The sequence below is a fragment of the Cupressus sempervirens genome, chromosome 2 (assembly GCF_028749045.1).
Source record: "Cupressus sempervirens isolate cs-2001-9-10 chromosome 2, ASM2874904v1, whole genome shotgun sequence".
NCBI lineage: Eukaryota > Viridiplantae > Streptophyta > Pinopsida > Cupressales > Cupressaceae > Cupressus > Cupressus sempervirens.
The window spans coordinates 451250506-451322594 of NC_143119.1; the positions used below are offsets into that span (position 1 = coordinate 451250506).

Here is a 72089-nt window from a genome sequence, read left to right on the forward strand (position 1 = left end):
GTGGACTACTCTTGAGAAACCACTTTCCCTATACATTTTAAACTCTATAAATACAAAGTTTTGTAGAAGGAGATTGAGTGAAGATAAAATTTGAAAATTCATTAGAAACTAACCAAACTAATTCTAGAATTTAAAAGAGCACAAATTGTGCATATTGTTTGGTTCGCCTCACAATATGTGTATCATAGTCATGCTCTAGGCCATTCTTAGGAATAATGTATTCAATCCAAGGACTATTTTTTCCACTATGAGGTGCATTTAATCTTGTCAAACCAAGGATATATACTTGAAATGGTCGGCACAATATGTGCATTAGGTCTCTTAATGAGTCACCATGCTTATGCTATAGGAAAGTAAAATGAAAGGAAAAGAACTTACACTATTGCTGTAGAAAAATAACACAATTAACTCTTTATGAATACTGGAAATACAATGAAAGAGTAATAGATATTCCAACTCAGTTCATCTACTATAACTATTCTCACAGATGCTAGAGGAACATTCATGAAGTATGATGCTATAGGAAGGAACTTACAACTTCTACTTGTAATACTAAAAATGCTTGAAAATAAATCTATACTATCCTAATCTAATCCACCTCCCAAGTGGGCCCCCTTGGTTGGATTCAACTAAAATACTAACACATGATAGAATCCCAAAACTATTTCATTATATTTCAAAAATTCATTACATGGGAACAATATGTAGAACTGTAAAAACAACTCACTGCAAAGATTAATAGTTGGTTTTCTTAAACTTTCTCCTCTAACTAAACTAACATACTTGGTTTGATCCCTATATATAGAAGATCAATGCTTATTCTAAAATAGAAGAGTAAACAACCTAGCTATAAATCTGTAGGAGAGAAAGAAATAAAATAACAGCTCAAGGCAAGAAGAAGAGATAACGGCTCAAGGCGAGAATAATAAAGTCTAAACAACCACTTGCCATAATAATAAATGTAGAGAATTCAGTAAGACTTCATAGCTCCTCCATACTCACAGCCATGTCCTTTGGTACCATTATGACTTTTCTCTATTGTGGCTACACCTCAACATTCTTTTCTCCTTGAATGCTATTGGTTGTCTTCAACATCCATCTTTGAATTCTTCCAATCATCTTCAGCTTCATTGCTTAACAGGTTAGTTATAATGTAGAGATAATTGCAAACAAGAATTTTCAAATTAAATTCAAATATAAGAACACATATTTTGATAATTATATGAAATATTGCATCATATATATGATATTGGAAAAAGATGACATACTATCTACCCATAGGTTAATCATTGGTTTAGGTAAACATAAGTTCACAAATGTCTTGATGAAAATGAAACAAAGTATTAACAAAGTGTTTAAAAACTATCATAAAATAGAGGCAATAATTAGCTTCATCATCTGCCCCCTTTTAAATTGATGCTTGTCCTCAAGCATGGCATTTCCTAGTCAATGACCTGAATTCTCCCACGTTTGCCCTTCCTTTCTTGTTGCTCTTGAAGGTATAATAGAATCCTTGTGTTCTTTCTCAAACCTCCCTTCTATTGTCTTTTTGTAGCTTGTCAAGTTTGTTAGCATTATTGTCATATAAAGGCCACATGAGCATTGGAGGTTGCATAGTGAGTGGGCACCATAATTTGAGTCTAGCCTATTTTCCTAACTCTAGATAATTTGGAGCTAGGTGAAAGGCAGCTTCTAGGTTGATGGGACTATGTGGCTTTGACCTTTTAAGTGACTCATGTAATCTAGGCCGTCTACTTCTAGCACTAGCCATAGCTCTTTGGAAAGAAAAGTAAGGCAAATAATCATAATCAGCAGAGGCCTTGGCCTTGGCGGTGAAGATTCTATCCCTTACTCCCTTGTTCTTATCCCCATAACTTAATCTAAACTAGTCCCTAAGGACTTCTTCTAGTTTATTGCTCTAGGCTCTTAATGGCAGGGGCTTTGTCCTTTTCTCGTCTCTATAATTATTCAGTTGTCTATCATAGTTTTCTTCATTAGACATCCAGTACATCAAAGATCTTAAATGTATATCCCCTATAGAGTAAAGGGTTCCATCGGGTTTCTAAAGGGATAACAAAATTATGCACATATAATTCACAGAGAAAATTTTGCTACGAGGATGGTAGAGTCTAATATAAACCATAAAATTCCTGAGTTGATTTAAATTCTACATTTATATTCTTAAGGGTTAGCATAAGTTAGAAGAAGAGAAATTTTTCTTTTAAACAAAGAGGATAAATTCATGGCAGCGGCCTATAGGTAAGTGCTTGATCAGCCAATTTGAGGGCATGATCCATCCTTTGTTTTTTATTCACCAATTGCTCTTTCAAATCTGTAATTTTTGCACTTAGAGACACTATGTCTTTCTTCATTCTTTTCCTCTCCTCTTCCCATAAGGCCTTAGCAAACATATTTTGTCCAAACAACTAGAAAATGAGTTTTTGCAGGGTAATGGAATCACTATCTTCTTCATGGTTTCTTTTCCTCTTCCTCTATTTCCTCCATAATTATTCTACAAAATCAATAAGCCATGTTGATTTATAGGGAACTAGGGCAATGTTTGGATAAACTTGCACATGAACTGTTTCATCTCTATAGCTTGAAGTACATGGTTGGTCTATTGGAGTATCATTTGGATTTTCATTGACTTCAACCCTACATTCCTCGTTAGGGTTTTCAGGAATATTTATAGTTTTAGGGTGAGAAGGAGAGTGATCAAGAGCAATTTGTATAGGGGATTCTTTAATAGATAGCTTGGATGAGGGGTATTCTTTAGAAATTTGTCCTCTCATTCTAGGACTTCTTCTTATAGGGGTTTCTTCTAATATCACAACCTTCTACCTATCTCTTCCTTTTGGTGTCTCTACTTGTAGGAGTAACTACTACAGGACCCTTCTTAGTTCTCTTTTGCCTCACGACTGTAGGGTTTGGCTCTTCTTTTACTGGAACAAAGATTTCTTCTTTCAATTTTTTCTTTCTCTTTGCTCAGCTAGAGGTAGGTCTCTGGGTTTCTTGAACAGGTAAAGGCGCGGTCTCTTGTACATTTTCTTTCACATTTTTGGCTTCAACCTCATGAGTGCTTTGCTCAGTAGGTTCATTAGTGGAAACTACATTCTCCTCACTAGGCTGTTCATGAAGGGTAGCCTGGGGTTGTAAGGTTTTAGCTTGGAAAAATTCCACCCATGACAAGGGAGAAACATCCATAAGTGACCTTTCTATGAGTAATTTAATTAGGGCATGATGGGTGACATAATTTTCTTTTCCTTTTTGATTTTCTTCTGCACTAATACACAACATATTATACAAGAAATTGGGAACATTAACTAGATGATTATGCCTTATACAACTGAGCAATTTAAAATGATCTGCATGTTAATATGAAAATCCTCCTTTGCATGTGAGGTACCTAATAATGTGCATGGCCAACTCATTGTATGGTGGTAGAAGAGACTTTCTTTTACAACCTTGCTTGGTAATATCGGTTGGTTGGTATGACAAACTGAGCCCTAGCTGATCTTGCATCATGAGTGTTGGGATAATGTTCTCCTATTGCTAGTAACCTAGTTACTTCTGCTATACGTTTTTCTATAGCAACCACCATTAAGCCCCATATAGAAGCTTTCCCTTCATCAAATGTCCTTGTGAATTCTGCATCTACTTCTTCATCAAATGTAGTCAAACTTAAAAAGCACCCTAACTAGCTACACACATTAAATCTCCTCACAACCTCTACATTTGAGAGAAAAAAAATATGCTCCATTGGTTCTCACCTCTGCAATTTTCCACCCATTCTTCTTTAACACTTTCACAATCTGCACTTCTTGCACTATTTCCCCCTTACAAATTCAGGCTTCTTTTGTTGTTTTACAAACTCATTTTCACATTTCATTTGACAAGTAATTAATGTCATAACGATTCATTATGAGCAATAATATGGCTTTAATGAGAGTAAATCATGGAAGTGTGTGAAAATGATCAAAAAATGGGATTCAAATCACTTAAAATTTAAACACAAGTCACATCACAGCCTAATAATAAAATCATTAAAAAATAAGAGGTACGAAACCTAGACACTTGTGTACTTAAGGAAATATGAAGATTTGGAAAAATCTTTATGAATAAATAGGAATGCCATTGAGTTTTAGTAACCTTCCCTACCCCCTACGAAATATTGACAAGTGTCCACACTTTTCAAACTTAGTACAGGGTATGGAACTAGCATAACACTGCCATAATATAAAGAATATAGTATTAAATATAACGAATGAAATCTATGGACTATAAATGAATTATAATTTGAAAATGTTATACCTATTAATTGATCATTGTACATACCAAAAGATGGTGGAAGTTACATCAGTAGTGACAACATCCATCAACAAACTTCATGGGGTTTATTGAAAGCATTAGAAAATGATGACGTGGGAAGTGGATGGGTGGAAGGTAAATAAATGAGATGAAATGAGAAAGTGAATGGAGAAATTTGGAACTTTATGTGGGAATAAAGTTTTTACTATGAGCATGCACAAAGAAATTAGTGTTAAAGAGTGGCAGGAGGAAGGTTAACACCTTCGACTGCAGGAAGAGTTACCTAGTTTGTATTTGAATTTGATTCCCTAGAACTACTGTAGGAAGTCCTCTTTTGTTTGGGGATGTTTATATAACTTGATTCTATGACCATTGACTAATAATTTAAAAGGCACTGGATCAATGGTAGTTAATTGAATAGCTCCATTATCAAAGACATGATTAATTTCATATGGACCCTGCCATCTTGTCTGCAGCTTGCCTGGCATATCTTTAAATCTAGAATCATATAGTAGTGCCTAGTCACCAACTTGAAATTGTTAAGATGTAGAAGACATTTTCTTTGTGCTACAGGAAGTTCAATATCTAACTCTAGTGCAATTCTTAAATTTTTATGTTCAAATTCAATGGGGAGCATTGTTGCTTTTCCATATAGGAGCTCAAATGGTGTGAATCCTGTAGTAGTCTTCCAAGTTGTTCTATAGGCCCAAACAACTTGTAATCTGTTGGTCCAATCCCTATGGTGTAGATGAACTATTTTTGTTAGGATTTTCTCCAGCTCTGGATTTGTGACCTCTGCTTGTCCATTAGCTTGAGGGTGATAAGGATTTGATTTCTGGTGCCTGATGTTATACAATTTCATTAGTTCTAAGATCAGATTAGAGGTAAATTATGAACCTTGGTCAGTGACTAGCTCTTTGGGTGCACCATAGTGAGTAAAAATTTCTTCATACAAAAATTCTACATCTTTTTCATCATGAGCATGCTTCATGGCTTTGACTTCAACCCATTTTGTCAGGTAATCAATGCAAACAAGGATATAGAATTTTCCATTGGATGGAGGATCAATTAGACAATGAAGTCCATGCCCCATTTGTCAAATGGTGTTAATGCCATCTATGGGTTAAGAGGCATTTCATATGTTCTTATTGCTTGGCCCATCCTTTGACACTTATCACATTTCTGTGTATAGTTAGCTACATCTTTGTGAAGTGTAGGTCAATAATAACCAGTTGTCAAGATTTTCAAGGCTATTCTTTTTGTTGCAAAGTGTCCTCCACATGGTTCATTATGGCATGCATGTAGAATGTCATATGTCTCATCCTCTCTCACACATCTTCTCATAACTTGATTAGGTCCAGTGTAAAACAAGAGATTATCTATCCAAGAGAAATAGAAACTTTTCACTACAAGCAGCTTCTTTTCCTTGTAAGAAAAATGTTTTGGTATTTTATTAGCTGTAATGTAATTAGCAATGTCTACACACCATGGAGTTTGAACAACAATATGAAATAAATGCTCATCTAGAAATGTATCATCTGCCAAAGTAGTGTTAGTATCATCATGATGGATTCTTGATAAATAATAAGCTAAAACATTGGCTCTTCTAGGCTTATCAACAATAGTTATATCAAATTCTTGCAACAATAGTAACCATCTTGATAACCTACCTATTATAGTAGGTTTGTTCATGAGATATTTAATTGCTACATGATCAGTACGAACAAATATGGGATAACCAGTTATGTAATGCTGAAAGTTTTTTAGAGCATAAACTACTGGTAGCAATTCTTTTTCAGTCACTATGTAGTTTAATTTTGGTCCATGAAGGCTCTTGCTAATATAATATATTGCATTTTCAAGATTTTGAGATTGCTATGCTAGTACTACACCTATGGCATAGTTAGAAGCATCTGTATATATATGAAAAGGAAAATTCCAATCAAGGCCTTGTAAAACTGGGACTGTAGTGAGAAGTTTCTTAAGCTACAAGAATGCTTCATCACATTTAGATGTCTAACTAGATTCAACTTCTTTTGTGAGTAATTTATACAAGGGACTAGCTATTTTGCTGAAATATCTTTAAAATGTCTATAATATCCAGCATGATCTAGAAAAGATCTTACATCTTTCAATTTTGTAGGTATGGGAAATGATTGAATTACCTCTATCTTAGCTAGATCCACTTGTATTCCTACAACTGATATGAAATGACCAAGTACCACACTTTCTTGCATGAGCATGAAACATTTTTCACTATTAAGTGCCAAATTATGTTCTTGACACCTTACCAAAACCTTTTCAAGATTCATCATTGCTTCCTCAAAAGTGACTCCAAATGTTGTAAAATCATCCATATATATTAACATACAATCATGTGATATATTAGCAAAGATGCTAATAACAACTCATTGGAATGTTACAGGAGCATTACATGGACCAAATGGAAAAATAGAGTATGCAAAAGTACCCCATGGGCATGTAAATGTGGTTTTTTCTTGATCTTTAGGAGCAATACTGATTTGATTGTAACCACTATACCCATCTAGAAAAGAGAAATACTTCTTTCCAACTAGAGTGTCTAGAACTTGGTCTATAAATGGTAAAGGAAAGTGATCCTTTTTGGTGGCCTTGTTCAATTCTTTGTAATCTACAAAAATTCTCCATTTTCCTCTCTTTTTGGACACTATGACCAGAGGTGACACCCATCTACTATTAGAGATAGGATAAATAAAACCAGCATCAAGCAATTTTTGCAATTTAGTTTTAACTATTTCTCTAAGGCTTGGGTTTTATCCTTCTTTGGGGTTGACAAAGTGGTAGACACCCTTTATTGATGTATATTTTATGGGTGCACAATGTAGGACTCAACCCTTTCATATCACCATAATCCCATGCAAAGGCCTTTTCATGCCTTTGAAGCAACTTTGTTAAGTATTCCATCTGTGTGGGTGTTAATTTGGGATTAACATGGAGATTATGACCTTTAGACAATTTAATAATAGTGTTAGACTCTATCATAGTAGCTTTAGAGATTGGACTTGCTTCTATTTCACACAGTAAGAGTGGATGAAGAATTTTAGGTACTTTGAGCAGAGTACAACTCTCATCACATTCCTCATATGTGATTAATTCCAACATCAAACTTTCAAATACATCTTTTTCTACAACACAACTATTAGTAAGGATACTTTGAAGTACTAAATCTTCTCCTATATATTTAGAAAGGATTGTCTATGTAACATCATAAGCTATACTATGGAATTTAACTCTTCTTCCTCATCCCCTAAATTTGGCAAAACAGATGTGCTCAAATCTGGTAATGGTTGTGATATAAATCAAATTTCTTTGTTGCCCTGCCATTGGATATGGTCATATTCCCTAATCTACAACTTATATATGCATTAGCTATGGCTAACCATGGTTGACCTAGGATAATAGGGTAACCAGATAGATTAACTTTGGGGGATAGAATTATGAAGTGTGTAGGATACTCTAGAGAATCTAAGGTTACAACTATGTTTTCTATCATCCCATCAGGGGTGATAGTAGAACTATCTGTAAGTTGCAAAATTGTTGGAGTAGCCTTTAATCCTTCTATTTTCAACTTCTTCATGTTATCCTTGATCATGAATTTTATAGCAATGCCAAGATCTATCAAAGTATTTTTAACAAATTGACCATTTATACTGATATTCACTATTGGACTACCTGGATCATAATATTTTGGTGTGATCAATTTTCCTAACATAATGACAGCCAATTGTCCCACAACATGAACTATGGTGGGGTCCTTTTTCTTCCTTCTAGGCTTCTTTAGGCAGGCATCTCTAATGGCTTTTCCATAGATTGGAAGATCTTTAATGGCTTGGAATAGGGGTATTTGGACACGTATGTTCTTCAACTAATCAACAATATCAAAAGTTTGTTCCTCTACTTGTATAGGTTTACTTTGTATAAACTTTTTTGGAAAAGGAGGTTCTACCACTAGTTAAGCTTGGGTTGACATGGTGACATTGATTGGGTCAACTATTTTAGTGACTGAGGGTTTTGATGCTACAGGAGGATTTGGTATTTCAGTTATAAGAAGTAGTTTAGGTGCTAGTAGAATTGTACAAGATCTCAAATGTATATTTGCAACACTTAGTGCATAAACAAGATATTGCTGAGCATTAGCACTATACATGGGTTGTTGTAGCTATTGGCTTTTTGGATTTGGCTGAGGTTGTGTAGGTAACTATGTTTGCTTCTGAGGTCTAGGATTTGTAGGTAGTGGCATTAGAGCAGGTTGTTGAACTAGAGGTGGCAATTTTGGAGTACTGGTATTTTGGTTAGGCCATTGTTGAGATCCCCTCCATTGGTTCGTAGATTGACAATTCCCTTGGGGTGGTTGCCAATAGTTTTTCTAGTTTTGCTAGTAGTTTTGTTGGTTAGGCCAGGGTGGTTGGGAATTCTGAGGCTATTAGGATTGTTGTGGATTGTTTTGCCCAACATTATTCCAATTAGGTTGATATTGTGGAGGACCTTGGGTGTTATGATTTTTCCATTGATTACCATATGAATTTTAATTTTGCAAAGGGTCCTAAGGCATACCTTGATGTTGGTCCCATGGCCAACATTAAGCAACAAAAAATAATTTCTCATCATCTCCATCTATCTTGAGGTACTTAGTTGGAAGATGCTAGTTCTCCATGCCTGCAACCAATTTACATTGGCAATCCTTCTTTTGCTTCTAGCAATGAGGGTAGTATTCAACTAGTTGTAACTTAGCTTCTCCATACTTCTTCTTTGCAATCATTGTGTCAAGATGTGTAGCAATATCATTGATGATGTCCTATTTGAAATTTGACAATAGATTAGATATCTTGAGCTTTGAAATACCTTGGCTAATTCCTTTAGTCTTGGCCTTTCTTCATGGTTGACCTTGAATAGTTCTAATAGATCTTCTTGAGATCATCTTAGGAAGCTTGATATACATCACCATCAGCCATTAGATCTAGTGCTTCTAGACAATTATTGTTCACACCTCTTAGAAAGACTAGCTTTTGTGAATCCTCAGACAACACATGCTGAGGGTTCTTTTGTAGTGTATATAAGAAACATGAAACATAGTCTTCCAATGTTTCTTCCTCCTTCTATGATATCCTAAAGACATCATCTCCTCTTGAACCGGATGATTTGCAATAATCTTTATATTTATCCATAAATAGAGTTTGCATTTCACCCCAAGTTCCTACTACATTGGCTTCGAAGCCCATGAACCATCGTAGAGCTGATTCTTTCAATGTTGCTGGAAATAATTTAAGCTAATGGATATCATTGTTGTAGTCAAAACTATGACAAAGTATGTCAAATTCAAACAAGAAAGTATTAGGGTCTTTGGTTGCTAGGCCATAGAACTTTGGAAGGGCAACTATAGGTATATTCTTGAGATTATCATTATTTATGAGGCTTGGGAGAGGAAATGGAAAAGTAGGTTGTGCCATTACTAGAGGTATTAGATTATGAGGTTGCTGTTGAAAAGGAACATTGGGTACTGGTGGATTTAAAGTAGTACTATCAAGGAAACTGGCCAAAACTTCAGTAAAAGGTTGAAGACCACTTGTATCTATTGGTTCTACTCTTGAAGATGATGTTTTAGGAAAAATAGGGCTTGTGTCTTCAAAAGGAAACTCAACTTCTTCTTCTTCAATTTCTTCATTCAAATTAACAGACTCCCATAGAAGAAATGTGCCATATTCATCTCATCATCTTCCTCTTTGATGCATGCAATTGAACTCTTCACACTAGTGGAGGAAGCTTTAAAACTAGAAATTTCTTTTTAAAAATTTTATCTAAGAACTATGACTCAAGAATGCTCCTAGCTTGACACCATCCCTGGCAACGGTGCCAAAAATGGTCTGCCTCACAATATGTGTGTCACAGTCATGCTCTAGGCCATGCTTAGGAATAATGTATTCAATCCAAGGACTATTTTTCCCACTATGAGGTGCATTTAATCTTTTCAACCCAGGGACGTATAGTTGAAATGGTCAGCATAGTGTGTGCACTAGGTCTCCTAATGAATCACCATGCTTATGTTGCAGAAAAGTAAAATGCAAGGAAAAGAATTTACACTATTGCTACAAAAAACTAACACACTTAACTCTTTATTAATACTGAAAATACAATGAAAGACTAATAGATATTCCAACTCAATTCATCTACTATAACTATTCTCACATATGTTGTAGGAACATTCATGAAGTATGATGCTACAGGAAGGAACTTACGACTTCTACTTGCAATACTAAAAATGCTTGAAAATAAATCTATACTATCCTAATCTAATCCACCTCCCAAGTGGGCCCCCTTGGTTAGCTTCAACTAAACTACTAACACAGGATAGAAGCCAAAAACTATTTCATTATATTTCAAAAATTCATTACATGGGAACAATACGTAGAACTGTAAAAACAACTCACTGCAAAAGTTAATAGTTGGTTTTCATAAACTTTCTCCTCTAACTAAACTAACATACTTGGTCTGATCCCTATATATAGAAGATCAATTCTTATTCCAAAATAGAAAAGTAAATGACCTAGCTATAAATTTGTAGGAGAGAAAGAAGGAAAATAACAACTCAAGTCAGGAAGAAGAGATAATAGCTCAAGGTAGGAATAATAAAGTCTAAACAACCACTTTCCATAATAATAAATGTAAAGAATGCAGTAATTCTTCATAGCTCCTCCATAGTCACAGCCATGTCCTTTGGTACCATTATGACTTTTCTCCACTGTGGCTACACCTCAACATTCTTTTCTCCTTGAATGCTATTGGTTGTCTTCAATGTTCATCTTTGAATTCTTCTAATCATCTTCAACTTCATTGCTTAACAGGTTAGTTATAATGTAGAGATAATTGCAAATAAGTATTTTCAAATTAAATTCAAATATAAGAACACACATTTTGATAATTATATGAAATACTACATCATATATATGATATTGGTAAAAGATGACATACTATCTACCCATAGGTTAATCATTGGTTTAGGTAAACACAAGTCCACAAATGTCTTGATGAAAATGAAACAGAGTATTAACAAAGTGTTTAAAAACTATCATAAAATAGAGGCAATAATTAGCCTCATCATTGTTTATAATGGTTATTTTTAATAATACAATAGATCTATTCTTTGTGTGGTAATTTTTTTTCCTCAAATGTTTTTCCCATGTAAATATAGTGTTGTGGATTTATTTGTTTAAAATATAAATTTATTCTCCATTCATTTATTTATTTATTTGTAACTTAGTTCTAAGGCTTGCAAAAATAATTTGAATTCACTCTCCCTAGAGATTTGTATTTGGAATTATTATTTTATACTTTAGCTTCTTTTCAATTGAGCTTGACTACCCATTTTTTTGATTAAGTAAAACAGGTTTTAAAGGGATGCTTGAAACCCACCAGTTAACAACAAAAGATGACAAAAATTTTAGAGCTAGCTACATAAAAAGAGAAAACAATAGGTCATATTAGGCCTCCAGAACCAAACAAAAGAAAAAACACCCACAAAGAGGAACAGGTAGGCTTAAACCACCAAAAGCTAGGGGCAAGACAAAAAACTAGGAACATCGATCAAGGCATTGTTTCTTTTATCAACTCCATAGCCTTAAGCTCTAGCTCTCCCATGGTCTTTGCTATGATAGTCATCAAATGAATGTCATCTAGAGAATCCACATTTTCCCTCTTCCTCTTGTCTGATCTCCTTCTGTTGCTTAGACTCTCAGCTAGAAGGTAGTCATCTTCTTTAGTAGCCCTAATTACCTCATTGTCCTTATCCTATTTCCCACTAGAGCTTTCCTCCATCATCGAGTGTAGTATTTTATATTATCATTTAATCCTTTGATAATATTGAGGCTCTAGTTAGCAGATCTATGGAGAGAGCTCTCCATCCTTTCCACTCTTTTTTCCATCTCAGTAACCCTCACATCCAACTTGCTAATTCTGACAGTCCTCTCCTCCCCTTCCTTCCATTCCTGCCCTTGCATGCCAATCTTAATCTTTTCTATTTCATGGAAAATCCACTTTATGGACTGAAAATTGTCCACCTTGCTGTTGTGGGCATTGTTTAGGAGGTTCAACCCCACCTCCCTAGCATTAAAGCTTAGAATCACCAAAGTTTAGTCAATGAGTTCCTCCAAATAAATTCTACCATAGCTTCCCTCCAAGACCTCTGGCTGGATATGCTCTCTCACTAGGCCCATTTTTGCAATACTAGTTTCAAAGTTCCTCCAAGCTATTTTCTGACCCTTAGCACCAAGTGTACAAGTGGGTTTTTTTGAACCATCATCCTCTTTACTCTCCTCTTGAGCTTCGAGATGGGTCTCCTTTTCCTTACCATGCACCTTCTCGGCTCCCTTATCTCCTCCCCTCCTCATTTTGGTCAGGTTGTCATCCTTCCTACTTACCTATACCTTACTAGTACCCACCTCTTTCACATCATCCTCCTCATCTGTTTTCATCCCCTCTTCCTCTTCATTGTAATCCTTTGTAGAATTAGCCTCAAGCTTAATATTCCTACCCTATGGGCATTTCCCAGGCTTTTTCTTCTTTTTCCTATCTAGGTCCTTCATAATCTTGTTCACCACCTCTTTGTCATCTGAATGTAGCCCAACACTATCCTCAATGTTAGATGGAAGGTAAGAGCTTTCCATTTCCTATGAGGAATTTCCTTTATGGGCTATATCTCTACCATAAATTTGAGCCTTAAAGTGCTCATAAATAGTAACAACAGACCCTCATGGACAATCAGGTTAGCATATGATTTGTTCTTAAAACCCATGATATTCTTATTTGTAGAGAAGAAAAGGTAGTATGGGATGGACACTTTTGTTCCATATCTGAAGTAGTTTAGGATGACAAAATGGTGGGTACAGATTCTATCATACCTCATGTCAAGTGTAATGTAAGAAATAATTGACTTTAGAACAAACCTCCACAATTTCTTTATTGATGCAAGTTCATAGTATGCACTAGTCTTCACTAATTCTTTCATCTCCTTGGCATCCTTAGCAAAATATTTAACAACATTGAGTGAAACTTTCTTATCCCTAAAGAATTTAATACCTTGATTAGGAGAATCAATGATCTTCGCAATAACACCTTTATTAACCTAGAATTCAATACTATCAATCTTCATCTTCCCATCTTTCCATAACTTAACCATAAGATCAATGATCTTAGGATTCTAGCCATGAAGTTTCTCTATAAAACTCGTGATGCCGCCTTCCCTCAGCTTCTCCCAGACCTTCGACCTCCTCTTCCACTTCTCTATTTCATCCTTTGGTTCTCTATGATGCCTTTCACCAACCATGTTGTTGTAGAGCTTTGAAAAATTTCTCTACGTTCTCCATGTGTGAAGAACCAAAATTCGGTAAAACAATTCTTTCGTTTTTGCTTGGGAAAGAAATTGTAAAAAAAATTACCAATTGTGCCCAGAAAATGTGCCAAAAAGCCTGCCAATTATGATAACTCTTTTTCAGCCTATGCCAAGCTTTTATTACTTTAAATGTAGGATTGACTACCTTTGTTATTGTTGTTTGGTTGACATGTTTTTAATGCATATATTTTTTAATGGGAATTTTTGTGAGAAAATGTCAATTAATCTCACTCACGATTTAAGATGATAAGTATGTAGACAACAAAATAGAGATGGGTAAATTTATCGGTAGAAATTTTATATTATAAAAACTCTAAATATAAAGGACACACTAGTAAATAGAGATATATGGGCTACATTTTCTTCAAAAAAACCTTAAATTACCTTGAAGGATGATTTAAATAAAATTGATCAGAAAGGCAAGGGTTCAATAAGAATCTATAATTGATTCAATGCTCCTAAATGTCCATAAGGAGACTAAATTTGTACTTTGGAAAATAAAATTGTGATATTTATCAAGGAAAATCCTTGGTAAATAAATTATTTCTGAGAAAGAAGTTGTATTCTTTTAAGATGGAAGTAGATTTTGTTGTATATCACATAATACATTTATTATGCCAATTGGGTAACTAAATTCTATTGGTGACAAGATTTATGATCAAGATAAATGTATGCTTATGTTATCTTAATTTCCTAACTTGTGGTATCACCTTGTGATGGCCACTAAAAGCAAAAAAACTACTTCCAATATTGAGGATGTGGTTGGCTCATTGTTAGTTGAAGAGATGAGAAGGAATTCTTTTGAATTTCCTAATGAGGCCTTGGTTTCTCATGGTAGAACAATGGAGAAAGAAAAGAAGAAGGATAAGAAGGGTAAATCTAAGTCTTTGGGGAGATCTAATTCTCCTAGCAAAATGTCCAAGCTTTGATGTTGGAAATTGTGACACACCTGATCATCTTTGAAAAGAGAGCAAAAGGAGAAGAAAAAGACAACTCTAATAAGTCCTTTCATCACAAGGAAAATGCTTTTTTCATATCCTTGGAAATACATACATCAAAATATGCGTGTTTGATAGATTCAAGTGCCTTTTTCTACATGATCTCACACATAAATTAGCTTTCAAGGTACCAATAGCTGAGCTTGCTAGAATTCGATTACATTAATAATGTTATTGTCAAAAGAAAAGTTGTGGGAAACATTATGGACTTGTTGCTGAGTTTAGAGAAATCTATAGAAGGCTCATTCCTATGCTCTGAATCATAATATCAATTTGAATCCTTGTCAATAAAAAAATATTTGGGTGAAGATAGGATATTTATACAATCCATGAAAGGTAGAGTACTATATTTGGGCTAAGATTGTGTATAAAGTTTTAGTGTAGTGCCTCTCGTGTTTGCAGTCTATACCTTGTTTATTTTGATGCAAGAGATACTTGATACTCTTATTGTTATTTTTATTTTGAGATGACCTAAGGGTTGGATGTTATACTTTGATTTAGTACCATATATGCTTTATTGCTATACTGTTCAGTTTATCATATTTGCATGTTGATGCTATTTTGAGATGATAGTAGATCTATGAGGATATCTGGTTATATGGTTTATTAGACATTTTTTTGATTATGTTAGGAGTTGGATTTTATGCTATGGTTATTTACTTCATTCATGCATCTTTACGCTTTCTACAAATGTGAGTGGTGTAAATGGATTAATTAGTTATTTAATACATTAATTGCTTCAACTATTATATTATATGTAATTGCACTTGATCATGTGTTTTACTATGCAAGAATTATATCCCTAGTAGTGGCACATGGAGTTAGTGATTCAATTGTTTCTATTTTACCAATGTCATCCTTGTATGGTCAACGTATCCTTATTTTAATTGTTTAAATTAAAACCTTTTAGTGATTATTAAATCCGAAATCATTTGCATTACGTGATTAGACTAGTAAGCATGTTTATGCATTTAGAGGTTCACATTATCATGAAAGTCGTTAAGTGATTTTCTATGAGTTTGGGTTTTTGGGCTTTAAATCTTTTCTAATTTAATTTCTGGCAACTTTGCCTTAGGTGAACTTTCATTATGGAAAATAACCTATTTTTGTTTTGGTCGATTTAGAATCTAGCTAGTCTAACTGGCTATGTGCCCTAATTGACTATTCACTCAAAAAGTGAATAAGTATTGAAAATTAGTTTTTTTTTATGGACTTCTCACCTTTTGAAATAGAAATTTGAAAGCTCTTTTGAGAATCCTTCTTTGAAGGATTCAATTTATGTCCATTTTGGGAGCTATGAGCATGGGTTTTTCACGAGATCAGACTTGTTGGATTCGGCTTGGGGAGTTCTTGCTTTTTTGTCACTTTTAGCAATTTTGGCTAGATATTTATTTTATTCTACAAGTTTTAGTTTCTACCTTTTTTTTGTCAGGTAGGGCCTTCCTATTTTATTGTTTTCACTCTATTTCAGCTTTTGTTTCTTGTAGTAGTATGTTATGAGGCTAAGAACTAGTGTTCCCCTCCATTTTTATTTGTTGGTTCTACTCAATTGGTTGGTTATGAACATTTTTCCAATTTTCAGGATGGTGGTTTGGGGTTTTGAGCTATTATGCTGGCTGTTTTTGCATACGGTGTCTGAGCTCATTTATTTTTGGATTTTTGGGGTTTTACACCCAAAGGCCAATTGGGTTTTAATTTCAAAGTTTTCCAAATCTTGGGGTTTTTACCTCATTTTTAATTTCGGTCAGACCCTTATTGCACTTTTATGTTGCATTGGGATGCGTGTTGCATCCATCCTCTCAATTTTGTTTTCGATTGAGTGACTTTCTACTTTGCATTCTCATCTAGTCCTTGTGTTATGATCTTCGTGATGCTGGTGTGCCACACACGAGTACATGCACATACATCTATTAGATGACTTGCGAGGCCTAATCTTCCATGGTACTTCCAAAAGTTATGATCACAAGGTTGGGTTGGGGATTTGCATGCCTATGGGCACTCATTATTGGATGAGCATGTTTAGGGTAGGCTAACATATAGAGGGGGCTTCTATCCCACAGCTTGGTGATCATTGTGCCTAGAGGGTTGGCGGAGGAAAGAAAGTTTTAAATAAGTCATAACTAAAATAACACACTAGGTGGTAATAAAACTTAAGATAATTAAAGGGTTCAGGATGTGCTCCTTTCGTTGGCAAGTCTGAGCTGCCAATATTAGCTTAGGCTTGTTGATACCAAGTGACTCTCCATGATGTCAGCTCGTACTTAGTAGCCTTTTGAGTATTTGACCAGGACCTGTAGTTTATGCATTGTCTTTGTCTTGGTTTCAGTTATCATACTATCTGGTATGTGTGTTAGCCATGGACTTTTGCTTTGTGAGTGATTGTGGTTGGATTATTATTTCCATCAGCACAGTGGGTGTGGACTTGTGGGTACCACATGGTTGGGAGACATAACTACCTACACCACTACTAGGGACTAGTGTACAGAGACAATCTTTGTCATAGTGCGACCATTGTTGGATGTTTTTACTTGGTACTTTGGGTTCTGAAGTATACTTTCTTGTGATTCATGCTTTCATTGAGATGCTTGTATATCATGTTTAGATGATGTTTATATTATCGTATTTCCTTGCTATGATGATTAGCATGTGATAGATGATATTATCTACTTGTAGGATTATCTTATGCTTTACATCTAGCATGTTAGATTTCCTTATGCTTATGTTGTATCATGTTTTGTAGTGATGTCCCTATTAAGATAGTACTGACAAACTGATCAATGACTTGGGATGTTACGCGTGGGGGATGGGTAGGGCCCACGATGTTCTTATGATGCCATTGATTGTTCGGAGGAACTGTGTATTTAGTTTGTTCCTAGTGCTCATTGTGATGTTATTTCCATTTATTGTGATGTTGCTTTTGTACCCTACGATGTTTCCTTCTGTATGTTCCCTTTTCTGATTGTTGATGGTTAGATGTAGTTTCTATCTTTCAGTAGCACTCCTTATGAAGGAATGTCATACAATACTAGAAAGTATTGCACCCTCCTTAGTGAAGAGTCATATGATACTGGTAAAGTATCGCTCACTCTTAAGAGTACTGTTTCCCTATCCCTAGAAGTGTCACCTTGCTTCTTTAGAAATGTAGCATGATAGTGGAAAGTATCACTTGGAAATTGCAAAAACCTGTGTGGGCGGGCAACGAGCATTTTTTAGTAAGACTCAAAATTTTTGAGAAGTGTTTAGGGTACCCTCTTAAGTGCTATTCAATCCTTTGGTGTCGCATTCTAGATTTGGTATCTTTTGTTTCGAATTCATTTGTACGTCTTCTATTGTCAGTTTGGGTAATGGCATTAGGAGATCTATTGCTTGTTGGGATGGTGGTTAAGTCTTCTATTGTGATATTTGTGATCTATGTATGTTGTTGTCTTGTGCACTTACACTTGTAAATAAAAAAATATCTTGGCTTGTGGGGCATTACATCTAGTATCAAAGCCCATGTTGCAACATTGAGATCTCTATGTTATGCTTCCACTATGATTTTGTTTTTTTTTTGTGTATTATTATATTATGATTAATAGTTTGATATCTTGTTAGTTCATGGTTTTGACTGTTATTCTTATGATCTTCTTGTCCTGACATTATCTTGCTATTTCTAGAGAGATGCCTCTTGTACATAGACCTAGTGGTTGTGGTGGTACCTATAGTGGTAACAGTGGAGATGAACACCAAGAAGAAGGACATCAGGAAGGAGGGGGAGAATAGGATAATAATTCTAATCAGAATAGCATGGAGGCATTGTTGCTAGTACTCTAGGAAATTCTTGCTTAGTTGGGCCCTCATGTTGAGGAGCACTGATAGGATCAGGATTGAGAAGAGGGATCTCATAATGGAGATTCCCATCATTCAAAGCATAGAGAGGAGGAATGTGAATGTGAGAGTTCACGTATTGCACTAGGTGGTAGAGGCCACTATTAGGGTGGTAAGGACCACAACAATGAAGATTCCATTAGGTTGGATATCATGAAGTCTATTTAGCAATCCAAACCACCATTGTATGATGGCAAGGGAAGTGGCCTCAAGACTGAGACTAGGTTGTTGGACATGCAGCACTGCTTCACCATGTACCCATATTCAACTAGCATGAGGGCGCATTGTGAGATTATGCAATTGAGGGACCACACATCCATTTGGTGGAATATTGAGAGTTAGAAGATTCAAATTAGTGTTGCAAACCTCACCTCGGAGATCTTTGAGGAGAGGTTTTGAGAGAGATTCTTATCTCCTCAGTTCAAGGAGGCTCGTGTTGATGAGTTCCATTCACTTCGGCAAGGAAACATGATGGTGGACTAGTACAGAATTTGATTCTTTGAGCTTAGGTAGTATTCATGCTACAACCATGATGATTTACTCTGAGCTCATCATTTCATCTGAGGCCTTAAGGATGCCCTCATTGGAGAAGTCTATATGCATCAGCCTAGGACTCTTGTTCTCGCCATTGAGAAGGCACGTATTACAAAGGAGAATTTGGCTCGAGGATTCAATAGCAAATATGGCTCTTAGAACCAAAGTGCAAGGAATTTAGGACACAATGCATAGTTCACTCAGTCTTCTAGAAAAAGCCAAGCCCAATCAAAACCCTCCCAGGGTGGCTCGCATTGTAGGAATAAGAAGAGGTTTTGGACCAAGGGTGGATAGGATTCTGGCACCTTGGGTAATAAAAGAGATAACCAAAACTAAGGACATAAATCACACCAGGATCATCCTCCTCAAAGCAGTCAACAAAATTCTAGCAGGAGTAGTGCACCTTACCCTAATGCTACCCAGGGTGGTCATGGAATAGGTTCCAACTTTGTAGGAAACTATTATTCTTGTGGCTATCCTAGCCATAAATCTTTTGAGTCTTCAATCTAACCATCCTCAGGAACTAGTAAGGGCCCAATGAGGTCTGAGCCTACTATTGGAGATGCTAGTAGGAGTCACAGAGTCTTTGTGGTGACTGACAACTATCAAGCAAATCATCAGGTAATAGTAGTTGAGGCTACAAGTATGTTGCATGGTATTTCAACTTTAGTTTTGTTTGACTCTAGTGCTTCAGATTCTTTTATATCACCATCTCTTGTTCAACGATGTGGGCTAGTAGCAATGCATCAGATCGATAGGTGGTAGGTTGAGTTAGCCACAAGTTCTAAGGTGGTTTTTGACTCATTGGTTTAGAGTTGTGTTTTGAATTTAGGAACCGTCACCACCATAGTGGATCTATGCATTCTACCTCTGGGATCATATGACATTGTTTTGGGCATAGATTAGTTAGTTTCCCATCAAGAAAGTATTGATTGTCATTGTAAGATGGTACAGTGTGTTGATGACACAGGTGGGTAGGTGGAACTTTTGGGAGTCCTAAGACTAGTCATACTTTGGATGATCTTAGCTAATCAACTAAAATGGATAATGTGAAAAGGTTGTTAGTTGTTTCTTGTGTTTTTCAGTGATCTCAAGGAAGCTAAGAATTGTACAATGACACTTGATGATCATCCACTCCTTCATGAGTATGCAAATGTGTTCCTTGATGAAATTTTAGGTATGCCACTACAATGTGACATTGATTTTTGAATTGATCTTGTACCAGGAGTAGAGCTGATTTCATGAGCTCCTTATTGCATGACTACTTAGGAGTTGAGTGAGCTCAAATTGTAGTTAGAAATTGTTGGCCAAGCACCATATTTATCCTAGTGTATCCCTGTGGGGTGCACCAGTCATCTTCATGAAGAAGAAGGATGGCTCTTTATGTTTTTGCATCAATTATTGATAGTTGAATAAGGTGGCGGTCAAGAATCATTATCCTTTGCCAAGGATAGTTGACTTGTTTGATTAGATAAAGGGAGCATGAGTGTTCTCAAAGATTGATCTTAAGTTGGGATACCATTAGCTTCGTATTCAAGAGGCTAATATTCATTGAACAACTTTGTGTACATGGTATGGGCATGAGTTCATGGTTGTACCCTTTAGGTTAACCAATGCATCATCAGTATTTATGAGTTTGATGAATGGTGTATTTTGCACCTACCTTGATCAGTGTGTCATTTTATTTATAGATGACATATTGATTTATTCAAAGACTATGAAGGAGAATGAAGTCCATTTACATTAAGTATTACATTACTTGAGAGACCATCAGTTATATGGCAACTTGAGTAAATGTGGGTTTTTATAGTTTGAGGTGAAGTATTTGGGACACATCATTACAGGTGATGGAATTGTAGTGGATCTGGAGAAGATTCGTGCTATCATGGATTGGCCAGTACCCACTAATGTTTCATAAGTTCATAGTTTCATGGGATTGGCGAGTTCATGTTGTCACTTCATGAAGGATTTCTCATGAGTAGCTCATTCCATCACTTCTCTTCAGAGGAAAGGGAAGAAGTATGTTTGGTCAAACCAGTGTGAGGCAACATTTAATGCTCTTAAGGAGTGTTTGACCAGTGCACCTATCCTTGTAGTGCCTAATCATGTAGGTGATTTCATGCTTTGCACAAATGCTTGATTGGAAGGTGTGGATGCGGTGTTGATGTAGGGCATATGAGTCTAGGAAACTCAAAGACCATGAGCTTAACTACCCCATTCATGATTTGGAACTCGCAGCCATAGTACATGCCCTTGTCCATTGGAGGTATTTTCTTTTGGGACACTTGTTTGAGTTGCATAGGGATCATAGGAGCTTGCAATATATTTTTACTTAGCCAAACCTAAGTGCACAACAATGTCGTTGGATGAAATTCTTGTGTGAGTATGACTTTGATGTTCATTACATTAAAGGGAAGGATAATGTCATCATAGATGCTTTAAGTGGGAGGTGACATGAAGTATTAGTAATGTCATTGGGAGTGCATTTGTGAGGTTGTATCTTGGAGGCTTTGCCTAGTGACACTTGGTATCAGGAGGTGAGGGTGGAGACTGAGTCTAGGCATACCCTTGAGGGGAGATTTTAAGGTTACATGCTTGAGTCCAATGGACTACTGTAACACTTGGGGCATATCTATGTGCCTATGTTGAGAGATCTTCATACCTTGGTTTTATCAGAAGTGCGTTATGAACCATATTCCACACATCCTAGTGTTAAGAAGATGCATGTTGATCTCAAACAGTTGTACTTCTAGGTAGGGATGAGGCACAATGTTGCTGATTTTATTGCTAGATGTATTGAGTGCTAGAGAGTGAAGGTAGAGCATCAGCATTTGACAGGTCTTTTGTAGCCACATACCATTCCAAAGTGGAAATGGGGTACAATATCTGTTGATTTTATCATAGGGTTACCTATGTCATCATAGAGACATGATTGTATCATGGTGATAGTGGACAAATTGTCCAAGGTAGCACATTTTTCACCCATGAGAGCATCCTCTAAAGCTTCTTCTGTAGCGCATGTTTCCTTGGCAGATATTATTCATTTGTATGGGATTCCTCATCAGATTATTTTGGATAGAGATCCAATGTCTACTTTTGCATTGTGGACATCTCTCCAACATGCTTTGGGTGTGCAACTCAATTTTAGTTCGGCTTATCACCTAGAGATCGATGGTCAAACTGAGAGAGTAAATTAGGTTTTGGAGGATATGCTTCACATGTATGTTATGGATAGGCAGGTGAAGTGGGAGGACTATTTGTACCTTGTTGAGTTTGCATACAACAACGAGCATCATAGTTCTCTTGGCATGTCACTTTTTCAAGCCTTGTATGGTAGACCATGTCGTACCCCTTTTAGTTGGTATCACTTAGAGGACCAAGTTCTTTTGGGTCCAGAGATGTTTTAGGATATGGAGTACTAGGTTGTTTGCATTAGGGAGAATTTGGTTATTGCTCAATATAGGTAGAAGAAGTATGTAGATTCCCATAGGTTAGATCATCACTATTCTATTGGTGATAGGGTGTTTTTGAGAGTGTGTCTGAGAAAGAGTCCCATCCATTATGGGAAAGGCTCTAAGTTGGTGCCACATTTTGTTAGACCTTTTAAGATCCTCAAGAGGATTGGTCCTATTTCTTATCGACTAGAGTTGCCACCTAGCCTATCGCGCATCCATGATTTTTTTCATGTTTTTGTTTTGAGACAATATATTCTGAATGTGACCCATCTTCTTGATTGGGATGCTTTGTAGGTAGCGGACAAGTAGCTTACTTTGGAGGCAATTCGTATCCTACAACACTGAAGGCTGACCTTGCAAGGTTGGGATATAGAGCAGGTAAGGGTCCAATGGGCCCGAGCGATGAGACCTTTCTGACTTGAGAGGACACTACATGACTGAGGGGATTGTAGCCCTACCTTTTTTCTGGCTTCCAAGAGTAATTCTATGTTAGGGGGGGAGGATGCAACGCCTCTAGTGTTTGTAGTATGTACCTTGTATATTTTGATTTGAGAGGTACTTGATACTCTTATTGTTATTTGTATTTTGAGATGACCGGAGGGTCGGATGTTATACTTTAATTTAGTACCATAGATACTTTATTGCTATACTATTCAATTTATCATATTTGCATATTGATGTTATTTTGAGATGACAGTAGATCTATGAGGATATTTGATTATATGGTTTATTGGAAATATTTATCGATTATGTTATGAGCTGGATTCTATGCTATGGTTATTTACTTCATTCATGTATCTTTACACTTTCTGTGAATGTGAGTGGTGTAAATGGATTAATTAGTTATTTAATGCATTAATTGCTTTAGCTATTATAATATATGGAATTGCACTTGATCGTGTGTTTTAGTGTGCATGATTTATATCCTTGGCAGTGGCACATGGAGTTAGTGATTTAGTTGTTTGTATTTTACTAATGTAGTCCATGTATGGTTGACATATCCTTATTTTAATTGTTTAAATTAAAATCTTTTAGTGATTATTAAATCTGAGCTTATTTGCATTATGTGATTAAACAAGTAAGTGTTTCTGTGCATTTAGAGGTTCACATTGTTGTGAAAGTTGTTAAGTGATTTTTTAGTGATTTTTGGTTTTCGGGCTTTAAATATTTTTGGATTTAATTTATGGAAGCTTTGCCTTAGGTGAATTTCTGTTACAGAAAATAACTATTTTCATTTGGGTTGATTTGGAATCTAGTTGGTCTAACTGGCAATGTGCCCTAATAGAGTATTCACTCAAAAAGTGAATAAATATTGAAAATGAGTTTTTTTTTATGGACTTCTCACTTTTTCAAATAGAAATTTAAGAGCTCTTTGGATAATCCTCCTCTGAAGGATTTGATTTCTGTTCATTCTGGGAGCTGTGAGCGTGGGTTTTTCACGAGATTAGACTTGTTGGATCCAGCTCAAGGAGTTCTTGCTTTGCCATCACTTTCAGTGGTTTTGGTAAGATATTTATTTTATTCTGCAAGTTTTGGTTTCTGCCCTTTTTTTGTTAGGTACGGCCTTCCCGTTTTATTATTTTCACTCTATTTCAGCTTTTGTTTCTTGTAGCAGTATGTTAGGCAGCTAAGAAGTAGTGTTCCCTTGCATTTTTGTTTGCTAGTTCTGCTCGGTTGGTCAAGTATGAATGTTTTTCCTATTTTTAGGATGGGGTTTTGGGTTTTGAGGCATTGTGTTGGTCATTTTTGCATATAGTGTCCAAAATCATTTATTGTTGGATTTTTGGGGATTTTACACCCAAAAGCCAAATGGTTTTTAATTTTGAAATTTTCCAAATTTTGGGGTTTTTACCTCGTTTTATGTGCCACCTTTTTTTCTTAAGTTTTCTTGGCATGAGTTTGGTCGTGAGCTTGGATGATCCATTTGGATGTTGATCAGACCCTTATTGTACTTTTATGTTGCATTGGGATGCACGTTGCATCTATCCTCTCGATTCTATTTTTGATTGAGTTTTTTTTGCTTTGTGTTCTCATCCAGTCCTTGTGTTTTGATCTTCATGATTGTGGTGCACCAAACAAGTACGTGCATATACATCTATCAGGTGACTTGTGATGCCTAATCTTCTGTGGTACTTCCAAAAATTATGATCATGGGGTTGGGTTTGATATTTGCATGCCTACGAGCACTCATCATTGGATGAGCATGGGTAGGGTAGGGTAGCATATGTAGGGGGCTTCTATCCCATAACCTAGTTATCATTATGCCTAGAGGGTTGGTAGAGGAAATGAAGTTTTAAATAAGTGATAACTAAAATAACACACTGGGTGGTAATAAAACTTAAGATAATAAAAGGGTTCAGGATGTGCTACTTCCATTGGGAAGTCTGAGCTTCTAATATTAGCTTGGGCTTGTCAATGCAAAGCGACTCTCCATGATGTCAGCCCCTACTTAGTAGCCCTTTGAGTGTCTGACCAGGACCTATAGTTTATGCGTTGTCTTTGTCTTGGTTACAGTCATCATACTGCCTGGCGTGTGTGTTGTCCATGGACTTTTTCTTTGTGTGTGATTGTGGTTGGATCATTATCTCCATCAACACAATGAGTGTGGACTTGTGGGTACCATGTGGTTGGGAGGCATAGCTACTTACACCGCTGCTAGAGATCAGTGTACAAAGATAGTCTTTGTCCTAGTGCAACCATTGCTGAATGTTTTCACTTGGTACTTCAAGTTCCAAAGTATGCTTTCTTGTGATTCATGCTTTCATTGAGATGCTTGTATATCATGTTTAGATGATGTTTTTATTAATGCATTTCCTTTCTATGATGATTATCATGTGATAGGTTATGTTATCTACTTGTAGGATTATCTTATTCTTTACTTCTAGCATGTTAGATTTCCTTATGCTTATGTTGTAGTATATTTTGTAGTGACACCCCTATTACGATAGTATTGACGATCTGATCGATGGCTTGGGATGTTACATATGGAGGATGGCTAGGGCCAATGATGGTCTTATGATTCCATTGATAGTTGGGAAGAACCCAATATTTAGTTTATTTCTACTACTCATTGCGATGTTATTTCCATTTACTACGATGTTGCTTTTGTACTTTGCGATGTTTCCTTCTGTACATTCCCTTTTCTGATTGTTGATGGTTAGATGTAGTTTTTTTCTTTGAATAGTGTGTTTGAGTGTTCACGCCTAGAATTGTGGATCCAATACTCCTTGGTGTGGAGATTTTGAATCCAGTTTAACCTCTTTTGTTGCCTTTTTGTGTTTTCTTTCTTTTCCTAGGTGACCATGTGTTAGCATGGGGTGACAAAATTTTATGTCACATTCCCATTAGGATTTTTTCATGTGATACTAGAATGTATTACACCCCTTAAGAAGGAATTTTGTGCGATACTAGAAAGTATCGCACCCTCCTTGGTGAAGTGTCGTACAATACTAGTAAAGTATTGCACACTCTTAAGAGTAGTGTCACCCTATCCTTGGAAGTATCGCCTTGCCTCTTTAGAAATGTCATGCGACATTGGAAAGTATTACCCAGTACTAATTTAAAGTATTGCCTAGAAATTGCAAAAACCTGTGCGGGCAGGCAGCAAACACTTTTTGATAAGACCCAAACTTTTCAGGAAGTGTTTAGGGTACTCCCTTATGTTCTCTTCAATCATTTGGTGTCACATTCTAGATTCAGTATGTCTTGTTTTGAATTCAATTGTGTATCTTCTGTTGTCAGTTCAAGTAGTGGCATCAGGAGATCTATTGGTTGTTGAGATGGTGGTTAAGTCTTTCATTGTGATCTCTGTGATCTATGTATGTTGTTACCTTGCGCACTTATACTTGTAAATAAAAAAAATATCTTGGCTTGTATTTCATCCTTGTTCCAAGGATCTCCAAGCAAGGCATTATATTTAGCATCAACATTTTGGATCATACTCCATGATCCAACCTTAGGATGATCATACTCCATCCTAATGTTAGATCATGGAGTATGATTTGAAATATAGATGTTAAAAATTTACACACAATCTTAGCCCAAAAATACTACTATATATTCTAGAGTGTCTCTTAAATATAAATAAAATTTGAAGATAAACAATAAAACCACATAAAATACTCTGAAGATAAAGGAAATATGTCAAATGAAATGGTGATTCTCAAGTTGACAAATTTCCATAATCTTATTTATATTTTTAGTAGAAAAAATTATGATTCCTTCATATTTGTTAATTTAGGCAAGCATCTACAACTCAAATATGTTGAGTCTAATATTGTTATCAAATATAAATACAATTCTAAAGATAATAAAAAAAGTTATATAAGCGTGTTAACTTTGCAAAATAAGTAGTGCTCTACCCATAATCATAAGAACTAAAAAAAAAAACCAAGCCTGCCTAAACCCACCATTAATACAATCATAAAATAAATTTTCTTAAGTTAGAGCTTAGAACTACTAGTTCTCTTTTATAATTAATATTCTCTCCAACTAATCATAAGGGGAAATGTGCTAGAAGTGGCTATAAATAATTTTGCATGCTTAATTGAGGTAGCAAGTGATTTTGGATTGTGATGTTTTTCTTAGTTGTATTTTTATGTGATTTATCTATTTAAAGCTAAGGTTTTGGCCTTGGATATTTACAATGCACATTGTAGGATTTGTGATGTGCAAAAGGGTTAAAAAATGGTCATTTCAAAGTGACAACTGATACATGACCCCACTATATGAATAATCATTCACTCAAAACTATTAGTACTTGTGGATAAATTTCCCAGTAATGGTACACAAATGTTGTAGTAGTGGTTCACAAATATCTAATAGTGGTGTACAAATCAGCCAATCATGGAAAAAAAAACTTAAAATAAATAAATTGATGAACTACTAGTACAAAATCATCCACTATTGATATATATGAGATTATTTAAGTGAACCTTAATTGGAGGGTCACTATGACAAAAACTGAGTGATTATTCTATGTCAAGCCATTACTGGTGCATTTTCCCTATTGTTGTTTTCACTTACTTTCATATTTAGGCACTTGATCACTTCCAAATTGGATAGTTTCTAATATATTTGACGTGTTCCCATTTGTTAAGTTATCATGTTTAAAAAACAAAATAATTAGTTACCTTACATGCTAAAGCATAACCCACATAATATATCTCATACAAATAAACTTTAAAAACTAGTATTCATTGATTTGATTATGCTTTTTGGTTAATAATTTCTTCATTTAATTCCATAAGTTTCCACAATCCATGAGTATATTTTTGTAGTGTTTATGGATCTAATTATGTATCAAAGTTTATCATCAATGTTTCAAATCACACTCTATAATCCATCCTTAGGATGAAAGAGAGAATAATAGTAGAGCTATAGAGAATGCAAATCTAACAGGAAAATAGAGAAAAATGGAGAGGGAGGGGCACCAAAAATGAGGAGAATCAAGGGTTGAAACTTGTACAGCAATACAAAAACTAACAATAGAACACAAGTTCAAAATGAAACAACTTAATCCACGATAAATTTACATCAAAAAGAATAAAAGAAACTAAAATAATAATCATAATAAAATAAAATAAAAAAGTAACAATAAAAATGACAACAAAAATAAAATAAACTACACCACTAACAAGAATAAGAATAATAGAAAAAGAAAATACTAATAAAGACAATGGAAATAAAACAAACTAAAGCATATGAGAGAATAACAACACACAAACCAAAATAGAAAGAAAAATAAATAAAAGTTACCTCAAATAAATTAGCACCAACTATAAAGCAACATCAGTAACAAAAAGACCAAAAACAAAAAAAGGCACATAAATAAGGAACACAAAATAAGAAATGAGTAATAAAGAGAATAATAAAAAAGAATAAAGGTCAAAGAAAAATACCAAAAAGAAACCAAGATGACTAAAAAGAAGAATAAAACAATATGGGGGGAACTCAAACCTGGGATAACACAAATAAAGAAAACATGTTAATAAGAAAATATTAAAAATAAAAATATACTGAAAAAATAAAATACACCACATAAATGAGAACACCAAAAAGAGAAAAAGAGGAAGACATAAAACACAAAGAAAAAAGTACTGAAAATAGTAAAAAAGCCAAGACAAAATATGGAACAAAAGACAAGCAAATAAAAATACATTAATTGAACAACCTACATAGGAAAATAACTCAAATAATCTATAGAACTACTAGGAAGAAAGCTCATAAAAAAAAAAAAAAGGCAACACAAAACAAAAGCATGGAACAACTAAGAAAAACCAAAAAATCACTATGATAACTAGGAAAGAGAGAAAATAACAAAGGTGAAACAAGAAAGACACAAAAAACTAACTCAAGGGAGATGCAAAGACACAAACACAAGGGGAAAAGAATAGGAAAAGGAAGATAAAAAAAGAAACCCAACAAGGTGACAGGAACGTCCAAAGGTGGGGAAGGGGACAAGATAGGAGAGCAAGAAGAGAGATGCAACTAAGCACAACAAGGATCTAGACATGAGAAAACCCCATGAGCAACAAGGAGAAGTTCAATTAGTTATGGAGATGACCTCAACTATTGATAGAGGATAGTAAAGGATGTCATAAGGTATTGAAACCCCAACCCTCATCACAATTAAGGTTAATAGGGTGTTTGGTAATTTCTATGGCTTCCTTTAGTTTCCTCCTAAAGACATTATCTTCCTTGTAAAGGATTTATATGTTCTCTAAACAAATTTGGAGTTTAGATGATGTAGAATGCTCAGCTAGGGAAGGCTTAAAAATTGGCTCATTCTTGATGTTAGCTCCATGCTCTTTGATCTTAGTATCTAAGGAGCATTCAATTTCACCAATATATGGTAACCCACACAAGCAAGATACCTTGTAGAAGCCAAAATTAGAAAAGATGCTCTTAGAGTCTTTGAGAAGAAAATGATGACTCTGTGTGAGGGAGAAGGGCTTGCAAGTACAAAAAAACCCTCCTTTTGAGATAATTTTGTAAATTTGGTGTGAGATACCTTTAACAAAAGGAAGACAAACTTAGGGGAAATCGACAAGAGGACTCTTTGAGGAATTGGATCGAAAGCGAGTCTTGGCTTGACTAAGGTTCGTATATTTTTTCTTATTGGTGTACCCATTGTTAGAAACAATAGTCCACCGAGTGGGGGGGAAGGGGTGTGGGTTTGAATCAATTATCCAATTAAAACAATTATCAACCTTAATTAATCTTAACCATTCAATCAAAGTAAACAACAACCATAACAAGATGCACATACATAATTACACCAAATTTGTTAACTAGGGAAACCCTTGGTCAGAGGGAAAACCCTGGTGCGAATGATGCCCATACTAATATAAATATTTATTATTAGAGGATGGACCTTGCTAGGAGTCTATTACAACATTTAGTACATATGAGTCCCTCTTAGGAGACTTTGAATCCCTGTTATGAGGTTCCAACCCTGCTAGGAGTTGTGCCAACCCTGTTAGGAGTTGTAGAAGGTAGAAGGACCCACTTTCCAAATAGCTTCTAGGGCAAGATCACTAAACTCACTATCCAAATGATCTCCCAACTATTGCTTGCAGAATAATTGTCTCTACTATGCTTTAACCTCTTTCCTCTGTCCTGTCAATTGAACCAATCACCGTCTAACCTTGTAGACTAGGTCACAAACCTCAGATCTCACAATAAAACCTTAGCAATGAAGTTTTCTCCAACTTCTTTCTGCTCTTCTTATCTTTGCATTTTTCTCTTCATGCTTCTTGAAATCGTTCATACATTCCAAACATGATAAAGGAAAATGTCCTTCCTTTTATACTGAATCCATAAAACAATTCTTTGAGTTGGCTATTACACCTTCTCAATTAATTATTATAGGACCTCATTAAGAAAACATTACACTTAGTGATAACATTGATCTTTCACCTTGTAAGTTAAATAACTTTCTATATGTGTGACATTATGACAAGTGAGCTTAGCCACACCATCTCTAGAATGTATTCTACACATCTTTAACTTCAGATTCTCAAAATATCAATTTGCTAAGAGATATAACAAGTTTACCATAACATGCTTCTGTAAACTCTATCTCAAAACAACCTTCACGAAAACTTGCATAACTTCTTCCAGACTTAATATCTTATGCTTATGAGGTTAGTTACATATATTAGACACTTAGTAGTATCTCCCTTTAACCTCACTTAGTGAAAATGCTCAACGATCTGTCTGTACCAACTTGATCTTTCTGTTGTTCTTCTATCAGATACCACAAAAAATTGCTATGTTAACATCAATGACAAACACAGTCATGAATGTAACATTTCATCATGATAATGATCTAATCATGTTTCTATAATACTCCCCCATAGAAGTATCATCAATTCATGCTTCCAACAATCTCCCTCTTTAGCATTGATGGCAACATAGATGAAAAATGTCTACTTCCAAAAATACCAACTATAAAAGACTATTATCCTTTCTTTTGAAATCCTCTTCATGAATCATTCTCCCCATTGATATATCTCAATGTACTCTATATCAAACAATAATCTCTCTCTTCAATGTACTCTACGTGAAACTATTTTTCATGTTGTAATCTCTCCCCTACTGACATCAATGTCAAAGTTTTCAACAACCATCAATCTATGCAACACTTGTCTCTGACTTGCTCAAGTGTCCAAAGAGACTATTCAAAATAACATCTAACAAGAGTTCTATATGACTCTTTCCATCACAGATACTCCCCCATGTAGGGAGCATCAACATTCAATCTAGACAAACAATAGTGCTCTGTAACACTAGACTAATGCACTCTTGCATCTTCTACTCAGATGTAGGTAGGGGCATAACCCCTAGCATACCTTTCAAATACCCAAAAGTCTCTTTGGGAAGAGGCTTCGTGAAAATATCTACAATCTGCTCTTTGGTGCTTACATACTCCAATATAATTTCCTTTTTTGCAACTTTCTTTCTCAACATGTGATATTTGATAGAAATGTGCTTAGTATTAGAATGCAACACTGGATTCTTAGACATATTCACTATGCTTGTTTTATTACAATGTATGACAATAGGTTCACTGAATTCTATCCTTATATCGTTCAACATTTGCTTCATCCAAACAACTTGATTACAATTATTTACTCTTGCAACATATTCTACTTCTATTGTACTTTGTGAGGTACATTCCTACTTCTTACTTAACCAAGAAACTAGTCTTCCTCCAAGAAAGAAGGCTCCACCACTGGTGCTCTTTTTTTCATCCATACGGCCTGCCCAATCAGCATCAATATAAGCATATAAAATGAAATCATTAGATCTTTCATTCCACAATCCAAACTCTGGTGCTCCTTTCAGGTATCTAATTATCCTTTTGTCGACTACATAATGTGCTTCTCTAGGATTAATTTGAAATATCACAATAATTTCAATTGCATTTTCTATATTCAGCCTTGTGTGAGTCAAATATTGCAACCCTCCAATCATAGATCTTTACTTCTTCTGTTCAACAGTAGGTGTCTCATCCTTTGTAGATAACTTGTGTCTAGTTACCATAGGTGTTCCAACTGATTCATCCTCAACTCTATTCTTGAATATCTTGAACTCATCAAATGCCTCATATTTTTCTTTAAGAAATGCAACCCACATCATCCTAGAAAAGTCATCAACAATAATCATGAAATATGTTTCACCATAGAATCCTTTAGTCTTTGTAGGACCACTAAGATCTATGTGTACAATCTCCAACTTTTCTATAGTAGTAGACTTCTTTTTGGGAAAAGAATTTTTGGTATGCTTTGCCAATACATACTGCTTACAAATTGTGTTATTATGCTTTATAATCTTAGGCAAATCTCTAACTGCAAACATACTACTAGTTTTCACAATGTTGTTTAAGTTTATATGACAAAATCTCTTATGCCATAACCAACTGTCATCTACCTTTGCAACCAAAGATGTCATTTCAGTGGAATTTAGCTGGAATACATTACCTCTAGATCTGGTTCTTGTTCCAATTATCTTTTCATCTTTGTCTCTAATTATGCATGTCTTCTCTATGAACTATAACTGATAACCTTTATCCACTAGTTGTCCAACACTCAAAAGATTGTGTTTCAAACTATCAACAAAATATAGATCCTCAGTGTTAGTCTTACCATGAAGAGTTATAGATCCAATAACTTTAACATGGCAAGTTGCATTGTTTCCAAATCTAACAATGCCTCCATCATGACTTTGGAAGTCAACAAAATTGTTCATACCATCAGTCATATGATGTGAATAACCACTGTCGATTATTTAATCATATTTCTTTTCAACTTGTGATACCAAAGCCATTTTCTCTAGACTTTCTATTTTAATAGCTACAAATCCTATTTCATCATCACTAGCACTTACTGTTTGTTCATCAAAATCATCTTCTTCATTTGCATACAAACAATCTCTATCTCTTCTAGCTTTGAACTTTCCTTTATACTTTTTCTCTCTTTTAGGACACTTAGATGCATAATGACAAAACTCATTACAAGTCCAACATTTAAATTTTCTTACCATATTTGTCTCTTCTTACTAGAAGGGCTACTCCTCCTTCTATCTTTTTGTCCTCATCAGACTGCTAGCAAAATCTCCTCTAGCACTTGTGCTCCTTGATAAACTAGGTTGAATGTTTAGGGCACTGAATTAATCTTAACCATTCAATCAAAGTAAATAAAAACAATAACAAGACATACATACACAATTACACCAAATTTTTTAACTAGGGAAACCCTTGATCAGAGGGAAAACCTCAATGGGAATGATGCCCACGAGATGATGTACTAATACAAATATTCCTTGTTAGAGGATGGATCCTGTTAGGAGTCTATTACAACATTTAGTACATATTAGTCCCTATTAAGAGACTTTGAATCCCTATTAGGAGATTCCAACCCTACTAGGAGTTGTGCCAACCTTGTTAGGAGTTGTAGAAGGCAAAAGGTTAGGAGTTGTAGAAGGCAAAAGGACCCATTGTCCAAACAACCTTTGAGGCAAGATAACTGAACTCATTGTCCAAATGATCTCTCAACTATTCCTCGTAGAATAATTGTCTGTATTATGCTTTAACCTCTTTCCTCTATCCTGTCAATTGGACCAATCATTTTCTAACCTTGTAGACCAAGTCACGAACCTCAGATCCAAATATCAAACCTTAGATCTCACAATAAAACCTCAACGATGAAGTTTTCTCCAACTTCGCTCTGCTCTGCTTATCTTCGCATTCCACTCTTCGTGCTTCTTACAATTTTTCCATACATGATAAACAAAACTGTGCTTCCTTTATACTGAATCCATAAAAAAAATTCTTGAGTCAACCATTACACCTTCTCAATTAATTATTATAGGACCTCACTAAGAACACGTTACACTTAGCGATAACATTGATCTTTCACATTGTAACTTGAATAACTTTATATACATGTAACATTATGACAAGCAAGATTAGCCACATCATCTCTAGAATGTATTCTACACATCTTTGACTTTGGCTCCTCAAAATATCAATTCTACTAAGAGATATAGCAAGTTTACTAGAACATACTTCTGTAAACTCTATCTTAGAACAACCTTCACCAAAACTTGCATGACTTCTTCCATAATATCTTATGCTTCCAAGGTTATCTACATGTAGTAGACACTTAATAGTATCTTCCTTTCACCTCGCTTAGTAAAAATGCTTAACGATCTATCTGTACCAACTTGATCTTTCTACTGTTCTTCTGTCAAATACCACAAAAAATTGCTATGTTGACATCAATGACAAACACAATCATGAATGTGACATATCATCATGATAATGATCTAATCATGTTTTTACAATACTCCCCCATAGAAGTATCACAAACATTCATGCTTATAACAATCTCCCCCTTTGGCATTGATGGCAACATAGATGAAAAACATCTAGTTCCAAAAATACCAACTATAAAAGATTGTTATTGTTTCTTTTCAAATCCTCTTTATCAATCATTCTCCCCATTGATATGCCTCAATGTACTTTGTATCAAATAGTAATCTCTCTCTTTAATGTACTCTATATCAAACTATTTTTCATGTTGTAGTCTCTCCCCCATTGACATCAATGTCAAAGATTTCAACAACCATCAATCTCTACAATAACTATCTCTGACTTACTCAAGTGTCCAAAGACATTGTTCAAAATAACATCCAACAAGAGTCCTAAATGACTGTCCATTACAGATACTCCCCCATACATACTCCCCCATACAGGATGCATCAACATTTAGTCCAAACAAACAATAGTTCTCTATAACAATGGATTGATGAACTCTTGCATCTTCTACTCATATGTAGGTGGGGGCATAACCCCTAGCATACCTCACAAATACTCAAAAGTCTCTTTGGGAAGAGGCTTGATGAAAATATCTACAATCTGCTATTTGGTGCTTACATTCTCTAATCTAATTTCCTTTTCTGCAACTTTCTCTCTCAACATGTGATATTTGATAGAAATGTACTTAGTCTTAGAATGCAACACTGGATTCTTAGACATATTCAATGTGCTTGTGTTATCACAATGTATGACAACATGTTCATTGAATTTAAGGAAATGTTAGTGGAATAAACACTTAAAATCACCAAGATCTCACCATAAAATGATACAATATCATCAAAATTTTGTGTCCATAAATCTTGAAAAAGCACCCAAAGTTGCCTTTTCCACTTATAATAGTAGTGTGCCAAGTGCCTTTTTAGAGTTGTAAAAAAATCCTACTAGACAAAGGTTAGCCATTGTTTCCCTTATGACACTACCACACGTACTAATTGATGGTGTTATGCATGGTTTTCTATACCCATCTATCCCTCCCTCATTATAAGGCCCCTTGTCTCATGTGGAAGCAGTTTTTCCTCCCTTCAACACCTTAACCCCTCCATTTGTAGTGCAGCGGCAACCATTAAGTCTGTAACCCATTTTTCCTCTTTATATATGTGACAAAATTTGTGGTTTTGAAATCTCTGCATTTGGGCATTCGCATCATTTAGGATAGTACTAACCCTCCACCTAGCACTAATCTTTATGTGCATGGCTTGTATAATAACTTTGGAATCACCCTCCACTTCATTATTAATAATTCCATTAGCTCAGTTAACCGTGTGCTCTCTGAGAGGTCCCACATAGACCGCCAAACATTTACCTTTACACTTTATATTTTTATTGAATAACTATTTTTACTTTTTAACAATTTAGATTTTGATAAATAGAGAATTGGTGGAATAATCATTATTAATAATAGCTATATAAATATGTTACATCAAATATTTGTTAGGTCCACATAATTGTTAATTATTAATTATTTTACTTACTAACATACTTATATTATTAAAAATGTAGAGAAATAAAATATTTAAAAATATATGTAAAATAATGTACTAAAAATAAATAAATTTTATTTATATGTCTAAGTATAAAAATAAAAGATTGCATATCTAAAATTTCAAATATTTTAACTTATATTTACAATATCAATAAATTTATACTTATCAATATTAATATCATTCTAGTTGAATTTATCTTATTTATGAAATAATAATCAATTTCAATATTTAATTTATCAAAATATTAACATTATCTTAGATGTTAAATTATTTTAAAATACAATTGAAAATAAAATAATATTTTCATGTAATTTATGTAATAACATAATATAATTTAATAAATTTGACATATATTATATTCTTATCTACAATACATTGTATACACATTATATTTTATATACTGTGACTCCCACTTCGCTTTTAGACCATCACCCAGTCTTTGTTTGCGTTAGAAATATTAATTCCACTATTGGTAAAATTGCTAATAACCCTAGATTTATTATCAACAACTCTCTCCTTCTTGATGAAGATGTTCTGTCTACTGTCCATCTCATTAGGATCATCAACCAGAACAATCTCCTCTCTCTTTCCCCTATTGATCTCTAGAGTCACAATATTTCTACCTGGCATAGCCTTCTTAAAATCATTGTTAGAAGAAGGTTAAAGATTATAGGCACTTGAAGAAAGTGCACTCTGATAAGCTTCACATTGTTGAAGTAAATGTTCAAACTGATCCCAATGATTCTAGTTTTTGCACTCAAGTTGCGTAGGCTTGGGATAATCTTAGGAAAACACCAACAAGTTAAAATTAGAGGTGCCAAGATTAGATCCTGTGCCCACTGACTCCAAAATGGGGGCATATGATCCAAAATTTTGTTCAATCTTCTTAAGCAAAACCAAGCTAATGAATCTATAGATAGAATCCTTGTTGATAATAAAGAGATTACTGATATTGATGGTATCAAAGGTGCTTTTGTTAGGTTCTATACTAATTTATTCACCTCTGAAAATTTTGAGGAAGCTAAGGCTCTCATATATGATTATAAACGTCTTATTCCTAATAGGATCTCCATGAAGGATGGAAACTTACTCGATAAAGAGATTTCTATAGATGAAATTGAGAAAGCCATTAAGTCTCTGAAGAACAATAAGGCTCTAGGCCCTGATGGTCTGCCGATCAAATTCTATAAGGCCAATACAGATTGGGTTTGCAAAGACCTCTATGATATTTACTCTGAAGCTTATTCTAAAGGAACCCTAGGAAATGATCTCATTAAAAGAGGGATTATTAAGTTGATTTCGAAGGATGGGGACAAAGCCTTGCTTAAAAATTGGAGGCCAATTACTCTCCTAAATGTGTCTTATAAAGTTCTTGCTAAGATTCTTGCCTTGAGACCTAAAATCATCCTATCCAAGTTTGTGAGCCCCATCGAAATTGGTTTTTATCAAAGGAAGATATATTCGTGAGAACTTGATCACTAGCTAGGAAGCTATGAACTAGTCCAAACACTCTAATTAGAACTCTGCTATACTGCTACTTGACTTTGAAAAAGCCTATGACCGGATTGAATGGGACTTTATTCTTATTGTGTTTGAAGCTTTTGGCTTCCTCACCATTTTTTGTAATCTTGTTAAGATTATTCTAAGGATGCCTCTACACTGATTGATGTCAACGACTCCCTTTCAGACTCTTTCCCCCTTGGTAGATCCATTAGGCAATGCTACCCCTTGGCCCCTGCCCTTTTTGTCATCGCCTCAGATGCCCTATCCTACATCATTAGAGATAACTCCTTCTTTCCTACTATTAAAAAGATTACCCTTCCTAATGATACTGACCTTATTAATTTCCATTTCATTGATGGTATGTCACTTTTTCGTTGAAGCTATTGAGTCCAATTTTGAAGTTCTTCAAACCAAGCTTAATGCCTTCTATTCTATCTCAGGCTTTCATATCTCCCAAGCTAAGTCTATCTGCCTCAGCTGGACTAATCAAACCCCAGATTGGTTTAGCAACTTTAACCACCAATGGGGAGGGCCTCAAAAAATTATTTATTACTTGGGTATCCCCTTTTCCATAGATCCCTCCCTTAAGGATATGTGGGCCTAGATTAAGGAGGAGATTTTCATGAAGCTCAGTAAGTGGCATAACAGATCTCTATCTCTTACACGAAGGGTTCCAGTTTGTAAAAAAATTCTTTCTTCTTATAGTGTTTACTACTCCTTTTCTTGGATGTTTAACAATTATCAAATTCTTGAAATCTAGAAAGCCATTAGGAACTTCCTTTGGTCTGATGGTAAAGGTAAAAGAAGAGGCACACTGTCAAATGGGATTGGTGTCACACTGATAAACTCCTTAGAGGTTTAGGATTGAAAGACCTAGCTTCAAGGGATTGCCCTTTCCGCCAAATGGATCTTTCACTCCCTAGAGGGAGATGAGCCTTAGAAGGTCCTTATTAGAAGAAATATAGAAAGAGGAATTCGTAAAACAACTAAGTCTTGGAAAAACATCCCTCTTTGTGATATCATAGAGGGTGGTTTTCCCATTATTGTTCAAGGCTCTTTGGTTTTTAGAACTATTTGGAAGGCCTGAGAGTATGTTAAGCCTTACATCACTAGTAAAGCCTTCTTTGATCAAGGTACTCATTTATGGTGAAAGATCCATTTTATGGAATTTGCATCTTGTTGGAAAACCTCTTGCTCTCTTCTATGGATGCTCTGCTAAACATTGGAATAATTTGGGAACATCTCAACTTATATGTCTTTTTTATTAAGATAATCTTATCCACTAGGATGATATCAGTGCTAAATATCAAAGTCCCATTTATCAGAAAAGGACCTATAACATGATCGTCAAAGCCTATAAGGACCTGTCGACAGTCTGCCATGTGGACTCTCATAGATTTCTTAAGATAAAATGGCTTGATGGTACGGTTGTGGAAAAAATTAAAGCCAAGAATATTTACAAATTCATTAATGCCAATAGAGACATTATTTCTCATATTAACAAACTCTGGTATATTGAGTTAGATGATAATATGTGGAAAAATCACCTTGACAAACTGTGGAAATCTCCCATTGAGCCTAAGATCGAATGTTTTAGATGGCTCCTACTTCTGGATAGACTCCCTTTGAGGAAAGATTCTATCAATTTTGATGTCTGCGGATTTTGTGGTCTTCTTGACACTTGCAAACATATCTTCTTTGATTGTTATTTTGCCAAAAGTATTTGGTGTATGTTTGATATCAACTACCTCTTCTCTTTGAATATTTTTGAAATTATTACTGGATATATTGATGGTGTTAAGAAGGATACTAATATTTGCTGGAACATGTTATCCTCTAACATTTTGTGGTAGATTTGGAAATGTAGAAATGAAGAAAGGTATCAAGACTCTCCTAGATCCCTTACTGAGTTTTTTTCGAAAACTCACATATTTCAAAATTTCCTTGCAAGTGAATGTGAATATGACTCTAGATAGGAAGAAGCTCAAAAGATCTCTCCAAGCTGGTCACTCCACCATGTTCATCTATGAGCTGAAGGATGGCTTTGACTGGAGAAGCCATATAAATAATTGCCAATTTTGAAGCTACCTTGAAGAAGCTCACTAACGAAGTCAACAAGAACAAAAATGCGACTGATCATCAAATCAGCATGTTGGCGCAAATTCAAGAGAAGAATATTGTCTGGATGGAGGGCCCAAGGGGTTGGACTACCTGGGTTGAAGATCACACTTATATTTTGCATTAGACTTTTTCTTTATCTATGAACTATATCTTGTATTTTTTATGGCTCCGTGAACTCTTGTTGTCTGAGGCTTGACCTCACTCAATTAGCTCTTGTTTTATTTTATATTTGATCCCTCTACAGTTAATTCATTTTTTTTAAAACTATATATTCATAATTGTTTATTATATATAAAAATAAAAAATTAATATTAAAAATATCATAATTTTTTAAAACAAAATAAATATAAAAAACTTAATAAGAAAATATCGTAAAGATCAAACATAAAATAGAAAAATAAAATAAAATTAAAAATTAAAATTAACATTTAATTTTTTTAAAACAAAATAAAACATCAAATGGACGGCAGTATTCTCAAACACACAAAACTGACTTGTCCAGCACTGACAAAGCTGACAAATCAATCCATAACTGACAGGGTGTACTTCTCCAGTTTATTTGTATTTTCTTTACTTGTGTTTAAGATGTATGGGATGCCTGCTGGTGCTGTTTTTCACTGTGTTAAGGACATCCATGTTGCTTTTTGCCTCACGATAAAAAACATCTCTTACTTATCATTTCGACATATCATCCATAAACAACCAAAGATATTATCCATTTTATCCATGAACAGACTAATCACTTGTACCATTACAAAAGAGCGACTAAATCAAAGTTAATCTTGATTTGAGAAAGAGCCACGAGATATACAATTTCCACCATTGCCCTATCAAGAATTTTAATACACATGAATCTGTGGCAGAAATTTCCAGAGTTGGTAGAAAGTTTACCCAGTCGAATAAGGGGGCAGTGTAACAGCAAGCGTCGAACAGTACCTAAAATATGTTCGAGCGCCGTTAATGCGCATTAAGAAACGGTAGTAATATTACCATTACATGTGATACCTGCTACTTCATCAGATATGGATGAAACCAGAAGCGGCTGAACCTGAACCACCCAATTTGGATAGGCAGCTTACATACATGTAACGAACCAAAGAAATATATTTCCTGAATTTCTATTCGGCAACACAGACAGACAAAAGTGGGGAAGGTATTTACGGAGAAGCGATTTAATATTGCGTCAGCAGCTTTTCCTGTAAATCGCGCAGAGACGCTTCCACGAGTCTTCTCGTTGCATCTTCAGCTCTCGGTAGAAATTCTCGATGAAAGATTCTGCCTTTGCATTCAATTCTTCACAAGTCAAATTTCCCTCCTTTTCTTTATCGTCATGGCCGTCGCCTCCCTCTTCCGTGCTACAAATCTCAAATATAACCTCCACAGGCGCCACTTCGCCACATTTAAACGACTGAAGCGGCTGAGTGCGGCTACTCTCTCTCGAAAGATTGGACGGCTTCTTCACTTTTTCACAATGCAGTTCTCTCACGCTGCAACTTCGCTGCAGGACCAAAGCAGGTGCCTTCAGAGTTTCTGCAGCCTTTTCTTTATCGCCGGCTTTGTGCTCTGCCAAAGATTCAAGCATTTGCTCTCCATTTACAGCCAGGCTTCTTGTTTCTTCGGCTTTTCTCTCAGGCTTTAATGTCGCTAGGGTTTCAGAACTAGGGTTTGTATGCGACTTGTACAGGACCTCTGGTTTATGATAAAGTTGAGAACATTGGCAAGGGCAATAATGCGAAGAGACTGTGGATGCCGAAGTGGAGGGGGTGGCAGAGGAGGATTTGAGACCGAGAATGAGAATGAGAACATTGAGAAAGATGTACAAGCAAGGGCGAAAGGATGAGGAGGAGATGCTCTGCATCCACCTGTTCACCTCTAACACAAACTCTGCGCTCCGAATATTGGCCGGATGAACACCAGCCAAAACTACCGAGGCGGAGAGAACAATCAGCGTACTAATCATCCCGACCACAGCCTTCATCCATGGCCATTTTCTGCTCGATTCTTCTCGCAATTCAGCTTGCGAGCAGAGAAATTCCTCTCGTTTCTCAAACATCATCCGATCTGGATTTCAAAAACAAAATAAAAGTGGACGATTTAGGGCTAGGGAAGCAGAAGTGAGGTGTAGAAAAGAAGGGAGAGGATAAGGCAATTTAAATGAATTTGGGGCGGCAGGAATCGAAAGAGAAAGGTGAATGGATTGTGAAATGTCTGGAGCCAGAGTGAAGAGAAAGGACCCGTGCTGCATTTTATCCTGACAAAATTGAGATGTTTTTTAAGGTTTTGCTGTGCTTGACGTGTAAAGATGAGAGGACAGAAATGAAAACTCTGAGAAGGCTCTGGTCTGCGACCATATCCAAATTTCCAACAATGTAGATTTGGGTATCCATTTCTGCCCAGCGTGACTGAATGAAAGATTTGGGTCTCCTCCGGCAATTTGCAAGAGAATAAAGTAATCTGTTTTGGATATTAGACCAAAAAACATGTTGATTTCACCTCATCTAGTTGGAATAGTACTGCTGCCGCCCCCGGATATTCTTCGCTCCAGAGGTCTTTCAAAGGGCAAAATATGGATATTTAGATCTCTTTCAGGGTCCTACACATTCACATCTATAAAACTTTTTCTGAAAATGCATCACAGCCAACATCTTATTGTACGGCTTTATAGAATATAATTTGAACTTAATTGTGCTGTTTGAATATCAATTACAGTGAGTAATTGTTGTGTGTGTTTTCTTCCGACGAAAATTGAAAATTCGTGTACATTTTATTTTAAAATGTTTATAATGACTTACAAGTTAGTGCCATTCAAAAAGATATGTGTGTTTTTTTTAACCATAGAAGGGATTATTAGTCCCTGCAGCGAACTAATATTTTTGTTTGATTCCTTCTATTATTTTTTTAAGCAAGCAATTATTGTATTTCTAAATTGTTTGGACTGTATTTTTAAATTCATTTGTCAAACATTAACTCTATTTTCTGATTGGTGAAAGAAATCTATTTTTTCATATTGAAAAATGTAGAAAAAATCCAACAAGATACATATGTAGTTAATGTTTTTGTCAAAGTTTATTGTCGATTGTCAATGAGGGATAAATGTCTTATGTGGGATCCTTTCTTTTTCCCTTCCATGTAATAACTAGTACTTGCACTGGCACCTGGTGCAAGTGTATAGCCGATAGGTATGGTATGTGAAATGAGAATCATGAAGGTATGAGAAAGGAAAGATGAAGAGAAAATTTTATATATATATATATATATATATATATATATATATATATATGTATGTATGTATGTATGTATGTATGTATGTATGTATGTATGTATGTATGTATGTTCCAAAAGCTACTAAGCTTGAATCCAAAAGCTACAAACATAGTTTTTGTCATGGTTTCAATAAATTGAAACAGAGTTTGGCTATTTGAAAATGTTAACACATGAAAGAATTAGTCTATGTTTCCCTTGGGCTCCATTTCAATAGCTCCTATGCCCAAAAAGTTGGTAGATATCAATGTTCAATCAAAAAATTTCTATCTATTACTCCATACCATTTCAAATATTCTATTAGGTTGACTTACGATTATCATTTTGACAACTCATGCATACCTTATAAATTAAAAATATCTGATTTAGTTCCCTTATGGTTCTCATTTTGGAAACTCATACTCATACCTTTGAATGTTGTTTGTAAATGCTTGCTTGATGTAGTTCTTTGGTTCTAGTTATACCTGACATTATTGATCAACTTGTATGGAGTTGAGCTTCACTTGTTTATATGTTTGTAATTGCATGTTAGATGCCTATCATGCTATAGTCTAAAAAGAGTTCTACAAACCCAAAACATTTCTGCAACCTTTAGTCTTCTCTAAGCCCTTTGAAGTTTTGCCCAAGGCTCTACCATAGACTTTAGCATCCTAATCTAAACCTTACAGGCTTCTCACATAAATATCATTGATTTTTCCAAGGTATGAAGATAGAGACAATGCCTTCATTACTCTAAGAAATGATCTATGATATGTTTCTAGGGCTTCTTGTAGGCCTCCAAAGCATGAATTTATGAAAATTAAAGACTACAAAGCATGAATTTATGAAACTTGAAGACCATATTGAGGGATATAACTGTTAGAAACAATAGTCCACCAAGTTAACTAGGGGGCGGCGGGGGGGGGGGCTGAATCAATTATCTAATAATTAAAACATTTATCCACCTTAAATAATCTTAACCATTTAGCCAAACTAAACAACAACCATACAAAGATGCACATACACAATTACACTAGATATGTTAACTAAGAAAACCCCTAATTAGAGGAAAAACTCCAGTGGGAATGATGTCCACAAGATGATGTACTAATATAAATATTCCTTATTAGAGGATGGACCCTATTAGAAGTCTATTACAACATTTAATACATAGAGTCCTTGTTAGGAGACTTTGAATCCCTGTTAGGAGATTCTAACCATATTAGGAGTTGTGGCAACCCTGTTAGGAGTTGTAGTACAAAGTATGCAAGAAGAGCCCACTTCCCAAACATGTAATTTCAATTACAAGAAGAGCTCACTGCCCAAACAAGTAATCTATTCTTAAGTTCCTCTTTCCTCTTTCATATCAACCAAACTAATCACTGTCAGACCTTGTAGACCAAGTCAAGAACCTCGGATCCAAATATCAAACCTCAGATCACACAATAAAACCTCGGCAATGAAGTTTCCTTCACTTCCACTCTGCTATGCTCAACTTCGCATTCCATTCTTATGTCAATTGCAAAATACTTCACCATCTCATAGTTGATAAAGGAAAATGTCCTTCCTTTATACCGAATCCATTAAACAATTCCCTGAGTTGGTTGTTACACCTTCTCAATTAACTATTATAGGACCACATTAAGAACACGTTACACTTAGCGATAACATTAATCTTCTGCCTTGCAACTTGAATAACTTTTCGTACACACAATATTATGACAAGCGAGCTTTACCACATTATCATCAACATGTCTTCTACACATCTTCAACCTCGATTCTCAAAATAACAATTCTGCTAAGAGATATAACAAGTTTACCAAAACATGCCTCTGGTAAACTCTATCTCAAAACGGACATCACTAAAACTTACATAACTTCTTCCAGACTTAACATTTCTTCACTTGACATAAACTGCATATGTTAGATACTTAGAAGTATCTCCAATAACCTTGGATAGTGAGAATACTCAACTAGTCGTCTGTACCAACTTGATATTTATGTTGTTCTTTTGTTAGATACCACAGAAACCTGCTATGTTGACATCAATGAAAAACATAGTCATGAATGTAACATATCATCATAGTAACTTATCTACAATACTCCCCCATAGGAATATCATCAACATTCATGTTTCCAACAATCTCCCCTTTTGACATTGATGGCAACATAGATGAAAAACATCTAGTTCCAAGAATACCAATAGTAAAAGACTATTAACCTTTCTTTTCAAATCCTCTTCATCAATCATTCTCCCAAACTATTTTCCATGCTAATATTCTCCCCAACTTGTTTTTCATGCTAAACTTCTCCCCATTGACATCAATGTCAAAGGTTTCAGCATCCATCAAACTTTGCAACAACTGATTCTTACTAGCTCAAGTGTCCAAAGACACTGTTCAAAAATAGCATCCAATAAGAGTCCTTGATGACTCTATCCATAATAGATACTCCCCCATACATGAAGCATTATCATTTAGTCTAAACAAACAATAGTGCCCTATTACATTGGACTGATGCACTCTTGCATCTTCTACTTTGAAATAGCAAGGGTCATAACCCCTAGCATACCTTGTAAATACTCAAAAGTCTCTTTGGGAAGAGGCTTAGTTAATATATAGGCAAATTTCTCTTTAGTGCTCACATACTCCAATCTAATTTCCTTTTCTACAAATTTCTCTATCAACATGTCATACTTGATAGAAATGTGCTTAGTCTTAGAATGCAACATTATATTCTTAGACATATTTACTGTGTTTGTATTGTCACAATGTATGACAATAGGTTCACTGATTTCTATCCTTATATCCTTCAACATCTGTTTCACCCAAACAACTTGATTACAATTGTTTGCTACTACAACATATTCTGCTTTTGTTGTACTCTATGAGGTACAATCCTGCTTCTTGCTAAGCCAAAAAACCAATCTTCCTCCAAGAAAGATGGCTCCACCACTAGTGCTCTTTTTTTCATCTATACTGCTTTCCCAATCAACATTAGTATAAACATTTAGAGTAAAATCATTAGACTTGTCATACCACAATCCAAATTCAGGTGTTCCTTTCAGGTATCTAAATATCCTTTTGACTGTTGCATAATGTGCCTTTTCAAGATCAGCTTGAAATCTTGCAACAATTCCAACTGCATGTGCTATATCCAACATTATGTGAGTTAGATATTGCAAACCTTTGATCATAGATCTATACTTCTTCTGCTCAACAGTATGTGCCTCATCCTTTGTACATAATTTGTGTTTAGTTACCATAGGTGTTCCAATTGGTTTACATGTTTCCAAACAAAACCTTTTTAGTAAATCCTTCAAGTACTTAGTCTGAGAGATAAAAATTCCTTCTTTATTCTATACAATCTACAATCTTAGAAAATATTTCATTTCTCCTATCATACTTATTTCAAATTCTTTCTTCATTTCTTCTGCAAACTTTTCACTTTCCTCATCATTTCCTCCAAATATGATATCATCAATAAATATTACCAAAATTATTAGTCCATCATCAATTTCTTTCCAATAGAGATTACTATTTGCCATACGTTTTCTATATCCAAGCTTTGTCAAATGCTTGTCTAACTTTGCATACTGAGTTCTAGGCACTTGCCTCAAGCCATACAATGCTTTTTTCGATCTGCATACTATGTCCTTGTCATCTGTTAAAGGACAACCTTTAGGGTGGTCAATGTATACCTCTTCTTCAAGTTCTCCATTAAAAAATGCTGACTTGACATCCATTTGATATAATTTGAATTTCTTATATGCTGCATCTGCTAGGAATAATCTTACTACTTCAATTCTTGCCATAGGAGCATAGGTCTCATCATAGTCTATTCCTTCTTATTGTGAGTTACCTTTACATACCAATCTTGGTTTGTTCCTTACAACTTCGCCTTGTTCATTCATCTTGTTCTTGAATACCCATTTAGTTCCTATCACATTCTTGTCTACTAGTCAAGGGACCAATTCTCATGTCTCATTCTTTACTATCTATCCAGTTCCTCTTTCATAGCTTATTTCCAATAGTTAACTTTACATGCTTCATCTACATTCTTAGGTTCAACTTGAGATATCAAGCATAGTTCTTCATCAACTCTACTTCTTGTCATCACACCTTTATCTTTGCTTCCGATAATCTTCTCAGATGGGTGATTCTTTATCATATTCATTCCTAAAGTAGGAGTTGCTATCTCGACTCTTGGATTTGCTGAAGGTTCCAAGCTTTGTTCCTAGCTTGGCTCTCCTTCATTCTACAAATAATTATTAGTCTTAAGAAATACTTCATCATTCCTCAATTTAGTAACAACATCATCATTTGAATTGTAATCAACTTTTCTTTCTTGTATTATGAATTTCTCATCAACTCTCACATTTGCACTTTCCATAATAGTCACCAAAGTTGTCTCTTCTATTACTTCCTCTTCATTAACCAATCTAGGCTCATTATTGTGGTCATTCAAGAATCTTTCCATACTTACTTTAAATTCTTCAATTTGATCAGAAAGTAAGCTCTTTCTAGTTTTCCTTAATCTCTTAGGACATCTAGATGAAAAATGACCAAACTCTTTACATGTCCAACAAACAAAAATTTCCATACCTTCCAGTTCTCTCTTTGTAATTAGATCAATACCTTTCTTTATCTTTATGTCTTCATTAGATTTGGACTTATCTTTGCTTGTGCTTCTATTTGTTTGTATACAACAAAGAAATTTTGGATTTGAAAACTCAATGCTTTGTTCTTTACAAAAATCTGATAACTCACCAAGAATATCCACCATCTGGGTGTCAAAATTTCTTCTGTATGATCTAGGACTATCTTTCCTAAAAATGCTTGCCATGGATCTCCCAAAGTTGTTAAATTTTATCTTCAAGGACCTGAGGCTTTGATAACAATTGTTAGAAACAATAGTCCACTAAGATAACGAAGAAGAGGGGGGGGGAGAGCGGGCTGAGTCAGTCATCCAATAATTAAATTATTTATTATCCTTAAAAAATCTTATCCATTCAACCAAAATAACAACCATAACAAGATGCACATAGACAATTACACAAGATATGTTAACTAGGGAAACCCTTGATAAGAGGGAAAACCCCAATGGGAATGATGTCCACAAGATGATGTACTAATAAAAATATTCCTTGTTACAAGATGGACCCTATTAGGAGTATATTACGAAATTTAGTACATAGAGTCCCTATTAGGAGACTTTGAATCCCTATTAGGAGATTCCAACCCTGTTAGGAATTGTAGTACAAAGTATGCAAGAAGAGCCCACTTCTCAAACATGCAATTTCAATTACAAGAAGAGCTTACTACCCAAACAAGTAATCTACTATTAAGTTCATCCACTGAACCAATCACTATCAGACCTTGTAGACTAGGTCATGAACCTTGGATCCAAATATCAAACCTCAGATCACACAATAAAACCTCAGCAATGAAGTTTCCTTCACTTCCGCTCTTCTCTGCTCAACTTTGCATTCTGCTCTTATGCTGCTTGCAAAATACTTCTCCATCTCATACTTGATAAAGGAAAATTTCCTTCCTTTATACCGAATCCATAAAAAAATTCCTTGAGTCATCTTTTATACCTTCTCAATTAATTATTATAGGACCACATTAAGAACACATTACACTTAGTGATAACATTAATCTTCCACCTTACAACTTGAATAACTTTCTGTACACACAATATTATGATGAGTGATCTTGACCACGTCACCATCAACATGTCTTCTACACATCCTCAACCTCGATTCTTAGAATAACAATTTTGCTAAGAGATATAACAAGTCTACCAAAACATGCCTCTGTAAACTCTATCTCAGAACATACATCACTAAAACCTACATAACTTCTTCCAGACTTAACATTTCTTCATCTGACATAAACTACATATACTAGATACTCAAAAGTATCTCCCATAACCTCGGATAGTGAGAATACTCAACTAGCCATCCATACCAACTTGATCTTTCTACTTTTCTTCTGTCAAATACCATAGAAAACTGCTATGTTGACATCAATGACAAACATATTCATGAATGTAACATATCATCATAGTAACTTATCTATAATACTCCCCTATAGGAATATTCTCAGGATTCATGTTTCCAACAATAACATCGCAAGCCCTTGGGAAAAGACAATGGAAAGGGATACCCAAAATAGTATCCTCATTTTATAGGACTCGGATACAGGTCTTCTCATGATACATTTAAATTTCCAACAGTGAATTTTATAGGAGCTCAAATAGTAGGAATTCATTGGGGGTAGGATATGATTTTCCACGTAATGGCTAGTTGGATAATATTAACGAGCTATATTAGAGTGATGATGATGATAATCACTACTTGTTTCCATCAACCCCTGCAAAGAACAAAGAATTCAATAATATTGAAGATAATCATGTGGGTGTGGATCTCAATTCCCTCATCTCTCAACAGTCCCAATCTATAGGTTTTTGGATTGGCGAACATTTTTTTAAATCTGGATCTAAAAAATGGACACAGCATACAAGCCTATGATAATATTTTAGAAGAATAAAATATAACAGTAGCCCCTTCTGGTTCCCCTCACCTAGAAACTCAACTAATTTCTATGAAAAAAACAAGTTTGTTTGACATACTTGAAGAAGGAAAGTTTTGGGGTTTGTCAGCATCAACATGATTAATAGTTGAACCCTATTATATCCTCGCCTAGAGCTTCTCTTTAACTTTAAAAAAAAAAATCTTCAAAATTTGATAAAAGCGACGAAAGGTTTTATGAGCTTTTATTAAAAAAAATTTATTGAGGGAAATTTGAAGAAAAAGAAGAATTTGTGTGTTGTTGCATGTTTTACATCACTACACAAACTTGTAGTTGAAAGGAAGATTTGGAGCTATTATTCCTACTGTTAATTTTTATTGAATGTAATTCAGAGATTGTAAACAATTTTTGGTTCACAAGAGAAACCCAAATCCAAATCCAAATTCCCTAAATTGCCACTAATAGTTAGAGTTACCATAGGTATGATTGTTCTCGTAGCACTAACAATGGTAGTGGAAAGGATTTGATCATGACCAACTATAGTTCAATGGGTTCTCCTGAAGAATCGATGGACTATTATGTGCATGCCTATGTCAATGAATGACAACTGTTAAACATCAAGTCCTAACATGCCATTAGCAGTGATAAAACTATAAAATCCGACCACTCCAGTGACTTTCAACGTTGTCATTTCCCTATCAAAGGAATCATAAGCCAAGAAATGTTTTCTAACCAATGTCATTCTGATGACAAGAAAACTTCCTGACCCTTAATCTGGCAGCATGAGATTTTACGATGGGCTATTGGCCAGATCTAAAAGCCTATCGGCTAATTACCTCTAACCCTTCTATATCATTTTCATCTTCTATGTATTTATATTAAATCCCCTTTCAAATCCTTTTGCTAAATGTATAATAGGTGATTTCTTGCTTCCCGAGCACTTAACTTATTATTATTTTCATCCATGTCTTGTATATACTTTTCCCCTTTTCGCATATTTTCCATTTCTATGTGGTTGGGTTATGGGTCTGTTGGAAATGAAGAGAGTGACTAAGAGGGGAGGGGTGAATCAATTACCACAAAAACAATTCCCTGTCCCTATATGTCAAATCAATCTTTCCACTAATCATGTAATACTGTCCAACTCTGTTAACACTAGAATATTACTATCACTCGGTTAACAAATAAATATTATAATTATTAATCTATTTTAGCCTTTAGTAACTTAGTTGTAGAAACATAAAGCATAAAAAAAATAACATAAACATAAATAACACCAAGATTTAATGTGGAAACCCAATTTGGGAAAAACACCATGCAACTAGTTACAATATTTTCCAGTCTTCTAAAATGAGCCCTATTAGGAGCCAACCCTGTTAAAGGTTACAAAACATATTGTAAACTATGACCTTGTTAGAGCATTTAAATCACCTTGTTAGGAGTATCCTAGTTAGAGGTTTTCAAACACTACAATCTTGAAATGTTACCTTGTTAGAGGATCTACAATATGACTACTAAGTCAACTCTGTTAAGAGGTTTCTTTATTGCTACAATGGTTAGAAGGTAACAACAATTTGACCTAATTTATGAGGCAACTATCTTTGTAGATTCAGATCTCTATTCTGGCTTGACCTCAAGATCCTTACTAATTAGATGTTCTTTGCAACTTATCTTCCACACTTTCCTACTCTACTTTTTCCTTCGCTCATATAGCCATCTTATTCCATATTTTTCTTGTTCATTCTATCCTCACAACTTGACCTTTCTTATACATCATAAGATTGGACAAGTCAACTTGAATATCCTTTTAGATAATCAATAAACATCCAAATAGTCAACCTCAATCAATTAAGTATTAGAAAAATACATTCTATTGTCACTCGGTTAATACTAGGATTGAAAGCTCAGTTAATACTGTGAGTCCTTTGATGCTTGACTACTAAGTTAACACTGCAAGGAGGATTTCCTTTATTAACTGACTGGTCAGTTAATAATGAAATGTCTTCATTGCTCGACTACTCAGTCAACACTGAAATATGCATGGTTAACACTACAAACTCTTCATTTCTTGATTAATACCGACATTTGTGTAAACATCAATGACAAGATACAATTGAAGAACTATTTCCAACAGGGTCATGAGGCCTTTTGTGGTGTCTTTTCTTTTTGTAAATAGAAAAGATTTTTAAATTTCAACCTTTTTTATACTTACATTACATATAACATAGTTCTTTAATTTTATTTCTATTATTTATTGTTTTTAATAATAACAAAAAATTTATAATCTTTTACATTATACAATTTTAAATTAAAGAAATACAATTTAAAAGATTTTTAAAATTTAAAATTTATTTATTTTTAAATATATTTTGTTGGGATCCAAAAAATGGCAAGATATCCAAAAAATTGCAAAATTAGCTTACAAGGCATAATGGAAAAATCCCAAGGCGAATAACTTTTTCTTCACAAATAAAAAAAGGGAAAGTAACCCTGGATTTTTTAATTTGGGAAGGAATCCCCCAATTTTACAGAATCCCAGCTACAATTCACAACAAAGACATCCTTCAATCCAATACAGAAATAACTTTGAAGTTTTGGAAACATTACATGAAGGAAAAGGAAAGCAATTAGTAGAGGGAAGGAAAGGAAAATGCAATCAATGAAATTTGCCCCAGGATTCCAAAAAGGAAGAAATATTACTAGTAGCAAATAAACTTTCAAACTCTTGCAAAAATAGCTTCTCATCCTTGGTCAGACTCCATGAAACTAGAGGTAGAGAAATTTAAAAGATACAGGGAAAGTTGTCACAAAGAGTCAAAGCATCTATAGTGGAAGGGTCGAAAAAGGACTGGCAATTGGTTCTCAATAGGAAGAATAGGCTAATTTTTTAAGCATATATTCAGATAGAGATAGAAATAGTTTAGCCATGAACTGAACATAATATAGAAAATAGGGATGAAGTTTGAATAAGGAGACAATTAGATGATTCCTCTAGTACTAAGTATGTGCATAAACCTATCTCTTTATTAGTTCCAATCCAATCTAATCCATTGTCAGGAATTTAGTGGAAACCCTAGTTTTAGTAAGCCATGCCTGAAAAAGCTCTCTACAACCAATAACATGCCCATTAGACCCAAATAATCAACTACCCTCTTTGTCTTGAATTCTGTTGAGGAGCCTAGTATTCTCAATACTCTAACCATAAGTTCTAAGGCTTATATACCACCTCATAGGGAACTAGTGGGAACATGACCTAATTGTAATACATCAGGTTCAAATACATTGATCCCTAGTAGTAATCCTAGAGTGGGATCTCTGTCTGTATCCCATAATTTTCCTAGAGATATCCAAATTATTAGTGACGAATATATTGAGGAAAGATGGGAGGAATGTCAAGAGCTAGGAGTGTATGCTTATTGGAATGAACCCAAAGAAAAGATTTCAAAACTGGTAAGATGGTTGAAGGATCTTTGTAGGGAGTAGGTAAGTATATCCACCTATTCCAAATGTTTTTTGTATTTACATTGTCAAAATAAATATATTAGGAATGAATTTATTTCAGTTTCACATTGTATTAATAAGGGTCATTCATTAAAATTTGTAATCTGGGAACCTAACTACAATGAACAAAAGCTAGAAAAGCATATAGCTTCTTCTTGGTTTGAATGCAAAAATCTTCCACCAAAATTAAACCAAATTCAGATCCTAAATAAAATAGGAAAATATTTAAGCAATCTCATAGGCATTGAAATAGACTTCAATACATCTAGTGATATAAAATTTCTTATGAACATAGAATTAGGGAAGAAAGTGCTCAAAACTAAAAATATTATCATGAGTAGATCCATATACAATCTTACTTTCTCTAGATATGGAGGGGAAATCAATAATATCATTAGAATAAATTCTAATAGAACTTTACATCTAATCAACATAACCACAAATCTTAAAAAGCCTTAGCAGAATCTATGACCTAGGACAAATGTTAGAATGTGAGAAAGGACAAGAGATAGAGAAGGTTGGATATTCACAAAAAAAAGGAAGCAGGGTAATAATGAAGAAACATTGAAGAAGGAGAATTTAGAAATTTGGATTTAGAGGATCAAATTATATTTACAAAAAATAAACAATGAAAGAGTAGAAAGGAAGTTCAAGGGGAAATAGAGATCTTAGAAGAGAAAGGAAAGGATAATAGGGTGTATGAAGATATGCACTATAAAATTAATAGGTTTAATCAATGTGTCATGTGCCAAAAAGGGACTCGATTCCTAGAGGACCTAACTTCCAACATGAAGAGTTATAACTTATTAACACATGACCTTTTACTCACTCAAAATGATATTTATGATCAAATAGCCTTAGGAAAATGGGAACATGAAAAACTCTCAATAATCTTAATCAGATTCAAATAATTAAGAAAGTAAAAGACTCAGTGAACAAAGTAGAGGAAGATAGATCAAAAGATAGAAGACCAAAAGAGGGGGAAATAGATGGAACTGCACAAGAAAATACACAAGATATAGGAAGAAAATCAATGAGTCATAGCAAAAATGTGGAAACTCACTTACCTAAAATAGAAACTACCTTAGACTTGAATCTAGTAGCATTGAAATAGAGCTTGGGCAAAAACTTGGAGTCTTTAACAATCATAAGAAAAGGACAACAAAAAACAAAGGAAGATAGAGTATCACAAGAATTTGTGAAAGGAAATGCAAATATCAGTGAATAAATATATGAAGAGGCAGACAGAGCTACGAAAAAAATAAACCCAAATGATAGGGAGGAAGATAGTAAGTTAGAGCAAGGTTCAGATCAAGGAAAAAATAACTTATCAATGTTGGAAACAAAAAAAAGCAAAAGTGGACAACAACAGAAGCACAAGAAGAATGTCAAGATCAAATAATTAGTATTCCCTCAGCTTCATCCACCCACTAGGAAAATGCTACTATTAGGAAAAAAGCCAAAAAAAGGCATCACATCAATTTTGGAAAACTCTAGTAAATGGGAAAGACCTCTTTGAAGAAAGGGATAGTGAATCTAAGTAGAATAAGGAGGATAAGTATATGAATGAGGGTCTTCTTATACTTGTGGAAGTGGAATCTTTTAAATAAGACTAGGGAAATAAGTCTAGAAGACAATAAATTAGTAAAGAAATAAGAACATTAAATGGGAATCAGTTAGAAAACAATCAACCATGGGAAGAATTTGCGGTTCTAAATGTTATACAACAATGCACCAAAATGAAAAGATTAAAAGTTTGGAATTTTAGTATGAAGAGAAAAATAAAATAGAGATGGATGGAATAGATACAGGGGATCCAATATTACAAGAATTGTTGGAAGAAGATGAGGTATCAGAGGAAGAAATGACATCAACTAGCATTAACAACGCCAAAAAATACATTGACAATTTAGGTATCTCAATCAATCAAGATGGTTTAAAGGCCCCAAGATGTGGTAAAAAAAAAAGATGAAGTGAGGTAGAAAGACATTGAGGAACTAAGATCTTCTATAGGGAAAGCAATTTTTTAAAAACATATTAGCGAAATATTGAATGCAAGGAAGGGGAAGTTCCTTCCCAAAGAATAATGAGGATAACAACATGGAACACTAGGGGACTTAATGCCCTTAGAAAAAAGAGTTTACTAAAGCACAACTTAACCTTATTTGATTTAGAGGTATTATTAGTTCAAGAAACTAAATTAAACAAAGAAGGAATAAGATTAGAAAAGAAAGTGAGCAATTGGAAGATAGAATTAGTAGATTCTAACAAAGCTTTAGGAGGTATTGGGATCATTTGGAATCTTCAAAAATAGATTTCAACAAAGTAGTCTCAAATAATAATTGGATAGCGGGTAGAGATAATTTTTTTAGACATAATCTCCAATTAACCCTCGTCAATGTATATGGACCCGTTCAAACAATAGACAAGAAAGAATTGTGGAATGAAATTAACACATTTATGGAAGTTAATCATAGAGATAATTTCCTCATTGGTGGTGACTAATGCAATCTAAAATTTGGAAGAAAAGTATGGTGGATCTCAGATAGTAACACAAGTAGTAATGAATTTTAGAGAATGGTTTGAAAGAAATAGCTTAATGCATATCCCAACAAGTAATGGATTATTTACATGGAATAATAGAAGGTCAGGCTTTTGTCACATAGTAGAAAGGTTAGATAGATTTATATTTAACTGGGATCTAAACACTATAGATCTAGCATTTCATTCTTCTATCCTACCAAATGCTAGATTGAATCACTTCCTAGTTTAGATAGAATTTGTAAAAACTAAAAAATCATCAAGAAATTCATTCAAATGTGAAAAAATGTGGTTCTTGGACAATTTTTTTATGGAAAACATCAAACAGTGGTGGCAAGAGTGTTCTTTCCAAGGATCTAAGATGTACTATTTTGTGTCCAAACTAAAAATGTTTTTTAAAAAAATCTAAAATGGAATAAAGTACATTTTAATAATATATTTAAAGAAAAACTAGATAATGAAGAAGAACTAAAAAAACTTAATTAATAAATAATAATAAAAGGAATGGCTAATGAAAAATATAGTAAAGAGAAGAAGTTACTAGAAAAAAAGAAAATATTTTAGCAAAAGAGGAATTTTTTTGGAAACAAAAATCGAGGGAGGTCTGGTTAGCCAAGGGGGACCAAAATATGAAGTATTTTCATAATAGTACAATAAATAATAGAAATATTAATAGAATTACCAAAATTAGAAATAATAAGGGTCACTTAGAAAAAGACCCTACCAAAGTAGTAGAGATATTTGTGGATTGTTATAAACACATCTTAAACAATTTTGATAGTTCTAATCGGATAACACAAAAGAAAATGTTAAATGCTATCCCTAAACTGATCACAACTAATGACAATAAATTGCTAAATAAACCTCTCCCTTTAGAGGAAGTAAAAAAAGCCCCATTTAATCTTAATCTGGATAAATCACCAAGACTAGATGGTTTCCAAGCCTTTTTTTTTTCAAAAGTGTTGGGATATCCTAGGGGTGGACCTATGGAGGGCAATAGAAGGCACAAGAAATGCAAGATTGTTGTTGATCGAGATTAATAACACCCTTTTAACTCTTATCCCCAAAACAATGAATCATGATGAACTTGGTGACCTTAGACCTATAGCATTGTGTAACACTATTTACAAAATTTTATTGAAAGTATTAACATTTGTGATGTCCCCATTTTGACATATAAATTAAATGATAGATAAGTATTATACATAAAGTATATTATATTAAAATAATTGATAATGTATAATTATACTAAGACACGAATATAAATTATATCATAATAATATAATTATAAATATCAACTATATATATATATATATAAAGTTATATGTCCATATATAATTAGATATTTAAATACATGCTATAGATAATTAATATATATACATACATACATATAAGTACTATAGTATATGACAATTATATCTTTGTTATATATCTTAAAATAATATTGTTATAAATAAATGATTTACATATAATATATAATCATATATAACTTAATAATATATAATATAATTATCTTATTAAATATAATTAACATTTTTGAAAGGACATGTCCCTTTGAAATACCATATATATATATATATAATATCAACTTTTGAGAAAGAGATATATGGATTATTATGAAAATTTATATAAGAAAAAAGCTAATAAGAAAATGTCATAAAGAAATACAATAGGACAATAATTGAATAATGGTGATTAAGATCAATTTCTCTACCAAAGGAATGTATGGGGATAATGGTTGAATAAAACTTAATAAGATCATAATTCTCCAAAGATGAGATAAGGCCTATAGTGGAATGGGCTGGGTGACACCACTCGAAGGTACTGGGTAAAGCCTACGGGTACTGGGTAAGGCCTATGGTGGAGCAAATATCCCAAGGTACATCATACAAGGGCACCATCTTGGGAATGATGATCTAAAAGAGAAAGATGAGATGAGGCTTGCGGTGGAATGGGTTGGGTGACACCACTTAGACATACTAGGTAAGGCCTACGGTGGAGCGAATACCCCAGGGTACATTATACAAGGGCACCATCTTGGGAATGATGATCAGAGAGAGATAAAAACAATGAGGGAGAATGGTGAGGCCCATGATTGCGTAATAAGGCACCCTATTATAGTTTCTCCTCCCGTACTCATAAAATGATGAGTTAATAAATGAACTATACTTTTCTTGAAAGGTCACTAAATGGAGACCATAAAATACCTTATTAGGGGGTTGATATAAGGAAATCCTAAAATGGAAAATTTATATATAAATGTGTACTAATGATTTTTGTGGTTGCAGTTCATAATCAAGGAATTGCATAACGTATGTCTTCATCTGTCTACATCGTGTTTGCTTTGTGTTTTCAATTGTTTGCACTATGTTTACTTCGTGTTTTCAACTATCTGCATCGTGTATACTTCGTGTCTTCATGCATTCAAGTGTTTACCTTGTGTCTACTATGTGTTTTCATTCATCAAGATGTACAACTCATAAATCTTTTAGGCTTTGGCATGCAATTATGTTTTGTACCTATGAAGGAGCTTGTGTATGAATGATTTTGCTTGAGCACAAGAAAATTCGAGAGGGGAGGACTGTGATGTCCTCATTTTGACATATAAATTAAACAATAGATAATTATTATACATAAAGTATATTATATTAAAATAATTGATAATGTATAATTATACTAAGATACAAATATAAATAATATCACAATAATATAATTATAAATATCAACTATATATATATATATATATATATATATATATATATATATATATATATATATATATATATATATATATATATATATATATATATATATATATATATATATATATATATCCATATATAATTAGATATTTAAATACATGCTATAGATAATTACTATATATATACATACATATAAGTACTATAGTATATGGCAATTATATCTTTGTTATATATATTAAAATAATATTGTTATAAATAAATGATTTATATATAATATATAATCATATATATTTTAATAATATATAATATAATTATCTTATTAAATATAATTAACATTTTTGAAAGGACATGTCCCTTTGAAATACCATCTATATATATAATATCAACTTTTGAGAAAGAGATATATGGATTATTATGAAAATTTATAGAAGAAAAAAGCTAATAAGAAAATGTCCTAAAGGGGACATTACAACATCTAGACTTAAAAACGTCCTCCCTAAACTTATATCTAAAGAACATTCTGGTTTTGTTGTAGATGGATCTAATTTAGATGGAATCATCATTATTTAAGAAACCATCCACTCAACTCAAGATAACAAAGATGCATGCATGCTTATGAATTTAGATATCCAAAAAGCATATGATATGGTAGATGAGAGATTCTTGTGCAAGACCCTAGAAGCATTTGGTTTTTCACATCAATGGATAAAATTGATATTTAAGTGTAAAGAAACACCTAAAATATCACTTCTCATCAATGGATCATCGAAAGGTTTCTTTAGTATATCCAGAGGACTTAGACAAGGAGATCCAATTTCATCCTTCCTATTCATTATCATGGCTGAAGCATTTGTGAGACCAGTTTAAAATGACTAGGAAGAGGGAAAAATCAAAGGGATAATTGTGATAGAAAATATTTTGAGTATCACTCATCAACAATTTGCAGACTACACATTTTTCCTAGGGAAAATACAAAATTTTAAACAAATTATACAAGAATATATTGAAGCATCAAGGCAAAAGGTGAACGCTAAAAAATCAGAATTAGTTTTTCTTAACACCTCACCAGAAATAGAAAATGATTTTTGCAATTTTATGGGATTTAGGAAGGGTTCATTTCCTTGTGAGTATCTAGGAATCCATCTAGAAAACCTAGTCAAAAATTCTAAAACATGGGATCCTATTTTATAAAGAGTTGATAAGAAAGTAGAAAAATGGAAAGGAAAATGGTTAACCAAGGTAGGTAGAACTAGAAAAATTAAAGTTGTCCTATCAACCATCCCTACATATCAAATATCTTGTCTCCCTCTACCGAAAGGAGTTAATAAGAAACTAGAGAGAAAAATAAGAAACATTTTTTGGAAAGGGATAGAAGAAAAAAAGAAATTAGCCCTAATCAAATGGGAAAATATATGCAACCCCAAATATCTAGGAGGATTAGGAATCAAAAAACTTTTGTTGGAAAAATGAAGACTAGGAGCAAAACTAGTTTGGTGATTATACCAAGATAAAGATAACAAATGGGCAAAAATTCTTTATCATAAATACTTAAATGAAGTAGATCTAACATCTCTATTTAGAACTAGGAGCCCCCCAAAAGGGTCTAACTCTTGGAGTTTTATGTCATAATATTAATCTATCATTAGTGATTATGTCACATGGGACATAGGGAAAGGGGAAGAATCTCTATTCTGGGAAGTGTCTTGGAATGGATTCCCCCCTCCAGATAGTCTCAATATTCCAATAAACATTAAAAATACATTAATTCACCTATGGGGAAAACAACTACATGATTATAAACAAGTCAAAAAGGAAAATGGGGATGAATTTTGGACATGGAAATCATTAGAAGGAACTAACCTATCCACTAAAGAAAAAGATTTTTTAACTAATTTTCTAAGTCAAAGGAAGACCAACCATAAAAATAGAAAAGATAAACTTATATGGGGGGCATCAAAGAATGGACAATACATCATAAGAAAGGCTATGCCATTATAATTAATTATAATTATGGGAGAAAATAAATATCCCCCTTAAACTTTGTTGGGATCCAACTTGGCTGTTGAAGGCTGGGATATTTTTATGGGCTCCAATATAGAAGAGAAGTTCAACAACTAATAGATAGATGGGATTCAAGGGCCTATTGAGATGTATGTTATGTAAAGAAAATTAAGAGACAACAAAACATTTATTATTCCAATGTCCCTTTACAAGGGCATGTTGGTATTGGCTTTGCCAGAGATTAAATTGGGCTTCACCCTTTCTTGAAAATCTTGAGTGTCATCCTAATAGTTGGTCTAATGGTGAAAATTCTAAAATATATAATAAATGTTGGAATATTTCCCCCTGTATTATCATGTGGAAAATATGGAAGGAAAGAAACATGTGACTATTTAATGACTCTAAAATGAACATTCCTCCCTTTCTCAACAAGGTAGAAGCTTGTATTATAGAAGTAATGAACAATAATCTAAGGAGAACAAATAAAGAAGATGTTGACAATTGGCTATATGTAGTGATGTAATTTTTGTCATTAATGGAAACACATGATGTACATGTTGTAGAAAACCTCAGAAATAAAGATACTTAGTTTTTGATACTCAGATAATTGTCTAAGTATGAAACTAGTATGCAACAGTGTATTGTTTTGATGTATAACTTGTTTATATGATGTTGTTTGTGAGAGAGAGGTCGGATGGAAACAATATACATGTTGATAATGATGTGCATAACCTTAGACATCAGTACAAACAATATAGAAATGAGATATTCAAGGTTAGGGCTTTCTTCACTATCCTTACGCTTGCCCTTATTTGTAGAAGAACTTGGTATAATATCCTCTAAAATAGGTTCAATAGGCTTATTAGGAGAGGGTTCTTTTTTTGGTTCAGTTGGATTTTGGCTTTGCTCTGCAATTCCTTCCTCATTTTGAGGAATAGGGTTGGCTTGTGGCTGTAAGGTCTTGAATTCAACAAATTCTACCCATGAAATAGGGGAAGAATCCCTAAGAGATCTTTCAACTAGAATTTTAATGAGGGCATGATGGTAAACAAAATTTTCCTTTCCTTTCTAAGGTTCTTTAGCACTAATGCACAACATGTTATAAAGGAAATTGGGGACATTAACTTGCATGTTTTAGATTACAGTAAAAATAGGTTTTGAAGGAATGCCAAAACCCTTACACATCGTCAAAAAAGGAAAAAACAAGACATCCAATAGGAAAGAGCCCATAAACCTACTAAAAAGTAGCATCAAAATAAGGTTTTACAGGGACCTGAGACATTAACTTGCATGTTATGTCTTATGCAACTGAGCAATTCAAAATGATGGGCATGCAAGTTTGAGAACTTTCCTTCACAAGTTAAATACTTGATAATGTGGGTTTCCAATTCTGGATATGGAGTTGGAAGAGAAAGTTTTTTACACCCTTGTTTTTTAAAGTCCAGTTTAGGGTCACCTGGTTGAGTGAACTGTGCCCACGAGGACTTGATATCATGCTCATTTGGATAATGCTCCCCACTTGTTGGTAGTCCTATGACTTCTAATATCCTCTCCTTAGTAGCAATCACTCTTAGTCCCCTTACCTTGGCTTCCCCTTCATTAAATGTAGTCATAAATTCCATTGCCACTTCTTCATTGTACTTAGTTAATTGTAAGAAATAACCAAGCCATCCACAAGCATGAAATTGTTGGACTACTTTAACATTCGCGAGTAAAATATTATGAATGACCGGCTCATACCACTTTAATTGTCCCCCCATCTCAAAATGTCTGGCTTTGATTTCCTATGGTTTTACCACTCTGATAAGTTTTTCCACTTTTCACCTCTATAAACTCCCTCTTCTCTGAATTTCAAATTAATATTTCTGAGCAATGTTGTTATCACTTCCCTTAACAAGACTGCATTTCATTTGGCATGTAAAATAATGATGCATTAATTATGAAGGAAATCAAGGTTTACTGTGAAGGTGTTCTTGCAATAACTCTTTGTCCTTTCAATCATGCCAAAGATAGGTGATCTTTTCCCAAAATCTTGATGAAAAGGGTACGACAAATATAGAAAGATTTTTAAAATTAATGAATAAAATATCAGGCTACCACCTATGTATAGCCTATAACATGGACATGACTTAGGATAACGTGGAGATGACATTTGGAAATTAATACACTTTCTTGGTCCCCCACTAAAATTTGACAAGTGTCCACACTTTAAAAATTTTGGTACAGGAATGAGAAACTAGCTTAAGACTTATATGATACATATAATGTAGTATTAGATATAAATATCAAAACCTATATACTAAAAATAAATAAAGAGTAAAGAAATCATTATACCTAAAAATTTGAGAGTGTACATCTACATGTAGATTGGTGAGGTGGTGAAGTCTGATGACCACATAAAAGGTGTTGAGTGTATAGTTTATTGAAAACAAGCAAAATATAATGTGTAGGTGACGTGAAGTGTGAGTGGATGGTAGATAGAGAAATGAGATGGGTTGACATGAAGAAAGAGAAAAGTGAGTGAAAGAATGGATCTCATATTAAATGAGGTTTTATTATGAGGGTTTCATGAAAGTTTATCATGGAATGGCTGCAAGAAGGTGGTTTTCACCCTTTACTACAGGAACTATGTTCATAGGAGCTAGTAAATTGGTTGGTCAAAACTACTACAGGAACTCATCTTTGGTCTATGGTTTATGATAGAGGCACAACCTATGGCCATTTACAAGTAACTTGAATTGGACAAGATCAATTGCTGTCTGTTGCACTACTCCATTGTTGAATACATATTGAATTTCATAAGACCCTAACCATCGAGTCTACAACTTCCCTGTATTTTCTTTGAAGTGAGAATCATATAGGAGAGCCAAATCTCCTACTTTGAATTGTTTATTATGGATATGTGCATCATGCCATTTCTTTTTTTGTTGTTGAATAAGTTCTTTTCTTTCCAAAGCTATCTTTCTTATTTCATCCAGTGAGTCCAAGTGGAGAAGTATTTCTTCTTGTGCTGTAGGAAGACTGATGTTCAACTCTAAAGCAATGTGTAGTGTTCTACGCTCAAATTCAATAGGAAACATGGCTTCTTTACCATATACAATACCAAATGGAGTGAATCTAGTTGTTATCTTCCATGTGGTCCTGTATGCCCAAACAGCTCCAATTAATCTACTGGTCCAATCCTTCTTGTGTATGTGCACTGTCTTAGTCAGAATGGCTTCAATTTCCCTATTAGTGAGCTCTTCTTGCCCATTTGTTTGCGGATGATAGGGATTGGATTTATAGTGCCTTATGTTATATTCTGTCATAACCTTAGTGATCAGATTTGATTTGAATTGGGCTCCTTGATCTGTAACAAGTTCTCTAGGGACTCCATAACGGGTGAATATTTCTTCATATAGGAATTTAGCTACTTTCTCATCTCTTTCATTTTTCATTGCTCTAACTTCCACCTATTTGGTTACATAATCCATACATACTAAAATGTAGGATTTTCCACTTGATGATGGGTCAATGGGACCTATGAAGTCCATACCCCACTTGTCAAAAGGCGTTACTACAATTTGTGGATTGAGTGGCATTTCATTAGTCTTGGTTGGTTGGCCCATCCTCTGGCATTGTCACAGTTGGTTGTATAAGTCACTGCATCCTTATGTAAGGTTGGCCAATAATATCTAGTTGTAAGTACTTTCAATGTTGTTGTTTTTTTTCCTGCAAAATGGCCTCCACTTGGTTCATCATGACAAGCATGCAGTATATCATATATCTCATCTTCCCTGACATGTCTCCTCATGACTTGATATGGTCCAACATAGAAGAGATTTTTGTCTATCTAGGAATAATGAAAACTTTTCTCTACTAGCTTCCTCCTTTCTTTGTGAGAGAAATGTTGGGGCATTCTATTTGTAACAAGATAATTTGCTATGTCTGCATACCATGGTGTATGAGTTGCTATATGGAACAAGTGCTCATCTAGAAAGGTATCTTCAATTGGAGTTAGATCTTCATTAGTAATGGTCGATCAAAACAAATAATCAGCAACTATGTTGGATTTGCCTGGCTTATCAATAATGGTAATATCAAACTCCTATAACAACAAGAGCCATCTTGCCAATCTACCAATTATAGTTGGTTTGTTCATTAAGTACCTTATAGCTGAGTGATCAGTATGAACAAAAATAGGATATTCAATTACAAAGTGTTTGAATTTGTTCACTGCATAAACTACAACTAGAAGTTCTTTTTCAATTACTATGTAATTTGGTTCAAGTCCATGAAGGCTTTTACTAATATAGTAGATGGCATTCTCAAGATTAGTAGGCTTTTGTCCTAATACAACTCCTATAGCATAATCTAATGCATCAGTATGGATATGAAATGGAATTGACCAATCAGGTCCCTTGAAAACTAGTGCCATGGCGAGGAGTATCTTAAGCTGCAAGAAGGCTTCATTGCATTCGGGTGTCCAACTGAATTCAACTTCCTTAGTCAATAGTGTATACAAAGGACTAGCTATTTTACTAAAATCTTATATGAAATGCCTATAATATCCAGCATGACCTAAAAAATACCTTACATCTTTTGGTTTTGTAGGTATGGGCAGTGTTAGAATTACCTCTATCTTAGCCAGATCCACTTGTATTCTTGTAGTTGATATAAAATGACCAAGCACCACTCCTTCCTGCGTGAGCATGAAACATTTGTCACTGTTGAGTGATAGATTATGTTCTTTGCATCAGACAAGAACCTTTTCAAGATTCATAAAGGCTTCTTCAAAGTTGACTCCAAATGTTGTGAAATCATCCATGTATATTTCCATGTAATCATGCAATATATTAGCAAAAATGTTGATCACTGATTGTTGAAATGTTGTAGGGGCATTACACGGGCTAAATGGCAAGACAAAATATTAAAAAGTACCCCATGGGCATGTAAATGTGGTTTTATCTTGATCTTTAGGAGCTATACTTATCTGATTATAACCACTATACCCATCCAGAAAAGAAAAGTATTTCTTACCAGCCAAAGTGTCCAAAACTTGATCAATGAATGGTAAAGGAAAGTGATCCTTATTAGTTGCTTTATTAAATTCTCTATAATCTCCACAAATCCACTATTTTCCTCCCTTTTTAGGTATTATGACCAGAGGTGAAACCCATTTACTATCAGATATAGGATATATAAAACCAGCATCAAGCAATTTCTACAATTTAGTTTTAACTATTTCTCTGAGGGTTGGATTAATCCTTCTCTGGGGTTGACAAAGTGGTAGGCACCCTTCATTGATGTATATTCTATGAGTGTATAATATAGGACTCAACCCTTTCATATCCCCATAGTCCCATGCAAAAGCCTTTTCATGTTTTTGAAGAAGCTCTATTAACTGTTTCATTTGTGTACAAGACAATTTGGGACTAACATGGAGATTATGACCTTTTGACAACTCAACAATAGTTGTAAGATCAACTACACCAGCTTTAGAGAATGTACTTGTATCTAGTTCACATGGTAAGAGCTAATGGATAATGTCTGACTCCTTGAGCAGAAAACAACTCTCATTACACTCCTCATATGTAGATAATTCTAACAAAGAGCTGTCGGATACATCTTTTTCTACCACACAAGTATTATTAAGAATACTTTAAGTTATTGAATCTTCTCCTGTAGTTTCAGAAAATATTTTCTATGTGCCATCATAAGCTATGCTATACAGTTTAACTCTTCTTCTCCATCCCTTAAATCTCGTTGTGGTTGTGCTACAGGATATAGATCAAATTTCTTTGTTTCTTGTTTATTGGATATGGTCATACTCCTTGACCTACAACTTATGTTTGCATCAGTTGTAGCTAACCATGGTCATCTTAAAATGATAAGATAACCATATAAATTGACTATTGGAGATAGGATCATGAAATCTGTAGGGTACTCTAGACAGTCTAGGGTTACTACTATGTCTTCTATCATTCCATCAGGAGTGATAATAGAACTATCTGCAAGTTGCAAAAAATTTTGTGCAGTTCTTAACCCTTCTATATTCAACTTTTTCATAGTATCCTTAGTCATGATATTCATAGCAACACCAAGATCAATTAAAGCATTTTTAACATTCTAACCATTTATAATCACATTCACAACTGGACTTTCTAGATTAGAATATTTAGTAATGATCAATTTTCCTAACATGATTTTAGCCAATTTTCCTACAACATGGATAGTAGTTGGATCCTTTTTCTTCCTGCTAGGATTTTTTCAGACAACCTTCTCTAATGGCTTTTCCATAAATAGGAACATCTTTAATAGCTTGGAATAAGGGTATTTGAACATGCATGTTCTTTAACTGATCAATGATGTCAAAGGATTGTTCCTCTATTTGTATAGGTTTACTTTGTATGAGCTTTTCTGGAAAAGGAGGTTCAACCGTTGTTTGAGTTTGAGCTAAGCTAGTTACATTGGTTGGGTCAACCACTTGTGGCTTAGAAGTTGTGGGTTCTAATGCTGCAGGAGTATCTAGTATTTTAGTTATGAGAGGTAGTTTAGGCATTGATAGGGTTGTACAAGATCTCAAATGTATATCTGCAACATTTAGAGTATAAGCAGGATATTGCTAAGCATTAGCAAAATACATTGGTTGTTGTAGTTGCTGGCCATTTGGATTTGGTTGAGATTGTGCAGGCAACTGGGTCTACTTTTGAGGTCCAAGACTTGCAGGTGGGGGCATTAGTCTAGGTTGTTGAAGTGGAGTTGGTAGTTGTGGTAATTGTGGATTACTAGTATTTTGGTTAAGCCATTACTAAGGTCCTCTGCATTGGTTTGTAGACTGCCAATTCCCTTGGGGTTGTTGCCATTGGTTTTGTTGATTTGGCCATTGATTATTTTACTGGTTTGACCAAGAAGGTTAGGAATTCTAAGACCATTGAGGTTGTTGTGGATTATTTTGCCAAGAATTATTCCACTTAGGTTGACCATATTGTGGAGGACCTTGGGTACTATGGTTTTTCCATTCATTACCATACAGATTTGAATTTGTAAAGGGTCTCGAGGTATACCTTGACATTGGGCCCATGGCCAATGTTGAGCAATGAAGAATACTTGCTCATCCTCCCCATCTATCTTGATGTACTTAGTTGGAAGATGCTAGTTCTCCATGCTAGCGACCAATTTGCATCGACAATCTTTCTTCTACTTTTAGCAATGTGGATAGTACTCCACTAATTACACCTTAGCTTCAACATGCTTCTTCTTTGCAGTTATTGTGTCGAGATGTGTAGCAACATCATTTATGATGTCCTGCTTGAAATCTGAGATCATATTAGATATCTCAAGCTTTGAAATACCTTGACTGATTCCTTTAGTAGTTGTAATTAGGTGTCTTTTTCCTTTCTTTATTGTTGACCTTGAGTAGTTAAGACGGATTTTCTTAAGGTCATCCCAAGAAGATTGATATACGTCACCACCATTCATTAGGTCTAGTGCCTCTAGACAATTATCATTCACCCCTCTCAAGAAGACTAGCTTTTGTGAATCCTCTAACAATACATGCTGAGGGTTCTTCTGCAGTGTATACAAGAAACATGAAACATAGTCTTCCAATGTTTCATCCTCCTTTTGTGATATTCTAAAGATATTATCTCCTCTTGAATCATTTGCTTTGCAATACTCTTTGTATTTGTCCAAAAAGAGAGTTTGCATTTCATCCCAAGTACCTACTGCATTAGCTCCTAATCCCATGAACCATCGTAGAGTTGATTCTTTTAGTGTTGTTGGAAACAACTTGAGCATATGGGCATCAGTGTTGTAGTCAAAGCTACAATAGAGTATATCAAATTCAAATAAGAAAGTATCAGTGTCTTTAGTTGCAAGGCCATAGAACTTTGGAAGAGCAGTTGTGGGTATATTTTTGAGATTAGCATTAGTTATGAGGCTTGGAAGAGGAAATGAAAAAGTAGGTTGAAAAGGAACATTTGGTACTGGATGGTTAACAACTGGTGGATTTGGAATAGTACTATCAAGGAAACTAGCCAAAACTTCAACAAAAGGTTGAAGACCACTTGTATCTAGGGGTTTTGCTCTTGAGGATGATTCTATAGGAAAAATAGGGCTTGCATCCAAAAAATGCAAGTCAACTTCTTCTTTAATTTCTTCGTTTAGATTAATAGGCTCCCATGGAAGAAATCTCCCATATTCATCTTGTTGTCGCCTTCTTTGATGCATGCAATTGAATTGGTGACTTGTTAATCAAGCCATAGTTTTGTGGTTTTGAACTAGCAAACTAATCTAAAAATAAAGGACTCATAAAGGTTCCTAGTTTGACACCATCCTTGGCAATGGTGCCAAAAATGCATGGTTCCATAATAGATCAAGATAATCAAACCATCATTCCTCTCTCAAGGGTACTATGTCCATTTTTGAGAACTATCTGTTCCATCATGAAAAATACACTTGAATTCTCAGCCCAAGGATGTAGGACTTGAAATGGGTCAGCATGATATGTGCGCTAAGTTCCTTAAAGAGTCTCAACACCTATGTTGTAGGAAAGTAAAATGCATGAAAGGAATCTATACTACTAATACAAAATAGTAAACACACGTAGACTAACAACAGATAACTGTAAAAACTTCAAAAAAGGAATTCTAAACTGGTTAACAATTCAAACATCCACTATGATCATTTTCCACAAGTGTTGCAGGAACTTTCATAGTAACTATGTTGCAGGAACAATACAGTAAATCTATCTTAAAATAGGAAATTGCAAGAAATGAATCTACTCTACCTAAATCTATTCCACCTCCCAAGTGGCCCCCCTTGGTTGGCTTCAACTAACTAAGAACACAATAGGTATTCCAAAATCACTCTCTCATTAGAATTCTTCTTTGCAGATTACATGGTTGGATAATTCATGAAGAATAGGAAAGAGAAACTTTTGAATATCAAACTAGTAATATTTCATTAAGTTTTCATCTCCTCCACTCAAGACGACCCCTTCTTTCTCATATATAGAGGATTGGATACTTATTACAAATATAAGATAAAAACTATGAACAAACATCGCCAAAAAAGAAGGACAAATGTCAACCATAACATAAAACATTGATTAAGTAACATAATAACAGCTTGCAAGAAATATAGCAAGTCGTCTTCTTGGTTTTTCTAAACAATTACTCTCCTTGCAGACATGGCTTATCATTCAAAACTGATCTGTGCTTCTTTTTCCATGAATGATCTTCATTACTTCTTCCTTTAATATGGTGATCACCACTCTTCACACCACTTCCTTGAAAATTAGAAACATTTAGAACATATGCACAACAACATTTCTACTTTTATTCAAATATTAGAACATAGCTTAAAATATTTATATGAAATACTGCACATTATGTATAAGATTAAGCAAGGTATGTCATATCCACTATCCATAAGTTTAATAGGTTCTAGCCGTACCTAGCATAAGTTCACAAGATATTTAAACAAATATGTTGGGAATGTTTTTCACAAGGCTCAAAGAGTAAGTTCAAACTATATAAAAACTATATCAAATTTGAGACATTAATATACCTCATCAATTACTAGTTATGATAGAAGGTTGGACAACAACACTCTGTTGGACTGGATCTCTGAGAAGGAGAAGTTTGTTGAACTTGAAGGCACACCTAATAATAGGAAGGTAAAGATAATAGTCACCAAATTGAAGGTCCATGCTTCACTTTGGTGAGAGAATTTGAAAGTTTATAGGCAAAGGAAAGGGAAAGAGAAGATCAAAACATGGGTGAAGATGGTGAATAAATTGAAGAAGTTCCTCCCTATGGATTATTAAGATAATTTGTTGAGGAAGATACAAAATTTGAGGCAGAAGGATATGAGTTTAAAGGGGTATACTAAGGAGTTCTACAAATTAGGCATTAGATCTGGACATATGGATGATGAGGTAGACAAATTGGCTAGATACTTGAATGGTTTGTGAGCTACAATTCAAGATGATATCAATTTTGTAAAATTGGATTGTGTAGAAGAAGTATGTCAATATGCCTTAAACACTAAGGAGAACTTGAAAAAGAAGTGTGAACAAAGAAAAAGAGGTCATGGAGGAAGATTTCAAAGAGGAAGAAGCATATTTTATGGAGAAAATACCAAATATGACAATGTTGTGCAAGATAAGGGCAAACCCAAGTGGAAAGGTAGTGAGAGATGAAAGACTGAGTGGAAAGGTGTTAGTTCTTATGGAGGAAGAGGTAATTCTTACCAAGGTGGTTATGGTAGAGGAGGATTTCATCAAACTTGTTTCAAATGTGGTGAATAGGGACATAAAACCATTGAGTGTAACTATTTTGGGAAGAAAACTGAAGGTAGTGGCAGGAATGCTTTGACCCATGGAGAATTTGTGAGTCCATTGAATGGACTAGAAAAAGGGGAAAATTTGATGGTAAGGAGAACTTTGTGTAATGATAAAGCTAATGGAAGCTCCCTTCTAAGGAGAAATATTTTCAAGACCAGGTGCAAGATTACAGGAAAATGTTGTAACGTGATCATTGATAGTGGTAGTTCAAAAAAATTGGTATAAGAAGAGTTGATTAATAAGTTGCAGTTGCAATTGTAGAGAATGAGACACCCTAAACCCTATCAAGTTCCTCAAATCAAAGATGAGCATAAAATACTGGTAAGTGGACAATGCCTCATGAAATTCAAGATTGGGAACTGTTATGATGAAATTTTGTGTGATATTGTGTGTATGGATCATTGCCATATAATTTTTGGTAGACCCCATTAGTATGACAGACAAGTGTTCCATGATGGTAGATTGAATCAATTTACTATTTGGGCAAATGGAAAATTATAATTATTGATACCTTTGATATAGGTACCTAATGAAAATCATTGTATCATGGTGCATGTTTGTATTGTTAATGGACATCAATTTATGAAATATGTGAGGAAAGAAAATATTTGTTTTGATGTGATTCCTAGGGCACTGAGTAATGTTGGTATTGGCCGAGTTCTAGTAGAAGTTGAAACGTTGCTCACCGAGTGTTAGGAGGTTATTTTAGAGAATGTACTTAATAGTTTACCACCACTAAGGAGTATAATTCATTGTTTGGACAAAGAAACTCATATATTGACCCCTATTGAGAATGAAGAACTTAATAGGAAACTATAGGAAGTATTGTAGAAAGGTTGGATCAAATAAAATTTGAGTTCATGTGTTGTACTTGTTGTATTCGAACCTAAGAATAATGGTGAGTGGATAATGTTTACTAATTCTATAGCAATAAATAAGATAACAATGAAATACAGGTTTTTTATGCCAAGGATGGATGATATAATGGGTTTTCTAAGTGGAATTGACTTGAAGAGTGCATACCATCAAATTATAATTAAAGAAGTTGATGTTCATGGAAGACTTCTTTCAAGAAAAAATAAGGTTTGTATGAATGGTTGGTTATGCCTTTTGGTTTGACTAATGCAATGGGTACTTTCATGAGGTTGACACATGAGGTTTTGCATAAACTCTTGGGTAAGTTTGTGATTGTCTATTTGGATGATATTATGATATTCAGGTTGACTAAGGAAGATCATCTTGAGTATATTACTCAAGTGTCACAAAGATTGGAAGAGAAGTTGTTGATTAATTTGAAGAAGTGTTTATTCATGAAGGAGAAAATTGTGTATTTGGGTTTTGTAATTTCTGTTGATGTTTTAAAGATGGATCCTAAGAAGGTTAAAGAAATTTTTGTGTGGCCTACACCTGAGAATGTGAGTGAGGTCAGATCATTTCATGGGTTGGCAAGTTTCTATAGGAAGCTCATCAAAAATTTCAGTTCAGTTTGTAATGCTGTGACTAAAACAATGAGAGGAGATAAAAATGATTTCAAGTTGACACATAGAGCTGATAAGAGCTTTGAGACTTTGAAATAGAAGGTTGTTGAATCACTTGTATTGGCATTGTTTGATTTTAGTAAAGTATTTTAAGTTGATTGTAATGTAAGTGGTAGTGCAATTGG

General features: G+C 34.4%; 1 protein-coding gene across 1 annotated transcript; it reads right to left on the minus strand.

The window, feature by feature from the left end:
- Positions 1-40341: 40341 nt before the first annotated feature.
- On the minus strand, positions 40342-42270 carry LOC149573001 (uncharacterized). Its single transcript, XM_089814144.1, has one exon. It carries the CDS (start codon positions 41629-41631, stop codon positions 40759-40761), a length of 873 nt encoding a protein of 290 aa, XP_089670270.1. The 5' UTR covers positions 41632-42270; the 3' UTR covers positions 40342-40758.
- Between the last annotated feature and the right edge of the window lie 29819 nt (positions 42271-72089).

What these genes read in the sequence shown, in the direction of transcription:
- LOC149573001 (XM_089814144.1), bottom strand. Translation starts at nt 41,631, where the DNA reads ATGATGTTTGAGAAACGAGAGGAATTTCTCTGCTCGCAAGCTGAATTG.